This window comes from Solanum pennellii, chromosome 6, assembly GCF_001406875.1.
Source record: "Solanum pennellii chromosome 6, SPENNV200".
NCBI lineage: Eukaryota > Viridiplantae > Streptophyta > Magnoliopsida > Solanales > Solanaceae > Solanum > Solanum pennellii.
This window is the reverse complement of record NC_028642.1, coordinates 56,250,637-56,317,164: the sequence shown is the minus strand read 5'-3', so window position 1 is coordinate 56,317,164 and position 66,528 is coordinate 56,250,637. Positions and strand designations below refer to the sequence as shown.

Sequence of the window (66,528 nt, the reverse complement as noted above, 5' to 3'; positions counted from 1 at the left end):
AGTTTCTATCTGTCTTAAGGTGCTGTCTTGCTTTTCTTTTAAATCTTCCACAGAATTTCTGACAAGACCAAAACATTTAGGATTGTTGCACTTCTGTTCTTCTCCATTACTGCTTCTCTTAAAGCTCTTAAAGCCTTTGTTTCGACATATACCGGATCATGGTTCTCCAAATATTAAACGTTTGACACCCTTCGGGGTGGGCCAGTGGTTTGAGCTTGGGACTTCCATGTTGGAGGTCTCAAGTTCGAAACTCCTTGCCAGCAAAAGCAAGGTGTTTGCCTTGTGGGTCGAGCTCGTCGCACCAGGCTTGCCTAGTGCGGGCTACCTCTCCTATGTGGTATGCGAGCTATTGCGTAGGAGCGGGGGTGTTACCCTGTGCCCACCAAAAGGATAGCGGCTGCGGATTTCCCTTGTCATAAAATTAAATAAAAATATTAAACGTTTGACAGAACTATGCTTCTGGGATTACAGGCCAAGTTGAAACTTTTTTACTGAGTGGAGTTTAGCTGTCCCAAATGTCAAATTGAATTAAAACCTTCATGCCCTAGCATCTGTTTACAGTGATGAACTTACATAGGATATGATGCTGTGAATAAAACCTTCACATTACTGTCCTTTGGTGAAAGGTATAGATCTCAATAGTATATGGCTATGATATTTGTGATTCGATGACCTTTGTATATATAAAAGTACTGAATCAAAACAGCGTATTTTCGGATGAAAACAACAGTGGATTGTCTGCTTTACAGGCCTTTATCCAAAATCGTGAGTTTCAATGTCTTAAAGGTGATTCCAGCTGCAATCTTCATTCCTCCATTTCAAAATTGTTTTTTTTTGTAGGAATATGATGTCAAAACTTTTTTGCTTTTACTGAGTTATCTTCAAGTATCGAAACTTAATATGCTAGCAAGTTTTTTTTTATTAAAATAGTAGCGATTTTCTAGTCTTACTAACTGGACAAAATCAAGATTTTAACTTCAGTTATACTGGTACAACTGAAGATGCTATCAAGCATTTGAATATGAACACAACATACCAAGGTAAATTTTGTTGAGGAATGCGACGTATCGTTTTTAGAAATGATGTCTCTACCTCTATTGGTAGGGTTAAGTAATTGTATACACTCCTTTCTTTGTAGACTACTTATGGAATTACATTTTGGACATCATTGTGTATCAACTATATCTGTTTTTTCTGTATGCAAATAACAAATCATGCTAAGTGCCAACTAATTAGTCTACAAAATTGAAGCTAATTCAATGAACCTTTATAAAGAGTGCCAAAGAGATTTTCGATTGTAATTATGTCGTGCGTATAAAATTACAGATTTATAAATTCTAGGGGTGCACAAAATTGAACTATATCACAAATTGAAAAAAAATTATTCGACTATGCTTAAATTTGATTTGATTTGATTTTAACTTAAAATAAATTAATCCAAAATTAGATCAACTCGACATTATTTATATAAAATGTCTATTGAAATGTAATTTCTAATTTAAATTTGTGGTTACTCTGTCTGCAAAAGGTAGGATGCTAACAATTTACAACTTGCTAGTCATCATTAGTTGTATAAACAGTGTATTTTGAATACAACTAACGATTTTATAAATAACCAGCATCAAGAAATGGTTAGTCAGTCGGAAGCATAATTCGATGCTTATTTTGATTCCTCACTGTGTAACTCTTCTATTTCCTCCTTTCATGCCAATAGATTTGCTTTATTATATTCATGATATAAAATCAACACAAGATCAAATGGCTAAAATAGAAAGGTTCAACCATAATTATACTATAAAACTAACCATGTCATACCAAATTAGTGTATCTCGCATCACATTAGTTTATCTCTCGTATCAGATTAGCGTATCATGTATAAAATGCATCTCGTGTATCTTGTGCATCATATTATTGTATCTCGAGCATCAAATTAGTGTATCTCGCGCATCAAATTAGTGTATCATGTATAAAATGTATATCAAATTAGTGTATCATGTATAAAATGTAATGTATCGTACTTAACAATTAATGTATATTACGCATTAGATTAATGTGTCAGCGCTCACATTACCATATCCATTTTGAGGATATCTGTAAACTTTTAAAGGATAAATTGTAATTTTACCTTAAAAGTATGTAATTTCTGTAATTTGCCAGATCTTTTTATAATTTTAGCAGGTTAAATTTTAGGCCCATCTGTAAATTAGCCCATTCTGCAAATCCAGTCCATAGTATCTAAGCCAACCTGTCTAGTAGTGAGTGGTGAAGTATATAAGTTTCTTTAAGCCCACGAATCCATTACTCTCCACTGCAAATTAGGGTTTTTTCTACCGAGCATTTGTCGCCGTTCAGTTCATCTTCATTTGCAAACCCTCAATCATGGCGGAGCAGACGGAGAAGGCGTTTTTGAAGCAGCCAGGTGTTTTTCTAAGGTGAGTGTTCTCACTGATGCTACATGCTTTTTCTGTTCAAGTCCGTTAGTTGAGAGGAATTTGAGGTTAAGATTTGCGGTTTGTTGTTTATATGATTTGGGCAGCTCTAAGAAGACTGGGAAGGGAAAGAGGCCAGGAAAGGGAGGCAATCGATACTTTAAGAGTATCGGTTTAGGATTCAAGACTCCTCGTGAGGCTACTGAAGGTTCGTATTCTCTTGCTCTAATTATATGGAATCCATTGCTCAATTACTCTATTTAATTTGTTTCCGGCTGGCTTCTGCATTGTTGATTTATATTTTAGATACGAGTTTTACCTACTACTGTGAATATAGTTGTGTTGTATATTCTATTATGATCTGAATGGCGCAGAACAGAAATTCTGCAAGGATGGTTTTTGATTTCCACTTTCATGCAAATAAAATTAGTTTTATTCTATATTGTCTTTATGCATTGATTCTCAACCAGTTTAGGATTGATGTATTGAGTCTCAACTAGTTCAGGATTGATGTATTGAGTCTCAACTAGTTTAGGATTGATGTATTGAGTCTCAACTAGTTTAGGATTGATGTACTGATTATCAACCAGTTTAGGATTGATGTATTGAGTCTCAACTAGTTTAGGATTAAGGTCGATGTACATGTTGTTAACGCCTTTAGCAATGGGCCAACTTGATGCAAATGGCAAAAAACTCACTTTTATCAAGCTATTGTTTTTCCCTTGTAGTTGTCGTAAATATTTCTATTATAAAGTTATTTGACATGATGACCTATTAGCTGTGACGCAAAAATATTAGGATTATGCCTCTGTTTATGGTACAGTCTTGCTTTGACCAATCATGTGGCCTTCTTTTGATTTTCTTTTAAATCTTCTACAGAACTTCCGACAAAGCCAAAACATTTAGGGTTGAAGCACTTTTGTTTTTCTCTGTAGCTTTTTCTCTTTAAGCTCATTATTGTGCCTTCGTTTTCTTTCGCATAAAGTGGAATTGGTTCTCTAAATATTAAACCTTTGACTGAACTAGGCTTCTAGAAATATGGGCTAAGTTGACACTTGTTTATATCTGTTGTGGCAGATATCATTTGATTATTTCATGGGTTTCCTTAATTTCACCTTGTTCTCTGGTCTAACCTTATGTTTGGCCTAATTTGATTTAGGTACATATATTGACAAGAAATGCCCATTCACTGGCAATGTTTCTATCCGAGGCCGTATCCTTGCTGGTACATGCCACAGTGCTAAGATGAACAGGACCATCATTGTTCGACGCAATTACCTACATTATGTCAAGAAGTATCAGAGGTAAGAGCTTGTCATGTATACTATGTTGCTTGCACTTTATTTATTCTTTTGTTAGTTTTAACACATGAGTTATTTCAGATACGAGAAGAGACACTCCAATATTCCAGCTCACATATCACCATGCTTCCGTGTGAAAGAGGGAGATCATGTTACTATTGGCCAGTGCAGGTTAGGACCAACTTATTTTGATTTCTCTATAGTGATTTTTCAACATTTGCTGTTATTGTATATGATAATATTTTATGGTTGACAGGCCTTTATCCAAAACTGTGAGGTTCAATGTATTGAAGGTGATTCCAGCCGGTTCTGGTGGTGTTGGGAAAAAAGCTTTTACCGGAATGTGAACTTGATTGTTTCTATTTTAATGTTTACATCTAGAAATGATGTCAAGGCATATTTGCTTTTGCTGAATTCTAGTCTTCATTGATATTCCTTTCTGAGATTCAAATTTTGAAACTTTATGCTAGTAGTAACAAGCTTCTCTTTCCTATTGAGATTTGAGCCCATATATGTACTGTTCATCTTGTGATAGGTTTGGTGCTTGAACCTTCTTTTAAGATAAAAAGTACTTAAGGTGATTTTAGTCTACTGGTACATTGCCATTTGCATATACTTTAGTAAAGCAGATTGTCTTTGTTCTAAAAAAAGAAACCATAAGCTTCTACACTTGTGCAACTCTTACTATATATAGGATGAGTGCATCTATGCTGAAACATTGTATAATGTAATTTTTTTTGTGTGTGTCTTTGTGTAATGAGGACACAACTAGGGTGAGGGGAATTTTACAAATTGGTAGGTTTCTATTTTTCTTTCGATCAAGACTTGCGGTTAATGAATGTGTAAGTGAATTTTTAAAATCTCTAGTTTACCTTACAAGAATAATAATTCATTTCAGTGTCAAACAGTCTATTGGGAATATAACTTGATTATGACTTTCCACTTCATTCATCTAACTCCGTCTTTATTATCGATTAATGGATATGACTCCGGAGAGCTGCTTTTGCTAAAAGTCGAGCAGTTTCTTGAAAACTTGCTTTAGATATAAAATTGTGTATTTATCTTATTTTCAATAAGATGACTCAGTAATAAATCGCTTCTTCCAAACCGCGCAGAAGACTTTGCAGATATGGTAAGATGACAACTATTCTACAATAAAGAGAGTAACTCTCATTCAAGCACATTTCTTATTTTCTCTAGTTTAATCGATTTCTTAGTTTTTTACAGTTATTGATAATTTATGTTTTTCTTTATTAAGAATCATACACGTGAGAAATATAAAACTAAGACATAAGAGATATGATGTATAATGTTTTCCATTCAAAATAAATCATAAACTTTTATGTAATAAAATAAAGAAATATAAACCATCGTATGAAGTTTTTCCAAGTATATATTAAGTGTGTACCATATGTATTTTTATGCTTCTATCGAAAACTTGACTTCATGATAACGCTAAATAAGTTAGGAGCCTGAAATCTAAAATTGATGACATATGAATAATAACCAAAAGAGTACGAAATAGTTATCTATACAAATTAAATAACAATCTCTTGATTTTTTTGGATTAATCACAGAAATCTCACCTTTTAGTTTACTTATTATCATTATCCCTTATAAGTTTTACAAATTTTTAAAATCCCTCATTTTCGCGCATCACATTAGTGTATCTCGCGCATCAAATTAGTGTATCTCGTGCATCACATTAGTTTATCTCGCGTATCAGATTAGTGTATCATGTATAAAATGCATCTCGTGCATCACATTAGTGTATCATGTATAAAATGTAATATATCGTACTTAACAATTAATGTATCTCACGCATTAGATTAATGTGTCAGCGCTCACATTATCATATCCGTTTTGAGATATCTGTAAACTTTTAAGGGATAAATTTTAATTTTGCCTTAAAAGTATGTGATTTCTGTAATTTGCCCGATCTTTTTACAATTTTAGCAGGTTAAATTTTAGGCCCATCTGTAAATTAGCCCATTCTGCAAATCCAGTCCGTAGTATCTAACCCAACCTGTCTAGTTGTGGGTGGTGAAGTATATAAGTTTCTTTAAGCCCACGAATCCATTACTCTCCACTGCAAATTAGGGTTTTTGCTACAGAGTATTTGTCGCCGTTCAGTTTATCTTCATTTGCAAACCCTCAATCATGGCGGAGCAGACGGAGAAGGCGTTTTTGAAGCAGCCAGGTGTTTTTCTAAGGTGAGTGTTGTGACTGATGCTACATGCTTTTTCTGTTCAAGTCCGTTAGTTGAGAGGGATTTGAGGTTAAGATTTGCGTTTTGTTGTTTATATGATTTGGTCAGCTCTAAGAAGACTGGGAAGGGAAAGAGGCCAGGAAAGGGAGGCAATCGATACTTTAAGAGTATCGGTTTAGGATTCAAGACTCCTCGTGAGGCTACTGAAGGTTCGTATTCACTTGCTCTAATTATATGAAATCCATTGCTCAATTACTCTGTTTAATTTATTTCTGGCTGGCTTCTGCATTGTTGATTTATATTTTAGATACGAGTTTTACCTAGTATAGTGAATATAGTTGTGTTGTATATTCTATTATGATCTGAATGGCGCAGAACTTAAATTCTGCAAGGCTGGTTTTTGATTTCCACTTTCATGCAAATAAAATTAGTTTTATTCTATATTGTCTTTATGCATTGATTCTCAACCAGTTTAGGATTGATGTATTGAGTCTCAACCAGTTTAGGATTGATGTATTGAGTCTCAACTAGTTTAGGATTAAGGTTTAGGATTAAGGTCATGTACATATTGTTAACGCCTCTAGAAATGGGCCAACTTGATGCAAATGGCAAAAAACTCACTTGTATTATGTTTCTGCAACTTAGTTGTCATTTAGTCAATCTTTCTAGTAAGAATTTAATGTTTTTTGTAATGTGAGTGGCACTTGGTAAATCTTTTTATCAAGTTATTGTTTTTCGCTTGTAGTTGTAAATATTTCTATTATGAAGTTATTTGATCTGATGACTTGTTAGCTCTGACTTAAAATATTAGGATTATGCAGGACGCAAGTTATCCATCTCTGTTTATAGTACTGTCATGCTTTGACCAATCATGTGGCATTCTTTTGATTTTCTTTTAAGTCTTCTACAGAACATCCGACAAAACCAAAGAATTTAGGATTGAAGCACTGTTTTTCTCTGTAGCTTTTTCTCTTTAAGCTCATTATTGTGCCTTCGTTTCGCATAAACCGGACTAGGCTTCTGGAAATATGGGCTAAGTTGACACTTGTTTATATCTGTTGTGGGCTTGTGGCAGATATCTTTTGATTATTTCATGGGTTTCCTTAATTTCACCTTGTTCACTGGTCTAACTTTATGTTTGGCCTAATTTGATTTAGGTACATATATTGACAAGAAATGCCCATTCACTGGCAATGTTTCTATCCGAGGTCGTATCCTTGCTGGTACATGCCACAGTGCTAAGATGAACAGAACCATCATTGTTCGACGCAATTACCTACATTATGTCAAGAAGTATCAGAGGTAAGAGCGTGTCACTTATACTATGTTGCTTGCACTTTATTTATTCTTTTGTTAGTTTTAACACACGAGTTATTTCAGATATGAGAAGAGACACTCCAATATTCCAGCTCACATATCACCATGCTTCCGTGTGAAAGAGGGAGATCATGTTACTATTGGACAGTGCAGGTTAGGACCAACTTATTTTGATTTCTCTATAGTGATTTTTCAACATTTGCTGTTATTGTACATGATAATATTTTATGGTTGACAGGCCTTTATCCAAAACTGTGAGGTTCAATGTATTGAAGGTGATTCCAGCCGGTTCTGGTGGTGTTGGGAAAAAAGCTTTTACCGGAATGTGAACTTGAGTGTTTCTATTTTAATGTTTACATCTAGGAATGATGTCAAGGCATATCTGCTTTTGCTGAATTTTAGTGTTCATTGATATTCCTTTTTGAGATTCAAATTTTGAAACTTTATGCTAGTAGTAACAAGCTTTTCTTTTCTATTGAGATTTGAGCCCATATATGTACTGATAATCTTGTTTCATGTTTGGTGCTTGAACCTTCTTTTAAAAAAAAAGTATTTATGGTGATTTTAGTCTACTGGTACATTGCCATTTGCATATATTCTTCAGTAAAGCAGATTTTCTTTGTTCTGAAAAAAGAAACCATTAGCTGCTACACTTGTGCAACTCTTACTATATACAGGATGAGTGCTTATATGCTGAAACATTGTATAATGTAACCATTTTTTTTGTCTTTGGATAATGAGGACACAACTAGGGTGAGAGGAATTTTACACTGGTAGGTTTCTATTTTTCTTTCGATCCAAGACTTGCGGTTAATGACTGTGTAAGTGAATTTTTTAAATCTCTAGTTACCTTACAAGAATAATAATTCATTTCAGTGTCAAACAGTCTATTGGGAATATAACTTGATTATGAATTTCCACTTCATTCATCTAACTCCGTCTTTATATCAATTAATGATATGACTCCGGAGAGCTGCTTTTGCTAAAAGTCGAGCAGTTTCTTGAAAACTTTCTTCAGATATAAAACTGTGTATTAAGAGATGCTTTTGTTATTTTCAATAAGACGACTCAGTAACAAATCCCATTCTTCCAAAGCGCGCAGAAGACTTTGCAGATATGGTAAGATGACAACTATTCTACAGACTACAATAAAGAGAGTAGTGTGGTATAAAATAATTGTTGATTGACATTACTTACTATCTTTTGAATAACCACATACAGACTCTCATTCAAACACATTTCTTATTTTCTTTAGGTCAATCGATATTTTAGTTTTTTACAGTTATTGATAGTTTAGTTTTTTTTTTTAATTAAGAATCATTACACGTGAGATATAAAACTAAGACATAAGAGATATGATGTACAATTCACATAACATAGATTAAGTTAATACAAAAATTAATTAGTAATTGAGTAAGATTATATCAAGGAGCCGTCTTAGCTCAGTGGTAGAGCGCGTGGCTTTTAACCACGTGGTCGTGGGTTCGATCCCCACAGACGGCGCAGTTTTTTCTGCTTCTTTTTTTTTTGACATAATTTTTATTTTCCCACCGGGCTACTACTTTGTATTCAAAATTGTACAAATAATTGATAAAATTCCAATTGAATTATTTTCCCACCGGGCTACTACTTTGTATTCAAAATTGTACAAATAATTGATAAAATTCCAATTGAATTTTTGACATAATTTTTATTTTCCCACCGGGCTACTACTTACTTTGTACTCAAAATTGTACAAATAATTGATAAAATTCTAACTGAATGGCCCAAGTAGTATGAATAAAATCAAAGTTTCATCCTATCATATCCATATATGCAATAGGTTTAGAAGGACAAACATATATACCTTAACAAAATTATGTATTAAGTATTATGTAAATAATCTGAAAAAGACTAGCTTCATTTACATTAATTGATATTTTATGTGTGAAAAATCAAATGAAAATGTATGTTTACACATTGTTGGATTGTTTCTTAGATAAGTTTATAAGTAGATTAATCTTGACACTCAAATTTGATATTAGTGGTAAAACTAAAACTTTCCTCGAATGGAAGAAGATATAATTTGTAGAAATATTATTTATTTAACTTTTAAATTTACAAATCCTTTTCCAAAGGGATATTGATTAATCCATACATTTTTTTTAATCATAATATACTTATAACAAATCAAATTGTATTGCATTTGTTTAATCATATATACGAAAAATGTTAATATCAACAGATTCTCTTTGTCTTAAAAATGAGAAACCATAAGTTAGTATTCAAATAATGTCACCAATATTGGCTATTTTTGAGTAACGAGAGGAGGAATTTTACACCNTATATATATATATTAAGTTATCTATATATTTCTTGCTATGCATATGCTATCTCATTTATGATAACCTAAAAGACTTTACACGTGAATCCTAAATCCAAATAAGAATATGATAAGGTGACTATTAACTATATCGATCACTAGCTACACAATGAAATTTTGATTTACTCTAAAAGATTACAAAAATATTTGGCATGAACCTAAAAATAGCAAAGCGGATAAAATAATCATATCAATTATTGTTTATTTATTTACATTATTTTAAACATCCATCAACAACTAAATGTTATTATGTGTTTTAGTAACACTACAGACTATCCTCCAAACACATATTTTTTTTTATCATTCAATAGTTTTTTATTATGTATTCTTATAAGAATTTTTTCTTTTTACATACAAGTTATATAAAAAAAACATGTAAGAGATCAGAAAAAAAATAATCAATATTAGATTAAGTTTAAAAACTCTAAAAAATAGTATTGGATAAAAATGTCTTAGCTCAGTGATAAAGTGTGTGACTTTTAGTCATGAATCCGTTGATTCGATCCATATAGGCGGCATTGATATTTTACCAAATTTATTCTTACCATTTTTTATTTTTTTATTGATGAAAAATTATATTTAATTAAAAAGAATTAACGGATACTCTTTAATTTTTTTTTTTTAATGTTGAAAACATGTAAAACAATTTTTTTTTCATCGATTGATAATGAAAAATCATATTTAATTAAAAAGGATTAATGAACCATGCCAATGAATTCATTTGCATTGCACGATATGTACTTCATTTTACTTTGTTGACAAATTTAAAATTATTTATTTCGAAAATTTCAACATTACTGATTGAAACTTTAACTAAAAAAATTAAAACAATATTAAGTAACTTTTATTAATTTAAAATGATATACTTGTAACAAACTTTTTTACAAGTAACTGAATTTACAAATTAAAATTTATATATATAATTACTCCCAACTTATTTAGAATATTGATGTTTAAGTCATTTGGCATACATCTCAACCATTCACAAATATTTATGTAATGTTTTAGGAAACATTCAAAATTAATGTAATGCTTTTCAATTTTTAAAACACTTTTGAATAGTTCATTCCTGTCTTTCTAAAAGTAAAATTTGCGTACATTTTATCTTTTTTCATATTCATTTATGAATTTATATTAAATAATCCCTCCATTTTGAATAGTTCAACTCTATTTCAAGTTGAAAAATAGAAGAAAATTCAAAAATATTTTATCATTTATTGATATCAGATCTTTTACAACTAACCAGGATGCCTCAATCCACTTGGAATATTCATTTTGTTTGGTTTAGAGTGTGTTCGGATTAACTTTACTTAACTTATAAGTCATAAATCATAAGTTAAGATTTCTAAATTAGGATTTTTAACTTAATTTTGTTAGTTTACCTTAAAAGTAAGTGTTCCTAAGCATTTTTCGACTTAATCTAAACACTTTAAAATTCATTTTAAAATTATTTTAATTTAAAAAGACCTAAAATAAGTTAATTCAAATAAATTTTTTGCACCACTGCTACATGTAAACACACCTGCTCCTTGAGTCATCATTATAACTAATAAGCTTAAATCTAAGATATTTTTGTTAGAAATTTTGCTCAGACTTATAAATTATTGTGCGATTTTTTAGTGTGTGCAAATATATTCATTTTAAATTTGACAGTTCGTGACATTTAACTTATTAAAATACTTTTTGGACGTTTTTTATTTGATTTTCATCATTTAAAGAAAAGAATGAGACTTTAGTCTTAAAATCTAATGTTGTTGATGTTTTCGTTTAATTTGCTCATTTTATTATTTTGTTACTTTTTTTCTTGATTAATAATCATGTCTAAAAAATAATTTCTAAATTATGATTACAGATTTTGATTGTGTACTCTAATTTTAGTTGATGGAATATACCTTAAGAGTAATACTTATGGAAGCCATAAAACTGCACAAATCAACCATATCCAATATATTTTGGTATGTTAATTATTACCATAACATTTTTGAAGATTAAGAACTAAAACTAACCACTGAAATCTTCCAAGGAAATGTGGTAATAAAAAAATATTCAGATTTTTTAAAAAAAATTAGAAGTTCAAAAGATTTATAAGGTACTTAATATTGTAGAGAAGATTTTTGCTTTATGTAAAAGTTGTCACCTCGATGGAAGATAAGATGTGGAAAGTGAGGTTAAAAGGATTTGAATATGTGATAAGAAGACGTACGGATGCCTCACTGTAAATATATGAGATGTTGCTATAGGTGATTTTAAGAGATAAGATGAAGATCAATTGAATAAGTATTGGAAAGAAGTGAATAGATATGACATTACGGAATTTCAGCCTACTAAATAATTGACCTTATTAGGAGTGTACTGTCTTGTTGTCGTTCATACTAAAGGTGGTCACAGTATTACTCTAGTAGTTTTTTGTCTTTTAATTTTCATTGGTTCGTATAATTCAATTATATTATTATTTTACTGCAGTCATGTTATATATATATATATTATACTATATATCTATTATTTCTTAATTATACTTTTTTTTTCGTGCACTGTTTTTATCTTAAATTGAAGATATATTAATAGTAACTTTCAAGTTTACTCTACAGAATATGTTATCTTAAAAATTGTCATTGCGATTGTTAATTATTAGTTATTACTACGAGAATATGGTACACAAATGATCTTATTTTCTATTTTGCAATTGCTTGGTACGAAGGATGAGAAGACAAGTGAACAATATTATTTGATTTTTATGTTAAGTTCATGTTTATCCCCCGTTAAACAATAAAGATTCGTAGATATTAGCTTCATATGCAAATTCAAATCGATTTGAATATATTTGAAATAAATTTCTTTGCATACTCATTATGTTTGAAAAATTGGTTAGTAATATTACTTATTTTTTTAAGACTATAATATCACATAACTATTTTCAATAAAAATTTTAGAATAATAATTATAATAATGATAATAATAATAATTGTTATGCCTAGTTTTAATACAGTTTCATTTTTAGAATTTGAATTTACTAACATTGGATTTATCCTATAAAATCCTATTTTTGGCGTAAAATACTTACTATTAAGAAAGATTATATTCTCTGAACTCAAATTAAGAAATTAGGAGGGGTTATAAATTTTTGCACTCAATTTCGAGGCAAAATCTATTATTAATAATTATTCAACAATTTATTTATTACCTTAATTCTATAAATATTTCAAAATTATGATTCTTTGAATTGATAAATTTTTAAACCGCGGAGGAATAATCTCTGTTATAACCACTTTATCACACATGACTAGACCATTTTATTACTCAAAAAATAATAATTGGGATTGTAAATTTACCATTTTAAGTATATTTATTGATGGAGTCTGAAATATATTTATGTATCATATTTTTAAAAAAATATTAATTTGATATTAATAAATTCAGGATATAATTGACAAAATAAAATTATTCATCCTTGATTTATAAAAAATAGTACTGAATAAAAAGAAAAATCAAATTAGAAAATATTTGATAAGTAAATGAGAATGATGGAAAGATTAATTTATTGCACTATATTTTTTGAATAGACTTATATAGATGAATAAAAATAAATAAAAATTAAATATATTTTCACCGCTCAACAATAGTTGTTCGTTTATTCTTCTGTTCCTAATTATTTCACTTTTTTTAATTATCTTTTATTATTTATTCATTTTGACAATTTAAGAAAGAAGATTTTTTTACCTTTATACCCTCAATTAATTATTTAGGAAAATGTAGAATTTTTGAAAAAGCATAAGTTTTAAATTTTTCCACTTCATAATTAATAAGAGTAAAATGATATATTTACTTCGTTAATCATTATTTTCTTAATAAGTGTATTAATTTAAAAGTAAATAAATAATTGGAGACACATGGGTTATTAGTTTCGAATGCCAAATAATTTTTGTTAATTATGAAATTAATGAATAATTTCACACTCTATTTCTAATTTATCCTCATTATTAATTATTATTATTTTATTACATTTTCAATACATTATATTCATTATATTTTAAGGGCAATATTATAAAATTGCCTTTCTATTTATAATTTTCGAAGGAAGTTCGCAAAATTAATAATGAACTTGGACAAAAATTATTTTAATTCCTAAAATAAATTCAGTTAATAATTCCAAATTCCAATAATCAAGCTTTGTCAAACACATTTCTCTTCCCATTTCCTCCAAAGTCCATACACCCCCACTTACACAGTCGCAGAACCTCCATTAACGACTAGCTCGGTCGCTCGCTCTAGGTAAGTTCAGTGAAGTATTTTTCTTCTCATTTTTTCTGTTCAATTTGCTTCAATTACTCAAATTCGCTTTCGTTTCAAAAACCCTAGCATCGAATTTCTGCTTAATAACAACTACTAGTTCGAATCTCTGTTTTGTCAAACAAGGAAGAGATATGCACTTGAAATGACTTCATAACGAGTTAATAGCAAGGGCGATTTAGTTTAGGAACTTCATTTTGTCTAATTTTTCTACTTTTCATAGCTTCGTATGTAAAATCCCTTGCCAGGTGATGAATTTTGCCTTCTTCTTAGACGTAACACTGGTAACAGCTCCGATTTGGTGATTGTTGAATTTTGTTTCTTAATTTTCTTTTTTGCTGTTTGCTGTTTGATTCTGCAGAAATAGAGTAGTCAGGGACTGTCAACATGTATATAAAACAGGTAATTAAAAGTCTATGTTTCTAAACAATTGTGTATGTATATGTTAGTGTTCTTTGGATGCTGACTTTGCTAGAGTGTTTCATACGGTTTTTTTTGTTGGGGCATTTCTTCTGTTGTAGGTCATCATTGAAGGGTATAAGAGTTATCGAGAACAAGTAGCCACTGAAGATTTCAGTCCAAAAGTTAACTGTGTTGGTAATGTCACCTTTACCGTTGGTATTTCCATGAAGTTGAGTTGTGTTGCATTTTGTTTTTTCAAATTGAGATGTTTAAAATTTTCTTCTGTGCAGTTGGTGCAAATGGATCTGGCAAGTCTAACTTTTTCCATGGTGAGTTTCCCTGAAGTTTTCTGGCTCATATTTTGATGACTACACACTACTTCTATTTATATATTTATTATGTTCTGCAGCAATCCGTTTTGTCGTAAGCGACCTCTTTCACAATTTGCGCAGTGAAGAAAGACAGGCTTTGCTTCATGTATGTTCAACATTTCATCTTTGGAAACCGCAGTAGTTCATGTCCTTACAATGTTTGTGATATCTCCTTTTTTTTTCCACACAGGAAGGAGCAGGTCACCAAGTGTTATCTGCTTTTGTGGAAATTGTATTTGATAATTCAGACAATCGAATGCCGGTAATGTGTTACACTTGGTATACATACACCTTTATGCCATTTGTTCTGGACAAACAGTTCTGGCCTCGCCATATTTGCAGTCATTAAGTTTCTAATCTGCAGTAGTTGGCTGCTATATGGAGTATAATTTCGGCCACTCACTGTTACATTCCTTCGGCTAAAGTATGTAAAAGCATTTGTGTGCAGGAATAGCATGTGACTTTAGATGTGATGGCTTCTGTTGGTTCTTGAACTATTTTTATTTGCTTGGTCATTTCTCCCAGTGAGCCCTTCTTTGTGACTCAGAGTTTGCTTACCTATCATATAGAAAAGTAAAGGGTGAAGCACACAATGTTTGAATATGATTTGTATTCTCTAATATCAAAAAACACTACTATTAACTTTGGCTCTGATGTTTGGCCAATTTTTTTTTAATTGAAGTATATTTTCCTGTAGAGGAGAGCATATCTCATGAACAATGTTTGTTGTTTGTGGACATTGATGGAAAGTTTGTGGTTGAGTTGTGGTTGGGGGGTTGTTAGTTCTAAGCATGGTTGGGTTTTTGTAATTGTAGATAGCACTGTTATGATGTCGATCTAATTCACACACACATGTTGCCAGTTTTAAAAAAATAGCCTTGGATTTGGAAGTTTTGGAGCTTGAATGCTGCACCCTTCCGTCCCATTAGAAAAGGGAAGAACGAAAACGGTTTCTAGCGGCTTTACTCTTCAGTTGTGGTAGAAGAACAAGAAGAGAAACTGTTTCTTCCTGTTAAAGATTGCAAGGATAATTTATCCTCAAATGTTGGGGTTGTAATTTTAACCAAATTACTGCTGAAAATTATGAGAAACATACTCTTGAGTAATAGTTACCCAAAAAGAGCTACATTGAAGATCTCTTTTGTTCTCACCTCTAAAAAAATGAGGACAGGTTTCCACTTTTTGAGTAATTTAGGATCATATCTTTGCTGTAGAAAGAAGAAGAATAAGTTCCTATGGTTATTGGAACAACTTGGTACTGAATTTTACCCCCTTAATTCAGATCAAATGATTTCCTTGAATCGTGGTAGCTAAAGAAATTGGAAAATGAAGCGTCTGATCCTCCATTGTCATTTAGCAGTTCAGGTTCAAATTACTTGCCCCTCGGATGGGGCCATGGGGGATATGTAAGTTTTTTTAAGAAAATAATGGCATAAATATATTTATTCAGCTTTAGGTACCAAGTTGGTGCTGACTGAGATTTGTAAGTCTGGTCTTGTATAGATTACAGAGCAAGAGATTCCAACAAGTCCATGCCATCAGACAACTCAGTTGCAAAAATTCCTTTGTGCCAATACACTATTCTTTTCATACATTTGAATTTAACAACAGCTATACCCTCCAACTTTCCTGAAAGTATCTTCATTTCTTGCCAACCATATTGTCCATGCTATGTATATTGGAATCTTTCATCCATATTCTATGCTTGTCAAACACTAATTGTTTTTTTGGAGTTCTCTTCTTTGTAATTGGCGGTATTATTGATATGATAATGGGCTCATATTGTTTAAAACAATAAGAAGATTGGGTAATTTCTGTTATGTCTTGAAACTCTAATAGTTCCCGTGAATTTCCTGTAATGGAACAGGGATGAAAGGCATGTTGTGATTGCTTCATTATTCCACTACTTGTGGATGTTGAAACAGTATACTTTTTGACAGGTTGATAAGGAGGAAGTACGGCTGAGAAGAACAATCGGTCTCAAGAAGGATGAATATTTCTTGGATGGAAAACATATCACGTAAGTATTTTAAGAGTGTTATTCATCTCTCCCTAACTTCTTTGCCTCTGCTGTCAGCTGAATGATAGAATCTTTTATTATGTTGCAGGAAGACAGAAGTCCAGAATTTGCTGGAAAGTGCTGGGTTTTCTCGGTCTAATCCTTATTATGTTGTGCAGCAGGGAAAGGTACGTTAATATTGCTTTTCTGCTTCTTGTTCATTTCTTATATTCTCCTCATTTTCTCTCGCAGATAGCATCATTGACATTAATGAAGGATTCAGAACGACTTGATCTACTGAAGGAAATTGGAGGGACACGTGTTTATGAGGAGAGGCGTCGAGAAAGTTTAAAAATCATGCAGGAAACTGGCACGTTATTATCAAAATTTATGCTTCTCGAATATCAATGTTGTGTTGCTAACATTTTTGAAAATCAGGTAACAAGAGAAAGCAAATTATTCAAGTTGTTCAATACTTGGACGAGAGATTGAATGAGCTTGAACAAGAGAAGGAGGAACTGAAAAAGTATCAGCAGCTTGACAAGCAGCGTAAATCTCTGGAATACACAATTTATGACAAAGAACTTCATGATGCACGTCAGAAATTGAACGAGGTAAGTAGTCCAATAGCAGAGTTGAAAGATAATGGGAAAATTGTTCTTGAAGTTCTAAGTTCTAACATCAGTATTGTTTGAGTTATCCTGAACTGGGCTTTAATTGTAAGTCATAATTCCCTATAATAAAATAAAATAAAATAAAAATTGTGAGTCATAGTTTAGACTTTAGATAATGTTACACTTAGAACCCGAGATATTAAATATTGCTTCTAGTGCACATATGATGAGAGTGAACAAAGGATGTGGTTTAATCTCATTAATTTCATGAACTCTTGCATTACACCTTTTTTACTTTAAATGCCAGGTCACAATAATATCTCGTATTCTTTTTCATTTAGATGCTTTTGAAGCTCCTTTCAATCGGCCACACATTTGTTAGTTTATTTGATGCTATTAATGTGGCTTGGGAGAAATGCTCCCTATTGAATTTGTAATCTGGTCAAGGGGAGCCTGAGTATCCCATGATGGTGACTGCTCTTGTTATGATAACAGATCATATTTTAGATAAGTGGCTGTATTTGCTTTATTACCAGTCATAAGTTAATGCAGGACTTTGATTGGTTGTGGTCTATCTGTCTACTTTGCTATGCAGAAATATAGCTTAATGTACAATTACTTTCATCAATTGCAGGTAGAAGAGGCTCGAAACAAAGTTGCCGAGAACTCTACTAAGATGTATGAGAGTGTGCTGGAGGCTCATGAAAAGTCCAAGGAGCTGGAGAAGTTGTCCAAAGATCTGGCAAAAGAAATTCAAATTTTAAGCAAGGAGAAAGAAGCAGTAGAGAAACAGCGGACAGAGGCTATTAGAAAGCGAGCCAAGCTTGATCTTGATTACAAAGACCTTCAAGAGAAGATGTCCACAAATATTAAAGCTAAAGTAATCTTTATTTGCATGACAAATAATTATTCTTCCCAATTGCAAGATTATAATGTCAAACTAGCTATAAGAATGAACTTGTCATTTTATGCTTTCTTTGATTCAGGATGATGCTCAGAAACAACTCATGATTCTGGAGCGAGAAGTTCAAGAAACAAAGAATGCACTCAATGATATCAAGCCTTTGCATGAGAAACAAGTAAAAGAGGAGGAGGACATCACTAGAGGGTATGCCAATTGTATGAGGCACTCTTTTTATCAATCTAAGACTCTGATAGGCAAAATTTCAGAAAAACACTGACCTTTTAATTTCGCTACCAGAAAGAGTTTCGGTCCCTGAGCATATGACATTTCAAGAAAGACATGCTTTATGGGTTGTGTGCTTCTTAAACTATTTCATCAGGACAAAAAGGAAAATAATCAATGCCTGTTTGCTTATTTCTTGCTGGTCTCATCTGATACATAGCTTTGTACTGTCTGGCACAATGGGCTGATGTTAATTTTATATAGTTATATGTGATCCAAAGATGCAAGATATGTGGTCAAGTTGTTTCTTAGTATGTGATTGTGTTTTGTATTTTGTTCCTGGTTTCTTTTTTCATATGCGCTGGTTGTTATATATTTGACAATCTTGGTGTCTTCAATAGGATTATGGATCGTGAAAAGAGACTTAGCATTCTTTATCAGAAACAAGGCCGTGCCACCCAATTTGCAAGCAAAGCTGCTCGGGACAAATGGCTCCAAAAAGAAATTGATGAATATGAGCGAGTTTTATCTTCAACCTTAATGCAGGTAATCATTGTTAAAATTCTTAACGCATGAAGCTATTTTGTTGTTTTCTTACTCTTTAAGTTTTACATTTATGAATGGTTAAGGACCCTCTGATACATGTGTATATAAAATGTATACTTGCTTTGGTGGCTGTTCATCAATAAGGAGTAGAGAGGGAGGCAACTGAAACTTTAGAGTCGAGTTTACGCTCTTTTCTCCTCTTTCGATAAGCTTTTCATAGCCTAAACCCATAAAGCCAGTCCACTTGCAGCCATGTTAATCAAAATAACTAAATTTAATGACTTGGTCAAACACTATGCCTCGTATTATAAGGTTCTCTCACCAGGAAGCTTTCTGACCATCTTTTCCAGCCAGATAACAAACGATCACTCAACAATGAACATTAACTGTAAGCGGTCCTAACAAACTAGATGCACACACGCATCAAGGCATTCTGCCATCGAGCGAAGGCGATCACTCAAGATCACCGTTTGAGTGTGATTCACTTTTCTGTTGAAAAGTACTATCGGCGAGATGCAATGAATTCATTTGCCTTCGACATGACTTTTTCAAATGGGATTTTGAGAAGGTGGAGTTCAGTAACCCAATTAGTGACCGAGGAGAAGTTGACAAGAAGACAACTAATGGAATTGTCCGAAAGTCGCTATAGAGGATCTATTTTGAGGTTTTACACACTGTGTATGAAAGACCACAAAAAATGGTCTTCAACTTATTTTTTAGTTGTTAACATAAAACTTAATGGTGTTTCCTTTTATATTTACCTTTTAAATATACAATTTTTAAATATATATTATAATCGTGGTCTATAGCATGACATTGTTGTATGGTTCTTTGGTAAAAAGTTTTTTCCCTTTTGGCCTTTTTCCATCATTTCTCCTTTCACTCAATTCACTTCAATTTATTATTTATTATTCCAAGTAATCTTACTTTCTTACTTTAAAGGCCACAAAATCATAAAAATAAAATGATAATGAAACAGGAATAACAATTATTATTGTTAACGGAAATAATTGTGGACAATTGAAGTATCTACTATTTATTTTTAGCATTTTATTTTTCTTATTAGGTATATGTTTTCTTCTTCTAAGGGGCGAACTGTATTTTTGGAATTTTATTTTTCCTATTAAGTATATGTTTTCTCCTCCCAAAAAGCATAATATCTGCGTTTTTCTTTTTCTTTTTGGCATTTTATTTTTATTTTTCATATAATGCTGTAAATTTAGGCATTGAATAGGTAATGTATTACGTCTCTTAGTTCATCATTGTTATTTATGTTGTCAATTTTTGCCTTTTCCCCCCTCAAATATTATTCTATATATTTCCTGAAAAACTCTACTATTAAGTCTATCATTGTGAACATTCAGCTCACTTAGAAAGGAAAAAACACTTTAAGAATCTTAACTATTTAAACATCATAAACCATCAACAATCCAAAACCTTTTTGTGAGCTTGCAACTTTTCTACCATTTGCTTCACAATTCAATTCATCATAAGCCATCAACAAATTAATGCAATTTCCCCCCTATACCTGGTAGTGCTTAATTATTTATTTGGAATGGATTCAATCAACAAAGATTCACAAAGCTTAGCAAATGACTACATGTCAGTCTTTGTCTTCTAATCAATGGTTTGTGACTTTGTGTATATAAATAATTACGGCCAGCTGTAATCTGATATAAACATGGAGACAACAATGTAGTGTTTCAATAAGCTCTAATTGCACTTTTTGTGGAGTGATTAATTTGAAAATTATATCCTAAAATATGGAGGCAACAAAGCTTGGTATATCTTTAGCATGGTGAAGGTGGGAACCAACTTTGTGTGTGATCCTTAATCCTTTTTAGTTATTTCTATCTAAATTCTGTATACCCATATATAAGCTTTGTATGTATCAAAATTTAATTGAAAAATGATTTCCTAATGTGTATCTAAATCACAATTATATTGTTGGAGAGCAACTTCTATTTTACTTGGAATTTGGGAAATATTAGTTATGAGGTTCCTAAGAGATGAAAATATTATAAAGCACTTCCATCTTTTGATTTCATTGTATTTTAGGAGTAATTTAGAGCTAAATAAAGGTTTTGAGAATCAAGCTTCGGTGATTTTATTTTGTATCATATTTTTTGTTTGATGTGTATTGGTTACCGTCGAAAATATAATTACATAATAAAATTGTATTCTCTCTAGAAACTTAAGCTTTTACATGAGATGGTCACACACTTTAATATTAACATGGTAATAGAGTGGACAGAGGTCCTGGGATCGAACCTCACCTGCACCCATATCAAAAAAATTTCCACTTGCTTGGACCATGAAAAAGAATCAAGCCCACCCGTGAGGGGGCATGTTGAGAATGTAATTAAAAAATTTAATTGTGTTCTCTTTAAAAACTTAAGCTTTTAGATGATAGTCACAGTTACTTGAGGATAGTGTACCAAAAAAAAAAGAAGCTAATTTGAGGATGTACTTGTAATATTGATTTCTTATGCATTATATTTTTACATAATTATCTAACATTAACGAGTGTAATGCGATCTCTTATGCATTATACTTTTACATAATTATCTGATAATAAGGAACTCACATTTCTAGCCTCTAATTTATTTGTCTATCTGTATATAATATAATTTTGGTCTGGTGAAATTGATGCATGTGATGTGATCGTATATTATTTTCTGATTTATTTCCTTCTTTTCTCTTACTTGCACATTTTATTAATTTCAAATCCCATTTCTTTTAAAAAATATAACAGCTTGACTTTCCATCTTCCACTATAATTATTAGGAGTAGTATCTACTAAATGTCAGTTTTCATTTGTAGCATCAAGTCCTTTACATCAATTAGATTTTTTTTTCAAGTTATTTTGTTCAAGATCTATAGATTCAAAAATTCAATTCAATATGGTCAAGTAATTTTGTTCCTTTTTTTAAAATTGATGTAAAATCTTAGGTTTCTGGTAACTCTTGGTTTCAGAATGAGGGTGTTTGCATTATTTTTATGTTGAGATGAATTAAAAATAAAAGTTTCTATGTTTGATTTTCAATGAAAATTTAAGGATATATTTTGATTTTCCAAAATCCAATTCTTAGTTATTTTTAATATTCAAGAACAACATTTTTTTCACTATATTTAATTAGGTTTTTTGTGATTTTCGTGACTGCGCGAGGCGCGAACATGTTTACTAGTTATAGCAAAACCAGATGTCTTAACTTCAAGTTAGATGCCACCAACAATTATTTCTTTTATGATGCTTGGTCTTTAAAAGCAAGAGTATTTGCTGCTAGGAATTGATATAGAAATGAACTAGCTGAAGCAACTATTTCCATCCATAAAAGCTTAAAAATTTCCACGACTTTCTTCATTTCTGTTAATTTCTTCCTCCATACTAATTCGAATTGTTCTTTATTGAGATGAGAGTCTATCGTAAACAGCCTCTCTACCTCCAAGGCAATAGTAAAGTTTGGGTACTCTTTACTCTTCCCAGACCCCACTTTGTGGGAATACACTGGATATGTTGTAGTAAAAGCTTAAAAACTTCACACGAGGTGAGACTCATAATGACAATGATTCAGCAGGCAAAGTTTCCTTCATATGCAGATAAAGACTTTTTTTCTGTGGAGAATAAAGTCTCTGATACCATTGTTAGAAAAAGCTATAGAGACCACAGAATGTTCTTTATGTATAACCTGATTATTCTAACAGGCAGCTTTTGTAAGCTCCCTTTCCTTCTTTTTACTTGTCATATTTTTGTTTGTCTTCTATTTTTTGCGTTAAATAAGAAGCTTTACTTTTACTAAAAAACTGAGGAAAAGATTAGTACTCTTACCATCACTACGATTCTCTACTTATTGTCTTAATTCCTTCTTTTTCTATCTCAGGAGAAAAAACTTCAAGATGAAATTGATCAGCTTAAAAAAGACATGAGAGATCAAGATGATATAATCGAAGTTCGTAAAGTTGAAGTGGACAAAAAAGAAACCTTCATATCTGGTTATCGAAATGCTTATAATCAGTATAAAGTGGATAGAGACAAGCTGCATAATGAGCGGAAGTACGATTCTTTTCAGTTATCTTAGCTTATATGAGTGTTTTTCGAGCAGTATAATTTATCTAGAAATATCTGAACTCTGCAATTTCGTATTTGTGTTCGTCCCAGGTCTCTGTGGACACAGGAGACCGAACTGACTACTGAAATTGAACGGCTCAAGGCTGAAGTTGTGAAGGCTGAGAAAAGCCTAGATCATGCAACTCCTGGTGTGAGTAATTCTTTAACATGTCATCCATGTAACATTCCTGGGCTATATAGTTCCAACTTTAAAAGCTTGGCACTTTTCTTTTTTTCCCCTTAATTTTATCAATGGTAGTAATCCTGTCTTGTAATATTTAACACCTGATTGATAAAAGAAATAAAAATATTTTACACCTGATTGCCAGGTGGCCTGGTATGAAGTTTGAATTGCCCCTGTTATCAGTAGGTGTTCTCATAACTGCATCTAGTGGGCATTATGTATTCGCCAGGGAGGATGGTCCAGTGAAATCCCTTGTTTTTTACTCTTGAGCCTAAACCAATTCGAAATGCTTGTTTTCACGAGTTGAGGTTGTCAAAGAATTAAAATTTTCTGTAGCGAAAAAAATTCAAAGATCCCAGGAGCTGTGATGTATAAGTAAAATATAGGTATTTTGTGTCACAATCTACAAGACCTATTCGTGGGACTTGGGAGACAGGCTAAGCCTAGTATTATATAATGTCGATTATTAGGTTAAGAGATAAGATCACCAGAAAAAGCGCTTACCCAGGTGGTACCATATGTACAACTACAATAAGAGTTAACGTAGAAATAGTAAATGTACAAAGGAACACAAAACTGTGATAGGCCAAATTAGCCTGATTATGGATAGTCTCTTAAGTCTGTTCTATATAATTCTAACTTTCTAAGTGAACTCAAAGAATAAACCTTTGAGGTTTTCAATTTCAACTTTCTTAATTAGGGGTCTTCTCATTTTCAAAGCATCTTACAATTATTTATATCATGATATTGTCTGAGACTGCATTCCCATGTTTTTCCCGGTTGTTAGATCTTTATTCCGAGAGAATAGGGAATAGAAGACAAAACTGAAATGGATGATTAACTATGTCATTTCTATATTTTAACTTACCCGAAATAGCATGTATTCCTGCACAATAAATATGCTAGATTTCTCATTACTTTTATTTTTTGTGGAAATTCTCAGGATATTAGAAGGGGTCTGAATTCTGTAAGGAGGATTTGCAGAGAGTATGAAATCTCTGGAGTATTTGGACCAATTTTTGAGTTGCTTGAATGCGAGGACAAGTTTTTTACAGCTGTTGAAGTAACTGCTGGAAACAGGTATTGATCAAAGTTCTGCCAAGGACAAGAAGATGCTGATTATTGTCTTTTGCAGCTTGCCAAGCTACAACACTGCTTTGTATCTGTTCGATGCTTATACTGACACGACTTGCTCTCTCTGTCTTTGCAGCTTATTCCATGTGGTGGTTGATAATGATGAAACATCAACTAAAATTATTAGACACCTCAATGCCCAAAAAGGTGGACGAGTTACATTTATTCCATTGAACAGGGTTAAAAAACCACATGTTAATTATCCACAGGGCTCTGATGTGATTCCTCTTCTGAGGAAATTGAGGTTTTCTGATTCATATTGTAGGGCATTTGAGCAGGTCTGTAATTTTTTTCACGTAGTATTGCAATATTCTCAATCACTTCAGTCATGACCTAACCAGCCTTTTGTGTCTGGTCCTTTGGGGCTTTCGTGATAGATTTTCACTTGTCTAATCTGTTTAGGATCAGTACAATTTTAATTTTTGTTCATATACAGATTACATATAGTTTTCTGTTAGATCTTTATATACTTCATCCATGATCATTAAAAAAAGAAAAAACTAAGTTGTGGCTGTGGTTGTCTTCTGTACTCTTTTAACTGGAAGTTTGACTGGATTATGGAGTAACCATCTCGATTCAATTTGTATTTTTGTTCTTTTAGCTTTAGTATATTCAGTAAAGCTGTTATTACTTCTCACGCCTATCATTCCAGTAAAGATTTTATATATATATCTCTGCTAGGTGTTTGCAAGAACTGTAATTTGTCGAAATCTGGATGTTGCCACCAGGGTTGCTCGTACCGATGGGCTTGACTGTATCACTCTGGAAGGTTAGGTCTTGAGTGACCTTATTCCGACAACTTTGATTGGTTTTTAGTAGAATTAGCCTGATCTGACCTGCCTTGTTTTTGCAGGTGACCAAGTTAGTAAAAAAGGTGGCATGACTGGTGGATTTTATGATCATAGACGCTCAAAACTGAGGTTTATGAGCACCATCAAACAGAATACAGTGTCCATCAACCTGAAGGAGCGTGAACTTGAGGAAGTTAGATATAAACTTCAAGATATCCTTACTGGGTTTCTTTACATCTTAACATTGTCCATTACCCTTTTTACTTTGCTGCGTTATTCTTTTAGATCTTTGCTAATACTATTTCTGAAGGTAATTCCCTAGACTTCTGCATACACTCCACTCATTTTGTGCTGGACATCACACATCTTTGGCTATGTTACACGATCAGTGGTTTCTAGCAACTGTGAAATTTTAGCTAACTAGTAGGTGCTAGCACCTGTGGAACTTTTCCTCAGATGATGTGGTTTGAACTCAAACTAGAAACTTAGTTAATGAAACAACCGCTAATGTTATAATTGCATGTGTGTTCTTTCCTCATCATTTTAATTTGCGAAAGGGGCTTACAGTGCACGAAATGCTCGTTTCGTAGTGAGAGGTGGGAGTATATGTACAGCCTTCTCCTTCCTTTTGTGCAAGAGAGGCTGTTTCCATGCATGTTTCCTCCAACTTGTAAGTTCATTGAGGAAGCAACTCAGCTGCCGCACCATTGTCTATTCACTTTCATGTGAATTTGATTTCGTGTATAAATGAGTCACGTGCATTTAGTTAATTGCTTGAATAATCTAATATATCGTACTTGTGTGCTTCTAGGTGAACTGTGGACACAAATTACAAGTGCTATTTATTTGAAATATATAGACAGACGTACTAAAATGCCAGTAGTTAGTGCTCTATAAGTTGGATTAAACAGTGTGGAGATATTTTCAGGTTGACATCCAGTCTGCCTCGTTAAGCAAATCAATCTTCTGGTAAGGCACCACAGAAAGTTAAGGACTGGGTGGCAGGCTACAAAAGCTGAAATGCCAAAAACTTGTGGCAGCCTGAGTGTTGTATGATCTCTATTAACTAATACAATTTGAACATAAGTCTTCTCACTTGAGCTTGGAATGTATTAAAAGAATTAATGAGCTCTGAGATTATGGAACTTCAATATGTACAAAATTAATACTTTTTAATTCCGGGGTTTTCTTTTATAATAAATTGGAATAAAATTCCCTTCTGCGTTTCACTCAACATGCATTATTTCCTTTTACTGTTTCACTCAACATGCATCGCTTATTTCCTTTTTACTCTTGAAAGTGCTGACAACATTTTTTGTGTGGATTAGAAAGTTAGAGGCAACAAAGTCTTATAGTTCTCCTTTCTTGGTGTCACGTGCTTTATTTATCCAGTGTTCTAAGGATGTTCAAAGTATACCTTTCACCTTTTGTTCTTTCACTTAGCTTTTCCCACAGATAGACCAGAAAATTAATGAACTTGTGGCTGAGCAGCAGAAAAATGATGCTGGCCTGGGTCACGACAAGTCTGAGTTAGAACAGCTTAAACAAGACATTCTTAATGCTGAAAGACAGAAACAATCCATCTTAAAAGCTCTTCAAAAGAAGGTGCCTTCTGTTGAAAATCTTTTGAATTTCTTGCTTCTACTGTGTTTCTTCTACAATTAGAGACTGTTGATATGTGCAGGAGAAACTGCTTGGTAATATTCTGAGTCAAATAGATCAGCTCAGAGCTAGTATAGCTATGAAACAAGATGAAATGGGAACAGATCTTGTTGATCATTTAACGCCGGAAGAGCGAGATTCTTTGTCACGTTTGAACCCTGAAATCACGGCTCTGAAGGAGCAGCTGATTGCTTGCAGGGCAAATCGGATAGAGGTTTGTCGGTGTCAAGATTACTTAAGTCAGTATATGACATATTGATACAAATTAGTTTCTCGTTTTCTATTGGCTTTTGTAGACTGAAACTAGAAAAGAGGAGCTTGAGATGAATCTGTCAACAAATCTTGAAAGACGAAAGCAAGAGTTAATGGCGATGAATTCTTCTGTCGACGTTGATATGCTACAGGCTGAAGTTGAGAGCAAGTATCAGGAACTTAAGGATGCGGACTCACTAGTTGATCATGTCACCAAAGAGCTTACAAGTGAGTTCATTATTTGTTTTGAAGCTTTTGGTATCGTATACACTCAACATTTCTAATACATAAGATGGCCTGCACAGGGGTTTCTCGAAATATAGATGAACGAAACAAGAGGCTCAAGCAGATCAAACAGGAAAAGGATAACCTGAAGGCAAATATTCTCTATTCTATTTCTAGTTCACATGGCCTGTTTAGTTTTGGGCTAATACATAACAAAAATTTTACAGGCTCTTGAAGATAAGTATCAGAATACACTTCAGGATGAAGCAAGAGAACTGGAACAGATGCTAAGTAAACGGAACACCTATCTTGCCAAGCAAGAAGAATACTCTAAGAAAATTCGGGAACTGGGTCCTTTATCTTCTGATGCCTTTGAGACGTATTGCTCTTCCCTAAATATGCATATATCCTTTCCGGCATTTAAATATGGAGAACTTTTTTTTGCCGTCATTTTCTTTCATAGTTTATCTTGATAGAACTTCTTGTGTTAGAAGTCACAAGCATTCGGATATAAATCCAACCGCGAGCGACTGTGATGATCATAAATTCTGTTTAAATGGTGAAATTGTAAGGTGAAGAGGATTCTTGACAGTATTCCCCTTAGGTATTCAACAAAATCTAATCAATGAAGGAACAGTGATACATAGTAATATTTTCTAGAAAATGAGGTTGGAGCATAAGTTTTTCCATATGTTTGGTTTGTTTGGTGAACATCCATAGGATGTTAGAAACTTAGAATAAGAACTAATGACTGAATTGCCTATTTAAGTATCTTCTTCTGCATGTAGAAGAACCTTTAAGACCAATAACTTAATTTTAAGGTATTGTCTCGCGAGTGCTTCAAATCATTGTTCATCAAAACATTGTAAACTGTCATATGAGTACAGTTTGAACTTGTTCAAGTGTTTGCATGTAGTTGAAATGATGCTTTAATTATTCACGTCCTAGAAGTGAACTCTCTCGTATTCTTCCAGCAGAATGTTGAAATTCAAGTATAGACATATTTCTGATACATCTGAGTAGCTAAATAATTGATGAAAATAGGGAATCGTGTGAAATTGATGGTTGTTGAAAGTGAGGCGAGTTTGGCGTCTGCATTACTGAGGAAAATGTCTAGATTGCTGAAAAGCATTTGTGTCCATCTCTTTCCGTTGTAGTTTGATCTTGTTCATACTTGTGTGTTGCTGCTTTTTGTCACTAGAGAGTAAGACATTAAGCTATCATCTTTTATCTGCTTGTTATAATTGCGTTTGTTTTTAGTCCTTTTAAATGTCTTTGCTTAATGACAGGAATAGCTTCTAGACCTGTTTCCTTGTTGCCTTCTACCCCTTCTAAAAAGTCTAGGAAAGTAAATGTGGAGATACTCCAAAGCATGCCTTATAGTATAAACCTGTGTTCAAATGTTCAGTTGTTTAAATATGTGCACATTATAAAGCCTTTTGACCTCTAAAATTTTATTTTACACTAGGAATAGTTTTCTTTTTTAAAAAATAGGAGGTGATATGTATACATCCAATATTACCTTTAGACAGGTTCATTGGCTTTTGTTCTTCTGACATAATGGTTGGAACTGCTTAATTGCTAGTTGACTACAAATATAATGAGGGTGTTTGTAAATGTAAAATTAATGCCATTATTTAAATTCTAGGTACAAAAGAAGGAACGTAAAAGAATTATATAAGATGCTGCACAAGTGTAACGAGCAGCTGCAACAGTTCAGCCATGTAAACAAAAAGGCACTTGATCAATATGTAAACTTTACTGAGCAAAGAGAAGAACTCCAAAGAAGGCAAGCTGAACTGGATGCTGGGGATGAGGTATATAAAGCATGTATTTTGTGGATTTGAACTTGTGATGTTTATCTTTTGATACCAGTTGAGTTTGGCTCCCTTCATTTGTCTTGCATCAATCTTGGCAGAAAATCAAGGAACTTATATCTGTTTTGGATATGAGGAAGGATGAATCAATTGAGCGCACGTTCAAGGGTGTGGCTAAACATTTCCGTGAAGTATTCTCTCAGCTTGTACAAGGAGGTCACGGGTTCTTAGTTATGATGAAGAAAAAGGTTTGTTTTGTTTCACATAGCACATTATGTGTCTTTCTGTTGGGCTACCTCTTGCTCATTTTCGTACTTCCTCTTGTTCTGTTCGAAGTTCTCATTATGGTGCACTTGCAATAAACAGATCCTGTGATGTTAGAATATGAATAGGTTTATACAATCCTATTAGAATAGGAATAGGTTTATACAATCCTAGTACAATAGGAATAGGTTTATACAATCCTATTAAGAATAGAATAGGAATAGAAATAAAAATAGGAATAGTAAATAGTATCCTACTTGGTAAAGGATTGTATTCTGGTGTCTATAAATAGTGTTTCAATGTTATAATGTATATAATAACAATTCAATAATATTCTTTTCCTGTATTTGTCAAAGGGTATATGAGAAGTCTCATGGAAATTAAACCATAATTTATACAAATGAGTTATTATATAAGTCATGTAGATATGTTCAAACAAAGTGCAAATATAGACTTTAAGAGAGATAAATTTTGGAAATAAAAAATGTCTTAATGAGAGTAATCAATATGGTTACATATGGCCAAGTACCTCCTCACAGTGGAAGGTAAATTATATTGTGCTTATAATGACAACCATTTACTTTTCTTTGAATTTCGTCGCAGAATTTGACTGATGTGAGTGAGCTAAGAAACAGAAACTCAACAGATGGTGCTCAACAAATTATTTGAAGAGGAAACACTTGAAAAACAACAAACTTATAGAATTGGCAATATAAGAAAGTGAAAGTATATCGATTACTGAACTTTTTGAATGCTTAGCTGGCTTAGAGAATCAAAATATCTCACTCATGGAGTATTCATTAGATTACATACAGCTAGAACTTAAACTTCAAAGGAAGAATTCAATAAATTCTCTAATGAAAAATGGAGAGATTAAGAGCCTAATAAATGGAGTAGCACTTAAACACAGCGACAGACATAACTGTATAGCATATTAGTTATACGAGTGGTCCTCTGAGCATAAAAAAAAGTTGCATGAGTGGTATCCAGATTGTTAACCTTCTTGTTGTAATTTCTAAGTATTAATGCCAGTGCCAGATAATATACAGTTATACACTTTGGGATTACATACCTGTGGCTAGTATTTTTTTTTTAACTTAGTAACTTGGTATTATATCACAACCAGTACATGGGTTGTACTGTAACCTTGTATACATATGTACTGCAAATTTTACTGCCCTGAACCTAAATTGAGTCTAGATCATCAACTATAGAGGCAGTTTCATTTGAGTATACCTGGTTACTCCAAAAACATAACACAATGGAGTTTAGTTTAACCTTGCCCACTATTCTCTATGCTCTCAAAACACCTAGAACTCCTCTATTTCCAAGTTGACCACCATATAGCAGCAGGGATAATTCTCCATCCATCTCTGTTATTAGCATGTACTGCTGCTTACTCCTAGCTCTTCAGAGCCTCTGAGACTTTCCTGGGCATGTCCAGGAGATGTCTTGGAGACTTCGAAATATTCTCTGTAGCTAAAGGGTGTAAGTGCCGTGTAGAAACAGATGGTTCACTGTCTCATATGTTTCCCGCCACCATGTTGTAAAATATGCCACGTGGGCCCCAAACAGTGAATGAGTTGCATCACTTGTGCAACTCATCACTTGGCCAATAATATGCCAAAGGATACATCACTTGGCCAATAATGGCCAAAGTGATACATATGTGTAAATAATCTCATGGCTATAAATAGCCATTATACATATTAATAGAGATATACATTTTACTTTCTAAATTTTCTTTCTTTTAGTATATTAATTTTAGTAAGTTCTTTTATAACACGTTATCAGCACAAGTCTCTGCCAGTTCAAGTAAAGACTTTAAAAGCTTCGGAGGCATAAATTTCCTTTTCTTAATAATGTCTAATCTCTCTAAACTTGAATTTCTTGCTCTAGACATATCGGGAAAAAGCTATCTATCATGGGTACTCGATGCAGAAATTCATCTTGATGCGATGGGTCTAGCAGACACCATCCAAGAAAATAATCAAGCATCGAATCAAAATCGTGCTGATAACGTGTTATAAAAGAACTTACTAAAATTAATATACTAAAAGAAAGAAAATTTAGAAAGTAAAATGTATATCTCTATTAATATGTATAATGGCTATTTATAGCCATGAGATTATTTACACATATGAATCACTTTGGCCATTATTGGCCAAGTGATGTATCCTTTGGCATATTATTGGCCAAGTGATGAGTTGCACAAGTGATGCAACTCATTCACTGTTTGGGGCCCACAAGAAAATATCTCGAGCATAAGGTTATCCCTTTCTTCATCACATTGTCCTGAGTCAAAGCTGCTTCATAGGCCAATAACCAGATGAAAACAGGATATTTTGTAAGGCATACTATTTTTTCCAAATTTGCTTTCATGGCCAGTTTAGATTATGATTGCTAGGTCGGCTAATATATTCCTTATTTCAATATGACTTCCTAGGGCTAATGGTATTTCTTTGGTTCTCGCTTTCTAATTTCTCCTTAAAATCATTAGATTCCATCTTTATAACATGGGTGATGGAATAATTGTTGCCGCCTCTTCATTTCCTGTCAAGAAAACACAATTGATGGTCCCAGAAACATCTGTGTATTATTACCTCTGTAGGTGTCCTTTAATTGTGTATTGCATGTAACATTGTCAATAAGCATTACTAAGCTGATGCATACTTGGCTAGTTATCATCATCAGAATTTGCCTGTATAAAATGGTAGTTTTCACATTTATTTTGTATGGATGAACTTCTGGAAGTACATGGGTCTGTGTAAGCTGGCTTTCTTAAGTGATGAGGATCACTAGAGTCTTGTGTTGTTGCTTCTAGGATGGTGAGGAAGATGACAATGATCCTGATGATGATGAGCCGCGTGCTGATGCAGAGGGAAGAGTTGAGAAATATATTGGTGTGAAAGTGAAGGCATGTATTTCTTACCATTTTATCTTCTGCTGTTTGTGATCATCTCATCAAGTCATCATTATTGAATTCTATTTTGGAGCAATAGTTCCGATAATCATACAAAAAACTAGTCATATAATTCTTGTGCTGTTTACACAATTATTTTGAAATCTGTATCTTTGAGCTAATTTTCAATTGGTACTTCAATTGAATTTAATGTTCTTATGATAGGTGTCCTTCACTGGACAAGGAGAAACACAGTCAATGAAACAGTTATCAGGGGGCCAGAAAACTGTGGTAGCACTGGCACTTATATTTGCCATACAAAGATGTGATCCTGCCCCATTTTATCTTTTTGATGAGATAGATGCAGCACTAGATCCTCAGTACAGAACAGCCGTGGGGAGTATCCTAGAGTTGAAATGATTTTCTGTTGTTCCTTCTTCTCTCTCTACTGTCTCCATGTATAGCTCCTCCTTTCCTTTGACTGTAATTTGCTAGATATGGTTCGTGATTTGGCAGACAGGGGTAGCACGCAATTTATCACGACGACATTTCGCCCGGAGCTCGTGAAAGTTGCTGATAAGATATATAGTGTGAGCCACAAAAATAGAGTTAGCAAGGTCACTGTTGTATCCAGGGAAGGAGCCTTAGATTTTATTGAGCAGGATCAGTCACATAACTGATTGAGGTGAGTAAGTAGAGCTTTTCGATTTGTGTTTAGTTAAGCTATTCAATTTTTTTTTATTAGTCATTGAATTGGTTTTAATTTTTTTTCTGGTAAAGTGGCACAAGAGGTGTGGAGGGTTGGTGAAAGGAGCTTTTCTGCTACTGCGCTGCTTGTTATTGCTGATGATTCGTTGTGGGATATGCTGAATCGTTGGTTGTGAAATATTGATGCTAATGTTTAATGTGTTATGGGTGTTGATTTCTGTAAATGTAGAAAACTTTATTGATGTAACGTTTACTTCATACAGCTGCACTTATGTAATATATATATATATATATATATATATATATATATATGAACAGAGATAGATTTGGTTATTCATCTGTTTCATAGTATTCAAAAATTGTTGGGTGCTAATGAAAGAGCATGCATAAAACTTTTTAGACACGTCAGCCAAATATAATTTAAAGAGACAAACCTACAATTACTTCTCTAGCAGTAAGAACCCTTCATAATCATAAATTTATAGCATTTAATACCAATAATTCGAAGGGAAGCTCTTAAAACAATTTTCTACCTTCTGCTCTTTCTAGAAGTTTCAATAATGAATAACAACTCTAGCTTTTCAAGTAGGTGTCTACTCCCTTGTGTTCCTAAAGAACTGCTTGCCCCATAACTAACTTCTGGAAAAGATTTCATAGTTCCTTTTGTACCTTATCTTCTGTTGACTAGTATTCTGAAACCAGTTCTTAACATGATGAAACTCTATCCAAAAACTGAATGTCATACACACTACAGTATCACTGCTGTCTTTTAATTCAATTTTACTGCCTGAGTAGTGAGACCAAATCCAAAGGGAAAGAGGGGATTGTAGTTGCGATCGCCGACATTCATAGGAAGCTGGTCCACTGACTTGAACCAAGTCCTAGCAAGTTTACCAGTGAAACCATAGTCACCAAATAAAACATCTGCAACACCTTGGCCTTCAGTCCCTGGAAGCCAAGCAGCAACAACTGCATCTATTTTTTCAACATAAGGCTCTAGCACAACTGGACGACCAGAGACAACTACTACAACACATTTCACAGCCCCACAGACATTGTTAATAGTGCTAGGACCAGGTTCTGATATTGTAAGATTTGAGCTGTCGCCCATCATCTCTGCATATGGGACTTCACCTACTACAACAATGGCGTAGTCGAATTTGTTTGACTCCACAAAGCTTGCATCAGGATTCTGCTGGTACACTACTTGTGTAGAAGGATCCACAGTTTTCTTGATAGCACTTAAAATAGTGGTTCCTGTCATATATAAAATTCCATCAATTTCTCTCCATGATGATACAAGAGTTTTAACCCCTTACCAAAAGAGTCACTTGTGGTAAAGTGGAAGCTATAGAACATGAGAAGACATACCAACTGTTAAATCATTGCCTGCGACACCCTGCCATTCTATTGTCCAGCCTCCGCATTGGTAACCCAAATTGTCTGCATGAGTTCCAGCTACAAGTATCTTTGGCGCTTTCTTTGGAAGGGGAAGTAATGGCTGACTAGTACTCTTGCCATTCTTCAACAGGACAAGTGATTTCCTTACTGCTTCCCTTGCCAACTCTCGATGCTCCTACAGAGGCAGTGAATCATGTTAGATCACACATAAAACACTTACATCGCAAGAGTTGAAACAGTTTCTGAATATCAAAGTTACCTGGCTACCGAGTTGGTTTACCAAGCTAAGGTCAGCCAGTGGATTCTCAAAGAGATCCATGGTAAACTTAACTCTCAATATCCGCTTCACAGCATCATCAATTCTGCTCATGGGAATGATATTATCTTTCACTAGTAGAGTCAGAGCATCAATGAACTCTTTGTAGTTCTCTGGAACCATAATCTGCAGCATAGACTAAATATATCATATAGAGTAACTAAAACTATCGTTTTGATAAAAAAGATTCGATCAAACATAAAAAGCCAACCATGTCAATTCCTGCTGAAACTCCAGCTTGAACTGAATATGTGTAGTTAGCATGAGGTGGGCTTGTAATCCGGTCAATGCCTTGCCAATCAGAAATGACAAAACCCTGAAAAAGACACAAGGCCAAAAGAGGTGTTATACATGGATATATATCCCTACTTGACCTTAACTTACAGATTCTGACTGAGCTGACTGAGCTAACCATTCTTACCCTGAATTTGAGCCTGTCCTTTAGGAAGCCAGTGACAAGATCTCGGTTAGCATGCATCTTTTCACCATTCCAGCTTGAGTAAGATACCATAACCGTTGAAACACCCTTTATGATGGAATTATAATATGCAGGCATGTGGATGCCAAATAAACCATTTGAGTTAGTTACAGTGTTATTTTCATCGATTCCCTTCACTGTGCCTCCATCTCCTACAAAATGCTTGGCGCAGGCTGCTACCTTTAACCTTAACCAGTTGAAAGTTCAATCAAACGAATGTTCCACAACAAAGGACGATAAAATAGAAACTTCAGGTTTGATGGTTAGAAGCTATTCAGAATCGTAATAATTAAAATGTCTAGAAATATTCTAGCACCAAAAACATTACCTTATTTAACATTTTCTTAAACAATACTTTAATGGTTCAATTATATTTGACTCAAAGATCAACAATAAACACACTTGCTGAGGTCATTGTCAAGATAAATACTATGCTAGACCACTTATATATTATAACCAACAAGTATTTGTTAATAGTATTGATTCCTAGATCATCAAATCCAAACTTTCCCCAGTATGGCAGAGAGCTTCCATGTGAAGTGAATAAATGACATTGATACTAATAAAGATCACTACATCCCACCAGTCATGTCGCCTTCTCATTAAAAAAATTTGCTTCTGAAGGACTTAGTGTGACAACCCCCTCGGGATCCACATACTCAGGTATTGTCTCTGCCATGGGCGGCCATTCGCTCTTTTAATCCCCTCTTATTGGCACGCAGCCTCAAGGGAGAATCGAACCCGTGACCTATGGCTCCTTTACATCCCTCCCAAGGAGATCGCCTCTTACCAATTGATCTGCGAGCCAATAAGAGGGGATTAAAAGAGCGAATGGCCGCCCATGGCAGAGACAATACCTGAGTATGTGGATCCCGAGGGGGTTGTCACACTTAGTAAGATAATCATCTTTTTTTTTTCTTTTTAATGAAGTAATCTTCATTCTTATTCCTAAACACATGTCTGGTGTAAATCATTTAAAACAGGGAAGTAGATGTGAAAAATGATTGAGATTCATACTTTCCTTCAACAAAGGGAACACCCTTGCGAGAATTAGCTGGCAGATCTCCTTGTAAACCAGGAATTATCTCTGTCATGGTTCGCACAATATTGTGATCTTCGCTGTAGCTTTCATAACAACGCCCCCACCTAGGGTCTCTGCACACCTACCATAACAAAGTTATTCAGATAACAAAGAAACAAAAATGCAACTAGTGGAAAAGTTCATTCATATCATATCATATCAACTTACTGCAATGCAGGGAGCAAAAGCATATGGGATTCCTGTGGCTCTAACTTCAAGTGCAGTTGCAGCCCCAATACGCTTAACAAGATCAGGGTCCCTGCAATAAAGTGACAAATTTCTTACTCAAATAGGTGAAAGACAAGCATTTGGAGATTCACAGAGCATTAGTAGAAGTTGAAAATACATAACAAGATCATTTTCTTTTTGGAACATAATTGACCTCAATGCTGATGATCATTTCTTGATCCTAAGGTATCATTTCTTTATTAATCACATTAAATATAGGATCTCTCACCACATTTTAAAAGAAACCATATTAGTACCTTCTGATAATTAGAATAAAAATCATAAGCATAGTTCTTATAATTCATATACTTGCCTGGTGACACCAAGTCCAATATTGTGAGGAAAAATAGTAGCATTATAGACATTGTTGTGTCCGTGAACTGCATCAATCCCATAAATCATTGGAATACCAAGGCGGGTTGAAAGAGCACCCTTTTGAATCTCGTTTACCATATTGATCCAATCCTCAGCAGAGGCCTTAGGTGCAGGAACACTCCCTCCACCACTCAATACACTCCCTGCCAGAATTTTCTTTTATAAAAATGAAATCCAATATAAACTACAGTAGAAAACAGATCAACCCCTTTTCCTTGTTTCCTTTATATGCATATGTTATTAACAAAAAAACCCCGTTTTAACGATAAAGCCCCCTGATTTAGAATCCATTTTCTGTAAGCTGTATGAGATACGATGTGTAGTCAAATATACACATAAAATGTGATTTTTCTAACACCAAATGAGCAAAGTTCTAGAATCTCTGGTGTATATGAGCAAGCATTCAAGAATGGTCATGTCAATATAGAGATAAATGAACTCCAATATACAGGATAACAAAGAATAAAGAAAGAAGGCCACACCCTTCCCATTTTCTCTTTAAATACCTTTTTTTTTCTTTCAAAAAGATAAAATCTTTTGATATTAACATAGACTATTCTCGGTACTCTAAGTATCTAGCTCTCTCAAGAGTTTTGGGAAGGGCCACAGGCCAAGGTAGTGTTACATAGGCGTCATACCCTGAAACAAGCATTAGTTACTGAATCCAAGGCTCGTGCATTCAGATTTCATGCACGGGCCACTTCCCAAGAGGTATCACGTAAACAGCCTACCCAGAGGCAAACATCATACTAGATTCACAGTTCGAATCCATGGAGTAGGTCACATAGAAGCTAGTGGCAAAGAGTGTCAAAACATAATAAGTTAAACAGACATAAGGGAGTCAACATAAGCATATATGCATGAAATTAAAATTTTAACCTAGCTAAACAGAGTAATTTTCCAGCATAGGGTATCACTAACACAAATAACTTCATCGTTATTCCAAGACTATGCGACTATATACACATAAAGAATGAATTTTTAATAACATACCAATGAAATATTGCTTCATAACATCAGGTAATGCAACTTTCCTCTCAATCTGAGTCATCTGACCAATCTTTTCCTCAAGAGTCATCCTTTTCATCAAGTCCTTAATTCTTGTAACCATTGGCTGTTTTGGGTCCTTGTATTTTAGGTACTCTGCTTCTGCAATCACTGCCCATAAGCAGAACAACACAAAACCCTTCATGGGTATTGAAAATCTCCCCATTGTTTTTGTGCCTTCTGCTTAGCCAATCTGGTAAAACTCACACACACACACAAAAAAAATAGCAGTACACATGAAGAGCAGCACAAAAAATGTGAACAAACAAGAAACAATTTTATTTAGAAGTATGAAAAAAGATAACAGGTATTAACAAGAAATGTATAACTTACTCGTTGAGCTTCTGCTACTTTGAAACAGGCAATTTTGTTGAGAATAAGTAGGCGATGAGTCTATATATATACACACACATGCACATTGAGTGACAGGGTAGTGGGGCTAATGGTGGGTACGGTGTGAATAAGGACTTAGTAGACGTTTTGGTCATGCAATATTGTGAAAATCTAGTTTATTATTTTCAAAACTAAAAATGATATTTGAAAATTTGTTTAATTTTATTTTTTAATTTGGAGTAGAGAAAAGAAAGTGAAAATAGAATTTTTTGATTTTTTTTTTTATGATCATACGTGTTTCTTGGAGTTCAACTTCAGGAGTAAATTGAGGATTTATCAATCTCTCTGCATTGACAACGTAGTGATTAAATTTGCATATACTTTATCCTCTCGAATCTCACTTAACGTGATTCAGTAAATATATTATTATTGTTGTAACTTTAGAAAGAAATCGAGAAATTTTATGGCTAAACGCCCTTATTGACATCCGTCTCTCCACCATACGAAAAGTTTTCAATTTATTCATGTACTTAAAGAAAATTTTTAGTTGCACGATAGTTAAATTTTTATCATTTAAAAATAAAGATAAAGTTTAGCTTATTTTAGTTATAACAAGATATAGTTAACTCTATCTATTAATAATTAGAAAATCTATTATATTTGACGGGAACATAAATGATTCTAATTATTAAATTCTTTTTCCATTTAAAAAAGTTTATCTAAAAAAGCAATTGGAATAGAAATTTGTTTGTGTGACTTTTCGGCTAACGTTTTTCGAAGTTAACATTTTCTGTCACGAAATTTTATTGGGATCCTTTTATTGGAACGTGGTAGGTGGCTATTTTTAGAATAATCAATCATGTGACAGAAATATTGCAAATAAGTCCTTTAAAGTTTTGAAAAGAGCAATAGAGATCCTAAGAATTAGAAAATTGACAAACAAGTTGAATTTATGTCATTTTTTTTTGTTATTTATTCTTTGAGAAAAACTTATTTTATGCTGTCCTTGTGAGTATTGAGTATAAGGTAAGGAGAAAGCAAAAGAATGAATTAGATAATATTTGGATGGATCAAATTTGAGATAATAAAGAATATAGATTAATAAATATAATCAAATGACTTAAACGTTAAGGTTGTTTTGAAATTGATGGATTTTATTTTATTTGTGGGTTTCTAACTAAGTCAGACTGTAACGTTAATATTTGATCAAAAGAATGTTTTTAGATAGGATATCATTTTGTTCTTGATCATTTTTAATCTTATCTAGAATGAGTATTTATTTATTTTTGTCGATGTAGGAAAAGGGAAAAAATATAAGTAAGAAGATTATAATGTAAAGAATCAAATTCTCACCAATAAAGTAAAATTTTAGATAATCATCAATTTAATTACTAAAAATCTCAATGGATATTAATTACCAAATCAGAATATTTGTTATTGAAGTGTTAGATTACACAAATTGCAACTTGAAATGCTAATAAAACCAAATAATCAATTAAGTGGTAGAAATGCTAATAATATCAATATCTTTAATGCTCCAATTTTGGTTTTATTGATAGTGAAGCAAACTCTTCTTCTTACCATCCCTAAGAGCTTACCATTTGGTTACTCCTTGATAACTCGAACTCACAATCTTAAAATTAAAGTTGAAGGATGCTTATTATAATTGGCGAGATGAAACTAAAAGAATTATTGAATTGGTATCTATATTATTATAAGATGCAATTACAATAAAAATTATCAAAAACAATTTTAATTTATTTAATATCAAACATAATTTGACCAAATATCTAGTCCTTCCAAAACTGAAGCTATCAAAACCTATTTGTACAATTCACCTTCCCAGTTTACTCCATCCTGAGCTTACATTATACTTAGCTATTAGATCTCTTGTACTCTTTTAGTATATAGAAGGATGTTCATTTCTCTGGTAAGGTCTACGTATATTCTACACGATCATTTGTGAGATTTCGCTTTGTTGTTGGTAACTTACTAAAAAATCTGGTACTAAGATTCAAATAACCATGTGAATTTGACTTCAATTTGCTCTTTTATCACCTTGGTTGAAGCCACATGTATGTATGTGTCATACAAAACTAAGGTCTTGAAAAAATCAGTTGCATTACTCAAAATGCAGCAAGGTGAACGTTAGCAGTAACAACCCATTATAATTATAATCAATAGCAATTAGTAGTAATACATTACTACAACAAAAACATACCCAGTCTAGTCACACAGAGTGGGATTATTATATAATAATAACCCAACAACGACAACAATAACAATAACATACCTAGTCTATCTTCTAAGTTCTAATTCATTTTCAGTGGCTGAGTTGTGAGTCCAAATCCAAAGGGAAAGAGGGGATCATAGTGTGGATCGCCGACATTCATAGGAAGCTGGTCCACTGACTTGAACCAAGTCCTAGCAAGTTTACCAGTGAAACCATAGTCACCAAATAAAACATCTGCAACACCTTGGCCTTCAGTCCCCGGAAGCCAAGCAGCGACAAGTCCATCTATTTTATCAACATAAGGCTCTAGCACGACTGGACGACCAGAGATGATGACTACAACACATTTCACAGCCCCACAGACATTGTTAATAGTACTAGGACCAGGTTCTGGTATTGTAAGATTTGAGCTGTCACCAAGCATCTCTGCATATGGGACTTCACCTACTACAACAATGGCGTAGTCGAATTTGTTTGACATCACAAAGTTTGCATCAGGATTCTGCTGGTACACTACTTGTGTAGACGGATCTACAGTTTTCTTGATAGCATTTAAAATAGTGGTTCCTGTAAAACAATTGTCATATTATCATTGATCGCCCACGAGAACTGGAATTAGTAGCTATCTATGTAGGTTGTTACTCCTAATGCGAAATAACAGATTCCTTACCAACTATGAAACTATTGCCTGAGACGCCTTGCCATTGATTGGTCCAGCCTCCGCATTGGTAACCCAAATTGTCAGCATGAGTTCCAGCTACAAGTATCTTTGGTGCTTTCTTTGGAAGGGGAAGTAATGGCTGACTAGTGATCTTGCCATTTTTCAAAAGGACAAGCGATTTCCTTACTGCTTCCCTTGCCAACTCTCGATGCTCCTGCAGAGTGGCGGTGAAGCATGATAGATCACAATTTTTCACACGTAAAAGACTTACTTAGATCACAAGCATTGAAACAGTTTTGAATATCAAACGTTACCTGGCTACCGAGTTGGTTTACCAAGCTAAGGTCAGCCAGTGAGTCCTCAAATAGACCGAGGATAAACTTAACTCTCAGTACCCGCTCTACAGCATCATCAATTCTGCTCATGGGAATGATATTATCTTTCACTAGTAGAGTCAGATTCCCAATAAATTCTGCGTAGTTATTTGGAATCATAACCTGCAGCATAGACGAAACAATCATATAGAGTATCATTTTGCTAAAAATGACTCGAGATCAAACAAAACAAACCATGTCAATTCCTGCTAAAATTCCAGCCTGAACTGAGTAAGTGTAATTAGCATCAGGTGGGCTTGTAATCCGGTCAAGGCCTTCCGAATCAGAAATGATGAAACCCTGAAAAAGATTCAAGGCCAAAAGATGGATATATCACTACTTGACCTTAACTTACTGATTTTGAATGAGTGTAGCTAATCATTCTTACCCTGAATTTGAGATTGTCCTTTAGGAAGTGAGTGACAAGATCTCGGTTAGTATGCATCTTTTCCCCGTTCAAGCTTGAGTAAGAAATCATCACAGTTGAAACACCCTTTATGATTGAATCATAATATGCAGGCATGTGAATGCCATATAAACTAGTCCTGTTAATTACAGTGTTATTTTCATCGATTCCCCTCCCCGTGCCTCCATCTGCAACATAATGCTTGGCACAGGCTGCTACCTTTGACCTTAAACAGTTGAAAGTGCAATCAAACGAATGTTCCACGACAAACATCATCAGGAAAAATCGATAAAGATTCATACTTTCCGGCAACAAAGGGAACACCCTTGCTAGAATTAGCTGGCACATCTCCTTGTAAACCAGGAATTATCTCTGTCATGGTTCGCACAACATTGATATCTTCGCTGTAGCTTTCATAACAACGGCCCCATCTAGGATCTCTGCATACCTACCATAGCACAGTTATGCAGATAACAAAGAAATTTAAATGCAACTTAACCAAGAAGTTCATTAATATCATATCAACTTACTGCAATGCAGGGAGCAAAAGCATATGGGATTCCTGTTGCTCTAACTTCGAGTGCAGTTGCAGCACCAATCCGTTTCACAAGATCAGGGTCCCTACATACATTAAAGTGACAAATTTTAACAGGATCATTTGAAATGATGAACAAAAATCAGAAGCATAGTTGTTATAATTTATATTCTTGCCTGGTGACACCAAGCCCAATATTATGAGGAAAGATTGTAGCATTATAAACATTGTTGTGTCCGTGAATTGCATCAATCCCATAAATCATTGGAATACCAAGGCGAGTCGAAAGAGCAGCTTTTTGAATGTCGTTTACCATATTGATCCAATCCTCAGCAGCAGCATTAAGTCCAGGAGTATCCCCTGGAACACTCAACACACTCCCTGCCCAGAAGAATTTAATTTCTAATATACACTACAGCAGCTATACACAATGTAATACCACAAGCGGATTATGAGGAGGTTACTCTGTACGCAAACCTTACTCCTACTTTTCATGGGGTTGTTTCCGGCAGCACTATAAACTCATAAAGAATGAATTTTTAAAAACATACCAATGAAATATTGCTTCATAACATCAGTTGAGGCAAATCTCCTCTCAATCTGACTCATCTGACCAATCTTTTCCTCAAGAGTCATCCTTTTCATCAAGTCCTTAATTCTTGTAGACATTGACTGTTTTGGGTCCTTGTATTTTAGGTACTCTGCTTCTGCACTCACTACCCATAGACAGAACAACACAAAAACCTTCATGGGTATTGAAAATCTTACCATTATTTTTGTGTCTTCTGCTTGGACAAACTGGTAAACCTCACAAAATAGCACACATTGAAGATCAGTGCCAAAAAAAAAGTGTATAAACAAGAAACAAGTTTTTTAACAAGTATGAAAAAAGAAGAGGTATAAACAACTTACTGGTTGAGCTTCTTCTACTTTGAAACATGCAATTTTATTGAGTATTAGTAGGTGAGTATATATACACAATTTTACACTGTACACACCATGCACATTGAGTGATAGGGTACTTGGTAGAGGCTGGGTTTTGAATTTAATATTTATACATATTTAATAAATTTCTTAACGAATGCGTTATTTCAACAAAAGCTAATGGATTCGGTGTATCTGTATTCGGGCTTCTAGCTCCGCCTTTGCATCTTGTTTGGATGGTTGATACGTGATGTGTTGTATACTTGTATTGTATTGTTAATTTAAATGTAATGTTTGTTTTGATTGTTACTTAAATTCTATTGATCACCCGACTTGGGGTCGCGGTCGGAGCGCCTTAGTGCAAAGAGGGTTTGGAATTTCGGACGCACGATGGGATGTAGCTGCGACGACAAAATAGAGATGAGTTTAAACTACTACTTGTTGCGACATCCATTGACGTGAACTCACATTTAGGCCAGCCGAGAGCTCGGGGCGCACGGGAGGCCAGCTTCTACCTCGCGCGACGTTGTATGATGAAAAGATCAATTTTATGTAAGGACCAATTTGATGTATCGCATGGTTACCTTAATATTTTCTTTTCAGTTTGTGTTTATATATAATCTAATAATTATATTTCGTCTTTTACCCAACCTTTTCATAATAGCTCCATCTCATACCCTATATTTATTATAGGTTGATCATTCAAATTATGAATATGTAACGTTACGTAACAATACAGTACAATTCGATATTACATAATAGGTAACATCCATCCAAACGAAATCAGTGGGGTAATAAGGTAAGGTGTGATTAGGGACTTAGTAGGCATTTGACATGCTTCATTGTGAAAATTTTAAATTACATTAAGAAAGATGTTTTCGAAACTTTTTAAGTGAATTGTCAAAACTTTTTGTTTTTAGTTCAATTTGACTGTGTTTGGGTCCTTGTACTTAAAAGTACTCTGCCTCTGCAATCACTGGCCATAGGCAGAACAACACAAAAACCTCATGGGCATTGAAAATTTCCCCATTCTTTTTGTGCCTGCTGCTTGGCCAATCTGGTGAAAAACACAAAAAAAATAGCACACACAAAACCCTCATGACTACTCAAAATCATTTCTTTTTTTCAGAAAAAAAGCAATCACGTGACAGGAAAATTACAAATAGCCCCTTTTGAGCTTTTAAAAGACCAATAGAGCTTGCAGATGAAATTACACGGTATACATAAGGTAAATTTTCTATATGTACGGTCATATATAACCTTTGAACCTTCTCACAGAAAAACAACAGATAGCCCAGTGGTATTGGGTCTCCTACTGGCCCTTGTGACCCAGTATTGAGTATAGGATAAAATTGCATCAAGAATTGTTCGATACAAGGCATAAATAAAGCTCTTTATAATTGCATCATGCTTTTTCTAGGTCCTTAAGACATTTTAGGAACTACTTTCGAACCTTAAATTTTGGATGATAATAGTAATTAGGTAGACTAGAGTACAGTATTGAACTAATGCTGCTTCTTTCTTGTAAACTCTTATATTATGTTATTAAATATCCATCAAACAAAAAAATATATAAAGATTGAGCAGCAAGTAGAACTCCAGATGAAGAGATTTTAGCTCTTCACAGGCTTAGTAGTGAGACCAAATCCAAAAGGAAACAAAGGATCATAATGTGGATCACCAACATTCATGGGAAGCTGATCAACTGACTTAAACCAAGTGCGCGCGAGTTTGCCTGTGAATCCATAGTCACCAAACAGGACATCAGCAACACCTTGGCCTTCACTTCCCGGAAGCCAAGCAGCCACAAGGGCGTCTATGTTTGCAAGATACGGTTCAATCACAACTGGACGCCCAGAGACGACAACTACCACACATTTCACAACCCCACAGACATTGGAGATGATGCTTGGACCAGGTTCAGCAATGGTAAGCTTTGCACTATCGCCAAACATCTCCGCATAGGGTGTCTCACCCACAACAACAATGGCATAGGAAAAGTGGTTGGACTTAACAAAGTTTACGTCTGGATTCTCCTGGTAGACTACTTGTGTAGATGGATGGACTGTCTTTTTCACAGCATTTAAAATTGTAGTTCCTGTATTTGTCATATATATGAGAGCTAATTCAGTCTGATGCTACAAGTAATGACAATTCTCATTTAAAAATTTGACGATCATCAAGCACGATCTCTAAAATAAAAAATCAAATGTCGCATCAATCTTTTCGTCCAGCTTGTAGATTATTCGTTAAACAGTGCAACTGTTCTGGAACCAGAAAGATATGGTCTAAAGTTTATAGAAGTAGCCAAGCAATATCCAATTATCTAAGTCCTTCTGATGACGCTGTCAAAGCCTATTTGATTCACCTTTCCCAGTTTACTCCATCCCGAGCTACATTATACTTTGCTAAAGAAAAAGCTTCACTGTTAGACCTCTTGTACTCTTCCAGTATATAAAAGGATGTTCCTTTCTCTGATGTATATGTACTTCTTTTGGTAACTTACTAAAAAGAGTCTGTACCTTTTCATCAACAAAATAGAAAATGAGTATGTTATTATACCCTTGATATCACCCTTTGAGAAAATATCTCTCTCACCCATTTTTAACCAATACTTAAAATATATCTTTAAACTAATGCCACTTAAAAAATGGTGCTAAGATACAAATAGCCCTACTAAATTAGAGTCCAAGTTGTTCTTTTTCACTTTGGTTGAAGCCACATGTATGTGTCTTACAAAATTCTAAGGTGTTGAAAAAATCAGTTGCATTTACTGTGCATTATTCAAAATGCACACAATAAAAGTTGAGGTTTATTTGTACTTAAGTGACAGATGAAATAAAGACAGAAATCTATCACAAACATATTAAGTTGTAAAGTGGGATCTCAATAGTTCAAAATAACTTCTAAGGTTTATGCAGTGACGAGATTTTGATTTGCACTGGCTCAAAGAACTGTGAAGACTTCTAATTGAAAGATAACAGAAAGATACCTGTGGTAAGATCATTGCCTCCAATTCCCTGCCAACTTATAGTCCAGCCTCCACACTGGTAACCCAAATTGTCAGCATGAATGCCAGCGACAAGTATCTTCTTCACTTTTTTCGGAAGGGGAAGTAGTGGCTGGTTAGTAACTTTACCATTCTTCAATAGTACAAGTGATTTCCTCACCGCTTCTCTTGCTAACTCTCTGTGTTCCTACAGAAAGAATTTAAGTTGAAAAGAAAGGAATCAAGTCAAGGAAAAATCAGGTGAAGAGAATTTACATTACACCAGAACAGAAAATTATGATTTGACAAAAATTGTCTTGCATTCCCTAGGGGGGAGTTTGGCATGACCATTTTTGTGAAGGGGGAAATTACCTGGCTTCCTAGTTGGTTTGCTAAGCTGAGATCAGCCAATGGGTTCTCAAAGAGACCCATGACAAACTTAACCCTTAGTATTCTCATAACTGCATCATCTATCCTGCTCATGGGAATGATATTGTTCCTTACTTGGAAAGCCAGATCATCAAGAAATTCAACCAAATTCTCCTGACCCATAATCTGCAATAATATAAACTAAATACATTAGGAAGTGAAAAGTGATTACAGCTTGAGTTGATTAATGACGATCAAATTGTGTCAGGTGATAAGGTGATAATTAAGATGGGAAATTAGTAATGTATTTTATATAACAGACAACTTTGGAACTAATCCTTTAGACTGACCATGTCGAGTCCAGCAAGAACTCCAGCCTGAACAGAGTAAGAGTAATTTGCACGAGGCGGTTCAGTAATCTTGTCAATTGCCTCCCAATCTGATATGACAAAACCCTGAAATAAAGGTAACAGAGAATGTGATAATCAGCAATCTCCTCACTATATTCGACCAATAGAACTTAAAAGAGAGTTGCTCTATTACCCTGAACTTCAGCTTTCCCTTGAGAAAGCCAGTGATTAGATCACGGTTTGCATGCATCCTCTTTCCATTCCAGCTTGAGTAAGAGACCATTATTGTGGAAACTCCCTTTAAAATTGAATCAAAATATGCAGGCATGTGGATGTTAAGTAGCCCATTCATATCAATAACAGTGTTATTTTCATCAATGCCCTTGGTAGTGCCACCATCGCCCACAAAGTGCTTAGCACAGGCTGCTACTTTTGTCCTTGAGCACATTTAGAAATGCACAATCATGTCATTGGAGAGCATATACTAGATAGACGTAAAGGCTAAATATGGACGAGGATGTGTAATGTAATAATAAATGTTACAGCTAGATGAAAGTTAAATCACAATACTTTGCAGTCAAATGAACTTACAACGAAGTTAGAAAGGATAAAGATGTGAAAGACTAGAGATACATACTTTCCTCCTACAAAAGGAACACCCTTACGGGAGTTAGCCGGAGCATCTCCTTGTAAACCAGGAATGATCTCAGTCATTGCCTGAACAATTCTATGATCTTCACTATAGCTTTCATAGCACCGACCCCATCTTGGATCTCTGCAGACCTGTGACAACAAGTATCAAGCAACAGTAAACACCAAGACCTATGATGAAGTCTATCAAATATAGACAATAAGTAAACTGTATATAATGTGATACTACTCACTGCGATGCACGGTGCAAAAGTGTAAGGGATTCCTGTGGCTCTGACTTCAAGGGCAGTCGCAGCTCCAATCCGCTTTACAAGCTGTGGGTCTCTATTGCAAAGTTGAGATTATTCCAAGCATCAGTAAATGCAATAAAAGAACTTAAAGAAAAAGTTGTAAAATAACCATTTGAAGTGTTAAATCTCTTCTATATCAACAAAATGTCCCTTATCTGAGTATGATCTTCCCAAATTTCCTGAAAGTAACACTTCCGGCTAAATAAATTTCCAGACAGACTCGTGAAACCATGGTTCCATCCTCATACCGATCAGCAAAGATAGATAGGGCAAGAAGTCTTAGCATCACCCCCATTTATGTAAAGCAAAATTGATCAGTTCAAAGACAAAATTCCAGCAGAGGATGTAATTGATCCTCTCGAACTACTCCTGATGAGAGACTCAGAATTTTTCTAAATCACCATTTCAGCCATCTCTCAGCCCCTTCCCCCATGTTTATGCAATGTGGTTTAAAATCCACAGCACAGAACAATAATGAGAAAAGAACAAACTTTCAGCCCCTATTGTGTTCAAATATTGAAGTATAGACTATATGTCACAAGCACTAACCTATTTATGTTTCTTCAAATTTCACATTTGTTTTAACATTTCAAAATCTGTGAAGAATGCTACTGAAATGAATATATGCAACCGCAATTTCCCTTACCTTGTGACTCCAAGGCCAACATTGTGCGGAAAAATAGTTGCTTTGTAGACATTGTTGTGCCCGTGCACTGCATCAATTCCATAAATCATGGGAATACCAAGGCGCGTTGAAAGTGAACCCTTTTGAATCTCATTTACCATCTTCACCCAGTCAGCAGCAGTAGCCTTTGGAAATGGCACACTTCCTCCACCACTCAGTACACTCCCTGCCACAATCAAATTATTCACACTTCACTAAAACCATAGAAGGTAGCCTTTCACTCAACCACCAAGACAAAGGCAAATCTAAAAGTTCAAGTCCTTGAATGCAGAGTACAACAACACCTAACACTCTTGTGCAGCAACTGATACAAACTTTTGTATATTCAAACATTACAACAACTACATCTCAATCCTAAGCAACCTGGGTCAGCTATATGAATCCTCACCAAGACACTAACCATGCTGTTCAATAGATTGCATAACAAAGCATTCGTACAAGATACGGTAACTACAACAAAATATTACGATAATCAAAGTACAAGAGATAGTAGATAGAATTACTAGGACTACCAATACGGAAGGATAAGCAAGACAATTCTCTACTACCCGTCTACCCTGATCTATGTACTCGGTAAGCTGCAAAGTGAGTCACATCCTGGCAATTTTCTCTATATTTTCTACAGGCAAATTTTATCACACATACATTTATACATTGCTTCAAATGTATAACTTCCATAAAATAATTTCTAGATAAGGGTTTCTGTAAAACCTCAAGATTTTTGTTTGGTAAAGCTTACCAATGAAGTATTTCCTCATGATCTGAGGTGAAGCTACATGTCTCTCAATCTGGGTCATCTGACCTATTTTCTCTTCAAGGCTCATTCTGTTCATCAAATCCCTGATTCTAACATTCAATGGCTGTTTTGGGTCCTTGTACTTCATGTAAACTGCTTCAGTACAGAAACACAAAAGCAGAAAACCCATCATTGTTATTGCAAATTTCCCCATTGTTAATCTTCTTGTTCAGCTTCCTACTATGAGTATCTGTAAAAAAAATAAAAATGAAGAGCTGAAATTAGTAGGTTGAACAAATAACAGTAGAAATCATTAGTTGAAGAAGAAATAACTTAAAAAAACACATGAAAAATCAGAGCTAATAGAAGGACTCCATGGATAGGAACTCACTGTGCTACTGCTAGCTCAAATCAATACAAATGTACAACACCAAGTTAAAAAGATAAAAATTAAAGAACACAAATATTTTTTATTTTATTTTTTCTAAAAGACGTAAAGAATCAATATTCATCATAAAGTGATAATTTACGCATTTTATAATCGATCAATTGAGTTATTAAAAAAAATTACAAAAATTTTAATACTACGATTAATGTTTTAGAAAGAATGACGAGGTTAGCCGTACGAACATAGTTTTTGAATAATAATCCCTCTATATTCCAATTCAGTTTACAGACATGCTTTTGAACAATTTTATATTTAAAAATTGTATAAAAACATTACATTATAAAAAAGTGATAAGTTAAAACGTTAAAAATATATAATAATTATGATTAGAGAAAAATTCAATAAATTTCAAAATTTTAATCATTGTCCAAATAGAATACTAGATAAAAGAAAGATTACAAGTTCAAGCTCTTATAATTAAATACATTTCTAATACTCTTTCAATCTTTAAGTTATATTGTGACTTTTATTAATTATTATTACTCCGAGTTATTTGATATTTTAGAAATTTAATTTAATAGTAACTTTTTTAGTATTATAAATATCTTAATAAAATAAATATTTATAAAGAATAATTCTTATTATATTTTCTTAAAATTGTTGCAAGAATGGAATGACCGACAATTTGAGAATACGTGCAAGAAAGAAACTATTCATTTGATATAGGAAATATTATCGGCTTTTCTTTTAATTAGAAATATTAAATTTAATTTTTATTTTAAAAAAAATACTAAAAGAATATATTTTTTTTCAAATGGAGTTCTACGTGATGCAATTCCATATACATAAAAATTCCAATTTGAAACTATCAATTAAAGAATATTTAACTATTTCATAACAATGCTTATGGATTAATTTTTTGTCAATTTTTAATTGGTATAATTTTCCTTTTTAAGTTGAATTATAAAAAATTTTACTAATATTTTATAATTTTTTTTATCATATTAATATTTAAAATATTAAATTAATAATATAACCTAACTTTAACATTATAAATTCATGAAATCAATTTTCAAAAATCAGAATATAACAAATAAAAATAATCGGAGAATATAATAATAAGAATCAAAACTTACTTTTGTGGATATATCTGCAGTTTCTCCCAAATGGAGCCCACCGCCCCACAATTTTTTTGGTTTTCCCAGTGGGGTCGGTGAGGACTGAATGAGATTTTTGTTTTGTTGCTAATTGCTAGTCACAATATAATTTACATAAATTCACATTATTACTTTTCTTTTTTCAGATTATAATTTTTTTGAAACTGGTAAATTTTTCATATATTATTGAAATTTTGAATACATTAACATATATTTGAATACACAAGTGAGAAATATATTTAATAAGAGATATATGTTAAAAAGGATATAGTATACTCAGATACATGAGGGAGAAATATATCGAAAAGAAATACTGTCAGCTAGGGAAGTAATGTATCTGAAAAGGAATTTTTGAAATTTTTTAAATGATAGAAAATTTTAGAAATTACGATAAAATAAAATATGTATTTGAATAACTTTTTTTATAATTTAATATTTTCTATCAATAAAAGGTATGCATCCCAATTATAAGATCACTAAAGCAAATGATTGGAGTTTTAAATTTTTTAAGACCTTTCATTTTTTTATGTATATGCATATATATGTTGAAAAGAATATTTTGGGTAGAAAAATATAATAATAACTGTTTATTTCATTTAAGGTAGAGGTAGTGTGAAAATTGAAATAGCTTTTATGTAATTATAGCAGCTTATCTTATGTGATTGCCTATTTTGTTGACTTATTTGTATCTTGGTGATTATCACTAATCCATGTATCTTGGTGATTATCACTAATCCATATTACTATTTTTGCTTTTATCTTGTTGTATTTAGCTTTCAATATTGAATATTCTAAAAATCTACCAAATGGCAACATGTTATATAAGGCAAAATTATTGTTGTGTGCTTGTGAAAAAATTAAATATTTTTTATGTATTGCTTAAATTTCAAGTGTTACGATAAATTAATATTATTTTAATATTATTATATCGATTTTATGAAATTCAACACAATTATCACAATATCATTATATATACTTTATAAAAAATAGATTCATGATTTATTATTCTAATTTTTTTATCAGTATATTTTTTTTTGAATTTTTTTTTATTGTATACGTTCTTAATTTATAAGATATGCGTATATTTTACTATTTCGAGACTTCACTAATAGAATTTCATCAGATATGTTATAGTTATTTAATTTATATATAACAATTAAAAAAAGTTTAACCTTTCAATAAAATTTAACTATAGACCTTAAATCTTGTTGAGACGATTCTGGTGATAACCCCATCTTATTTTTTTTAAGAAATGTCTGAAATTACTAGATTTACATCATACTCAAATAATTGGTGGTCTAAGATAATATTTTAATAAAAATAAATTAAATCAATAAATTTCTAATATGAGATATTAGAAAATAAACTGTTTGTTATGAGGTCTGAATCAGCAGTATTGTCATTGCCCCTGCCAGTGCCACAAGCTTTGTTGGGAATATTGATTTGTTCACTTCAGCAATAAATACTCATTTACTTATCTGATTTTTTTTAAAAAAAATTAATTTTTAAAAATATTAGATTACTGTAACTAACATTGATCACCAAAGTTTTTTATTTCTAATTGATGTTAAAAGTGATAGAAATAATTTCTTATTTCAGCTGAAATTAATAAATTCATTCACCAATCAAAATAAATATTGAATATGACTATCACATATCTGACGTAATCTATCGAACAACGCAAATAATAAAAGAACAAAACTCGCTAAAGTTATGATTCAGATATGTAAATAAAAGTATAACAATGACTTTAAAAGCAGTTGTTTCTTTCTGCGTTGTCACAGCAAACATCTAATCGCTCTTCATTTATAACTGTGTGTATTTGTTTTCTTACATGATCAATCAAAGAGTGATGAACTCTTCTTCAACTTTACGGGTGAACTACATTTTCCGCCTCTTAAATGATAACATCCTGTCAACACGAATTCTGAATTCAAACTCTAAAAAAAAAAGAAATTTAGTATGTACAATGCGAAAATCGAATACTTAAATCAGTAAATTGACGAAATATATATATATATATACACATATATTTGTCCAAATTCTCCAATTTTTGCATCAACGATCTACATTTATATATAATCGAAGCAGGAATATTAATATTATTGAAGTTTATTCACTGAGGGGCAGATTGATTATATTAAAAAAATCATTTTTTCCCTTTATTTCAAATTAGGCTGTTACGTTTTTCAAATCTATCTTATTATTTTCTTTTTTATTATTAATTAAATGAAACTTTTGAGGAAAGATAAATAATACTCACAAAAACTCTTATCACCAAGGTTTCTTAAGGTACACAAACGTTAAAAACAAGTAATACTATAGACTATAGTATTGATTGCATGTTGTTGAATTTTTTTGTAGTTGAAAATTATAATAAGTTGCACGTGTATGTAGGTATAAATTAGGTTTAAAATAAAGAAAAATGAAAGGGTATTCATCTAATCAATAGTAGTATAATTTTGGCTGATCCAATAATTGACAAAATCACAAATATAACTAGCACAGATCGAGGTTCACTAATTAGAGGTATCGCGTTTGAATATTTAAAAGTAAAAAAAACTTATTATTTTGCAATAAATTAATTTAAATTAATTATATTTTAATATAAGTATCAAATCTGTTATCGAAAAACAAATTACGACACCTTCTCTCAATGGCCACAACTTGGCTTCTTGAAAGCAACTTCCACCAATTTTTTATTTTTTTTAAAAAAAAAGGACACAAACTTTATATTACTCACTATTTCACACACATAAAATTTATTCACTTTTTTTTCATACTAATTCATGCATCAAGGAGAATGCAATCCAAAAGCTCAAAAGACTGAGTTTTTTAAAAACTCACACATAATATATATTTTAAATCATATTAACTTGTTCAATTAAGTTATAAAATACAGTGTTAATTAAGTGATTAAAATACTTATAAAATCTTTAATGAATTTTAAAATTTTTACCCTGCATTTTTTTAGAATTATCATATAAAACTCCTTTACTCGGGGACAGTCCAAAATGATCAAAATATTCTCCTAAATAGAGAGAGAGTTCAATAGACTTTTTGAAAGGAAAAAAGCAAAATCACAAGTTAATAAGGGTAAGGTTAAATAGTCAGAAATTTAGAAAAAATTATAATATTTTTTTAATTTTTAAAAAATAAAGTGATCTATTTTTTATTTTTATTAAAGTTAAAAAAATAAAATAACATAAACAAAATATCATTCTGGCTAAGTTATAATCAAAATTTTTTGTAAAAAGAATTTTTCCGATTAATAATACTTATATTTACATTTGACATGTTATAACCATTAGCCTCATCCTATAAATATCCACCTTATGCTTCAGCAAAATATAGGCAGAGAAACAAAGCTAAAAATTAGTAAAATTACTACTTGCTCTCTTTTCTTGCCTTTTTTTTTTTTGTACAAGATTTCCCTTGCTTTTATTATTTCTTTAAATTAAATTCATGTTGGTGTTAGATAAATTATGTTAATTCCAGTAACTAATTAGAAAAAAATTGTTTATTTTTGAGAAAATATTTCACACTACTAAATAGTTATAATTAGAGAAAATTCGTCTAATTCTAAAAAACATATCATACCATTGAATTAGTTGTAATTACTATATGTTGAAATAGTCTTTTAGAATAATATCCAACACACGGTTCATTGGGAAGATATATTAAAAGGGACAAACTAGCTTGTCAAATAGGTAAAAGTCCTTCAAGTTTTAAAAATCAGGTAGAATTGACAAATAATATATATTAGGTTAAAAGATATTCTTACAACAATCCCAAATTTTTAATTTTTACACTTTAGTCCAACAACTGTCGTAGTTGTCGGGACAACTTCTTTAATAGTTCGACAACTGTTGTAGTGTCGGAACAACTTCTTTAATCGTTCGACAACTTCAACAGTTTTTCAAGCAACTTTAGAAGTTATTCGGACAACTTTAGTAATTGTCCAGACAACTATGAAAAATGTTACTTTAGTTTAGTTCTTTTATTAATATTAAAATAAAAAAAGTATGAGAAAAATAAAAGGAACCCACTTGTCTTTTTTTTTATTAAAAACTTGAAAGGTACCACTATAAGCTCATTTTTTCCAATTCATTATTATTTGTCATAATGATATTTATTTATTATTTGTTTGAATAAATAATTTATATATTAAGTACTATTGTTTTTCCATTGTTCCCCCAACTAATATTTGCTTTTGTTCTTTATTATGTTAATTAGTGGAGTATAAACATTTGTGCTTTTTCTTGATTAGTTAGTTGTATATATTTATAACCTTCTTTTATTCTTTATAATTATAATTAATGAATCTAATATTAAACTTACCATCATTGTGTATTCAGTCAAGATGAAGATGTTTGAGGAAATTGATGTGGAAGTGGCTGAGACAGATGAGGTTATTGATGTAGATGAGTTGGAGAGGAAATTGTGGAGGGACAAGATGAAGCTCAAAAGGCTAAAAAAGGAATCAAGACAATACTTTTCATGATGTGGTTGGGAATGGAGGGCACGTGATGGGTTTAGATCAGACCGAATCGATCGATGTTCATTCTTAGTAAATATTAAAAAGAAAATATATTTCGTGAAATGTTTAAAGTAATTGTTTAATTTGTGTTGCTCTTTTAATTTTATTATCATTTCTATTTTGAGAGAGAAGATATGGAGGGCACATGATGGGGTTTAGATCAGATCGAATCGATCGATGTTCATTCTCAATATATTCATGAAATGTTTGAAGTGATTGTTTGATTTGTGTTGCACTTTTATTTTTGTTATCATCTCTATTTTATGAATGACATTGTACTTTTGGAGTTATATATAATATATGATTATATAAATATCTTATCATTAATTAAATAATACAAAATTTCTACTTTTTTTCTCTTTTGTTCCGTAAGTAATAAAAAGTCATAACTCATAGTAAAAGAATATAAAAATCGATTAAACTAATCGAATGTAATTGAATTAAATTAATTTTTGTTAGCTGTCAATAAAGTTGTAAATTTTTATTCAAGTATATAATTGTTTCAAATAATTGGGATAGTTCTTTTAATTTGTCAAAAAAATTTCGAAACAAACCGAAAGCCTTACATGTTTGTAAATATATTTTATATATTAACAATATGTTAAATTTAACATATAAATATATTTTATAACATTTTTTAAATATAAATATAATTTAGGTCCTACGCCTCTAAATGACTTTGAGGCTTTGCTCTTTAATTCGCCTTTAATTAATTAGGTTAAAGTTAAAAAAATATTGTAATAGATACTCTATCAAATAATACAACAAAACCTATTCAAGCAATCCTATTAAATATTTAAGATCAAACAATATGGCAATAAGGTTTCTTGTTTTTTTGGTGAAGAATTGAAGTGTTTTTTTCAAGAATATATTTGTGAAAGAAATATATTAACAGTAGTATATTTTGAGGTGATATTTAAAAAATAACATAATAAAATTAACCGAAGTGTACTAATACTAAAGGGAAATCGATATGATTGAGATATTTTAAAAGTCTTAACATTATAAAATACCCAAAAATTGGGATTATATAATTTTTATCACTTTTATAAACGAGTTAAGGCATGAAAGAGAAGACGTTATATCATATTACTCCCTCTGTCAACTTTTATTTGTCGTATTGCGTTATTTGAAATTTAATTTAACTAATTTTCAAAGTTAAATTAAATTATATTATTTTGATATTTTAAATTAAAAAATTAATTATTTAAAAAATGTATGAAAAGTATTATAAATTGCAATTTTATAATTTACATATCAATATGATGAAAAAATACATCTTAAAATATTAGTCAAATTTCTTATAGTTTGACTCTAAAAATAAATACTACAAAAAATAATTGTAAACGGAGAAAGTATTAACACCTCAATGTTTCTTTCTACACATCCATTTTAAGTAAAAGTATATGTACAAGAAAAACAATGAATAATTCATGGTCGCTATAAAGGAATGAAGATAAGTTTATCTCCAACATATTGAAAATAAAGAAATAGATGAATTAAAAAGCTCAAGACCATGTGATATAATTCTTTAAATATAGAAAATGCCTTTGAGTTGTTTTACATCGAATAAATAGGAAAAAGATATAAATTTATTTTTAAATTTATATTAAAAAGTCAGTTACACGCTATCTATTGTACATATATATTATTAAAAAAGTGATTTATTTACCGCTAACGCATATAAAAAAGGGAAAATTATATATAATAGCAAACTAATAACCTAAAATAAATGGAATAGCTAGGGTTTGATTTAATTGTGCTCCATAGCAAACGTTAGCTAAAATTTGCCAGCGTCTCTCTCTCAGAAATCTCGCTCGCCACTCTCCATTCTCGCTCGCTTTATACACAGAAGTGTATAATTCTGTTTCTGTTTTGTATAAAGCGAGAGAAAATTGTATATACACATGCAAAAATATATATCTTCGTGTTATACACTTAATTATATAATTTACAAACATTTTACTTCAAATATTGCAGAGAAAAAGGCCAATGAATTATACAATTGTGAATTATACAATTGCAGTGAAATACAATTTTCTCTTGCTTTATGCAACAGAAGTGTATATATTGTGTTTCTGTTTTTGTATAAAGCGAGAGAAAAAACATATATCTTCTTGCTATACACTTATAATTATGCAATATACATACATTTTAATTCGATTCAACTGTATGCAAAGCAAATTTTATAAAAATATTGCAGCGAAATAGGCAGCGAATTATACAATTGTGCATTATACAATCGCAGTAAAATAGGATAGCGAATTATACAATTGCAGCAAAATAAGGCCAGCGAATTATACAATTTAGGCCAGCGAATCATACAATTTTGGCCAGCGAATTATACAATTGTATATGTACAGTGAATTATACAATTTTATGTTTGCTATGGAGCGCAATTATGCAAACTTTGCTATAACATATAAATATGAATTTTTTGTTCGCTATATGTGAAAGTTGCCCAAAAAAACATGTCACACTTTTATTTTCAACTTTTAATATTTTTATCACTTTTATAAAATTTCTGACTATGTCAAGAAAAAAGGTTATGGGAGGTTTGGGATAAAGTCGTAAAGATAAAAGGTATATTAAAAGTTGGAAAGAATACAAAAGTTGAACTTTTTTTTTTTCCTTGAGAAGGGTGGACTGAATGAGAATTGTGTATAGTTGGTGGATCAGAATATAATTTACGATAATAATCACGTTTAAATTACAACATTTATAAAGTTAATCTTTAGTTTTAAGTTAAATACCTTCATAACTTCTCAAATTTGTTAAATAACTTTTATTTGGACACATTTAAACTATTGGATATTTTGATTAAACTAATAATAAAATACTTATATCAAACACTTTTAATTTAAATTTCAAAAAAATTATTTGCACTAATATTCAAATTTGTTTGTGTATTAAAATATTTAATCAAAATTAAATGTTTAAATTCTTGAAAGGATTAAAAATTTTACAACTTGGTTAAAAAGGTGAATCTAAATATTCGTGGTCCGACATGCTGCTTTTTAGCTCTAGAGTTGCACTTTTTGCTCCACCATGGAGAAATTAGATCCTTCTTTAAAAAAAAATATTAAGCTTTACGCGATATTATACGTAATTAAATTAATTGAATTAGTGAATTTTAAGGTGCAAAAGAATGTTAAGATTATACTCTGTGGGCTCCAAATATGTTCGATAATAGTATGATCTAGATTGTTACAATGTTATCTTTATTTATATATAGAAGTTTATTCCGCCTTTTGTTAGCAGGTATACAATTTTATTTTATTCTCCGAAATTATGCCTTATAATTTATATCTTTAATTTTAAATAAGAAATGTACATACATTTATAAATAATGAAAACCAAAATATTAAAATTATTGATGTGCGTTTCTAGATGCATGAATAAACTTTTTCGTCCTTATTAGATTCTCTAAAGACAAGAAAAATCTATATTTGTCTACATGTTTCACATTATTATCTACTTGCTGAGCTTTCCATTAGCATAATTTGTGAAATTGAATAACTCAACTTATTTTATTTATTAAATTCAAACAAATTATTTCTTAGCTGTTTATTAGTAACATAAATAAGTTTACTAAAGGATCAACATTTAATCATCTGTTTTCAAAAAAAAAAATTGAAAATGTTAAGAGAGCACTGCACGATTCGATAATCGAACTGTCAATTTCAAATTAGCAAAACACTGAAAAAAATAAAAAGAATTAGAATTTCATCTCGATTTGAATTTCCTAATAAAACTTTGGTAGTATTTATTTTCAATTGATTGATTTTTTTTTTTGTCATTATTCATTAAGATGTTGGCAAAGTGAGATTTGGCAATCAACATGACTATGATAAGCATTTTCACTGTTTCAGTGACTTTGGAACTATACCACTATAATTATTGACCAATTCTACACATGTGATATGTCCCTTCATACAGTTGTAATTTATTTTTTTTGCTAAAAGAATAAAATTTAATATCTATATTTTTTGATAATAACAACCCCATTTTCACTTCTAACCTTTTTTTTTAATCATTTGTCCCTTTTTTCTTCCACTTCTTTTATTCAACATTATAATACTTCTTTTAGTCACAAGAATATTTGAACTTCAATCATCCATGAAATTCGATTCGAATTCATGTTTAAATAAATTAAGATAGATATGTATATATTTTGTAAGATACGAAAAATTATCGTTTATAAAAAAAATGACGAAAATTTATAAAGAAAACAATGTTTACATTCTTCCTTGAATAGCAAATCAAGTCATAAAACATAAGTTTTTTTTTACTATAAGTGTGATTGCAACGAAAAATGACTCACGAGCTATAACAATCAAGACTTGGTCCAATTAATGCATATGCTATTGATTTTTTTAGGATTACGAGGGAAACCAATATGTTTGGATATATAGTTTGATAAAGTGATTAGAAATGGAAACGTCTCAGCGAATTAATAAAAGAGTAAAAGTAATAAAAACACAAATAAACGATATTATATATCTCTAATTATGGAGTAAAAAATTTAATTTGTCACCTACAAATATAATTCACTACACAAAATGATGTGATTGTGTCAATATATCAACAAGATCCAATAAGTTTAAAAGAAGTTTGACAAATTTAAAGAATTAGAAGACAGGTAAATCATCTTTTATAGTTCATACATATATATTTGAAGTTAATACTCAACCTTCTTCTTGATATTTAAAAATAATTTTTTGAATAAAGTCATTTATTACTTTTTTTTTTTCTAAATCTGTCTTATTCTTTTTATTGATAAAATATTAATTTAATGAAACATTTTTTAAGTAAAGATAAAAATAAATAACGTAATGCTAAATTGACAGAAAATTTGATCACAAATTTTAAAAAAAAATTGTAATATTTTTTTTATATTTTAAAAGAAACAGATTATTTTTTTTTAACTAAAATATATTATAATTAAAAGGATACATAAAATATTGGAAAAGATAAAAGTAATATAGCTAAAATACTATTCTGACCGTTTTTTTTTCTTTTGAATGAAGAAGAAGTCATTTGTTGCTTTTTTTTTTCTAAACCTGTCTTATTATTTTCGTTAATAAAATATTAATTTAATGAAAACATTTATAAGTAAAGATAAAGATAAATGATACTTTCACGTCCGGTATTGTTTGTCATGATTTCTATTTTTAGAGTTAAACTATAAATATTTTGACTAATATTCTAAAATGCATTTTTTCATCATATTAATATGCAAAAAATTATAATTTATAGTACTTTTTATATAATTTTAGAATATCTAATTTTTTTAATTTAAAATATCAATCAATGTAATTTAATTTACCTTTGAAAATTAATTAAATTGATTTTTGATAACCGTAACATGACAAATAATTTCGGACTACCGATGTACACAAAAGCTCTTACAATTATTCCAAATACTAATATTGTAGTATGGATTGAATGTTGTAGAAATTTGTGCATTATCATTAAGATGCACGTGTGTGTAAGTAATAAATTAGTTTTAAAACAAAGAAAAATGAAAGGGTATTCATCTAATTAATAATAGAATTTAGGTTGATCACATCCTATAATCGGTCAAATCATAAATATAATTATTAGAAATCGAAATTTTCTTCACGAGATTTTAAATTTAAATCTCAAAAAATACCAAAAAGACTTTCACAGCTATAAATATGAAAATTAAAATTTAATAATACTTTAATTTAGATAAATATAAAATATCGAACAGAAAAATCTCCACAAATTCGCGAAGAAAATAAGATAAAAACAAAGTAAAACATCCTTTTCCCCAATGGCCACAACTTTGAAGACTTGCAATTCATTGCATTCCCACTTGGAAAGAAAGTTCATCCATCATGACCCCTTGGCTTCTTGATAGCAACTTCCACCAAATTTTTTAAAAAACACACAAATTCCATAATTACTCACTATTTCACACACAAAATTTATTCACTTTTTTAATACTTATTCATGCATCAAGGATAAATGCAACCCCAAAGCTCAAAAGTCTATATTACTTTAATTCACACAGTAATATTTATTTCAAAATCATATTATTCTGTTCAATTAAGTGATAAAATATATTTTTATTGTTTAAAATAATTAATTTTTTCAAAGTTCAAGATAAATATTTGAAATTATTTTTTAATTTTCATATATATATATATATGTTTTTTTAATGAAGTTTGATATTTTCTAGGAGTTAAAATTGTTAACGTTTATTCAACAATAGTTGTTTGCTATACTATTTTAAAATGTTCAACAATACTTATCCACTTTATGAAGTTAATAATAAATTTGTATTTAGTTTCTATTTTACTCTTATTAATAAATATAGTCATTTTTTATTATATTTTTCAATAAATTATATTTATTTATCTTATCCAAATAGTGATATAATAAAATTATCCGTCTATTTATAGTTTCTTAAGAAGTATGCAAAATCAATAGTGAATATATATTGTTAGATAGAGCGAGTATTTTGTGATTTCACAAAAGATAATAGTAAAAAAATAAATTTTAAATTATGTTTTTAAATATTTTTCTTAATAGATGTGAATTGCCTCACAATTTCAGTTATTATGAAAGAGATGAATTAGTGTTAATAGATGATAAAAATATTTAGACGAATTTTCAATCTTTTATACTGCATTGAACTGTTTTTTTTTTTTTTAAAAAATATATATTAGGGATGGAGCCACATTATAAGAAGCGATAACATTACATAACACCATTTCGTTGAAAAACTAGGGATGGAGCCACATTATAAGAAGCGATAACTTTACATAACACCATTTCGTTGAAAAATTGTAAATACTAAAATAAATGTGTCAAATATTTTTATAAACCAGTCATATATAATATTTATATTCATAATTTTCTTTTAATTTATTTATTTATAAAATTACTCTTTTCTTTCATGAAATATTGCGAATAGAAAGTTGTGACTTCTATGAAAAGTTGTGATTTTAGTAAAGAGTTGCGACTTTTAATAAAAGCTATGACTTTTATGAAAGATTGTGACTTTCCGAATGATTGCAACTTTTCCAAATAGTTGTAGCATTTCTGATAAGACACAATAAACATTTGTTCATACTATTCTTTGTTATTTATAAATAAAGGAATTTTCTCTCATTTCAACACAACGAAAACTCTAAATCACCTGTTCTTCTTCACAATCAAATGTATACTTTGCTCCTGTTGAGTAGCTCACCGCTATTGTTTAATTATGGTGTGTATTTTTACTATCATTATGATTATGTCATTAAGGATAAATAATAAGATGTAATAATTTTCATTTTCCTTAACATTATTAATATTTAAAACGACGTAATCTTATATATAAAATAATATAATATTTTAATTTTAATATATTAAATATTATTTTATAAATTCTGTAATACTTGCAGTTCAAAAATAAAGACAATCCTATTTAAATTTAAATATTTTATTTTGCATGAAGGGAGTAATAAATATATTCACATTCATTATTAAAGTTGTAGTTCTATAACGTCCCCCACCCTTTCTTCTCTATTTCTTACTTATCTTTCTTCTCTGTTTTCATATAGAGTCTTAAAAATGGTCAAATTATTATTCTCCTAAGTAGAGAAGAAGAGTTTAATCAACTTTTTCAAATATCATAAATTCAGGTACTCACATACTAATAGTTTTATGTCTCTGTCTTCTTTACAGATATTTGCTTTTGTACTTTCTTCTGTTAATTAGTGATCTTTAATGGAGTTTTTTTTTTTTTGTAAAGATTTGTGCTTTTGCTTAAAGATTGGATTTTTATGTGTTTATGATTCTTGATTGGTTGAATTTACCTTCTTTTATTGTTTATAATTAATAATATGATGTTTATAATCATAGTTGGGTGAGTTACAAGATTCTACTTTCCTTTCAAAAGAACTTTTTTTTTTTCAGATTTCTGTTTGGGGGGTTACATTAATATTGATGGTTTAGATCTGGGAAAATATGTTAATTTTTTTTTTTGGATTTTCGCGGGAAATGATTTGTACCTATTTTATATTTTTGGGGAGATTATCTTGGGTTTTTCTTTAATGTGCAAAACTCTATGTTTTTTTTTTTATGACTACTGTAAAAAAGTCCACTTTTTTCTCCCCTTTTAGCTTTTAGTTGAACTTGCCTGTGTATTGAGATATTTACATGTCAACTGTGTTCTGTATTGTTCATATGTGGAACTTTGTAAAGAGATTATCCCTTTTTAAATGTATTTGCAGGATTAAATATCGCGTAATTTCGATAGATGAGTGTTGAGAAAGGACAGGATAATCTGTGAAAAAATTGGGTGTTAGCTGCTAGTTCTGTTTAGATTTCTTGAAGTTTGGTGTTTGATTAGTTTTTTGGAGGAGTTTGTTCTTGTGAAGATGATGATGTTTGAGGAAATGGGGTTCTGTGGGGATCTTGATTTCTTTTCTGCGCCGCTTAAGGAAGTGGAGGTGGCTGCTCCACAGACTGAGGCAGAGCAGGTGGTGGATGATGATTATAGTGATGAGGATATTGATGTGGATGAGCTAGAGAAGAGAGTGTGGAGGGACAAGATGAAGCTGAAAAGGCTGAAAGAAATGAATCAGGGGATGGAAGATGTTGATTCTGTCAAACAACGCCAGTCACAGGAGCAGGCGAGGAGGAAGAAGATGTCAAGGGCACAGGATGGGATCTTGAAGTACATGTTGAAAATGATGGAAGTATGTAAAGCTCAGGGTTTTGTTTATGGGATCATTCCGGAAAAAGGCAAGCCGGTTGGTGGGGCATCTGATAATCTTAGGGAGTGGTGGAAGGATAAAGTGAGATTTGATCGCAATGGCCCTGCGGCTATAGCCAAATACCAAGCTGAGCATGCTATCCCAGGCAAGAATGAGGTATCAAATCCAGTTGGTCCTACCCCTCACACCTTGCAGGAGCTGCAAGATACCACCCTTGGTTCGTTATTATCAGCTTTGATGCAGCACTGTGATCCTCCTCAGAGAAGATTTCCATTGGAGAAAGGTGTTTCACCCCCATGGTGGCCTACAGGACAGGAGGACTGGTGGCCTCAATTGGGTTTGCAGAAGGACCAAGGTCCTCCACCTTATAAAAAGCCTCATGATCTGAAGAAGGCATGGAAGGTTGGTGTCCTAACAGCGGTGATCAAGCACATTTCCCCTGATATTGCTAAAATCCGGAAGCTTGTGAGGCAGTCAAAGTGCTTGCAGGATAAGATGACAGCAAAAGAAAGTGCGACTTGGCTTGCTATCATCAATCAGGAGGAAGCTTTGGCTCGAGAACTATACCCTGATCGTTGTCCCCCTTTATCGTCAGCTTGTGGTAGTGGAACTTTCACTGTGAATGACAGCAGTGAGTATGATGTTGATGGTGCTCAAGATGAGTGTAACTTTGATGTTCAAGAGCAAAAACCACACCATCTCAATTTGTTGAATGTCACTGTTGAGAGATTCAACGAGAGGTTGCCTCTGCAACAACAGTCTCATCCTATCAAGGATGAAATGATCACCAGCTTAGATTTCACCCGCAAGAGGAAGCAATCCAATGAACAGACTGTTACCATGGCTCAGATTTATACATGTGAGATTCTTCAATGTCCTTACAGTGAACTTCGCCACGGTTTTCAGGACAGATCTGCGAGAGACAATCATCAACTGGCCTGCCCTTATAGAAACACTTCTCAATTTGGAGTTTCAAAGTTTCCCATGAACGAAGTCAAGCCAGTTGTCTTCCCTCAACAATATGCCCCGTCAACTGCAGTTGCTCTGCCTGTTAATCCAAGTCCACCTCCTTTTGATCTATTTGGAGTAGGAGTTCCTGAAGATGGGCAAAGGATGATTGATGACCTTATGTCATTCTATGACTGTAATATACAAGGAAACAAAAGCCAAAATACGGGAAATGTTGCAGTGACCAAAGAGCAGCAGCCTCATCAACAACCTCATGTTGACCAGGTCAATTACCTACACAGTCGAGGGATGATGGATGGGAATATCTTCAAAGACGTTAATGTTTCCGCAAGTCAGTCTATGCAGCCACAAGGCAATCTTGTTGATCAATGCAAGATCCTAAATTCAAGTGACAATTTGCATTTCATGTTTGGGACTCCATTCAACTTACAGTCCACCAATTACCCTGGAAGTCTGCCTGGCATTGGATGTGACACCACACCGAAGCAAGATATTCCAATTTGGTACTAGCCATGATATTGGTGAAACGTATATAGTCAGGGGCTTCATAGATATAGCTTGTTCCCCGAGATTGGCACACCCCATTATAATTGGTCTTCATTATCAGGTGGATTTTTAATCGCTTACAACTCTCTTAGTCAAGATATTTCCTGTTACCATATGTTGTAGAGGGTTGAAAGCTAGGCGACATGGTGTAACTGAGGAGAAGGAAGAGACACCCTCAAGTATTAGCCAATGCTGCTTATAGAATGTATAGATATCTGATAAATAAGTTAAGACTATCTTGTTATCTGTGTTGAAATTTTGGTTTTAATCCAAACTTCAGTTATTTTGATCTCGCCGTTTAAGTTTTCTTGATCGTCTGCATGTTAATGTTTTGATCTAAAGCTTGTAGCTTTTTTCAGCATGGGCTGTATCAGTATTTACTGCTGAATCTATAGGCAGGCGAAGGCAGTCTTTCGCCATACAGTTCTTTAGGTTGTTTCATGTTTGAGATTTCTGCCCTTTTATAGCATAGTTATTGATGCTGCCAAAGCTGTGTAAGAAGTTTTCTTCCATGATCTTTACTTAATGTAACATTATTGCTTTTATGCAATGAACCTTTTCATTTCCTATGCAACAACATGACTTTTTATTGAGTTTCCTTTGGTCAAGTTTCTCCAGGCTTGTGAACATGCTTGTCTTAAGTACATTTCTATGGACTATTGGCTAACTTATCCTGCTCATATTTGAATATTCTCGAATTAACGGATACCCGACTCCCAAG

The 66,528-nt window shown here is 32.3% G+C and overlaps 7 protein-coding genes and 1 non-coding gene across 10 annotated transcripts; 5 read left to right on the top strand and 3 right to left on the bottom strand.

The window, feature by feature from the left end:
* The first annotated feature begins 2,271 nt into the window (after positions 1-2,271).
* On the top strand, positions 2,272-4,321 carry LOC107021060 (40S ribosomal protein S11-like). Its single transcript, XM_015221638.2, has 5 exons — positions 2,272-2,432; positions 2,537-2,637; positions 3,589-3,733; positions 3,812-3,901; positions 3,987-4,321. The coding sequence occupies exons 1-5, from the start codon at positions 2,380-2,382 to the stop codon at positions 4,075-4,077; spliced, it is 480 nt and encodes a 159-aa protein (XP_015077124.1). The 5' UTR covers positions 2,272-2,379; the 3' UTR covers positions 4,078-4,321.
* A 1,461-nt stretch (positions 4,322-5,782) lies between these two features.
* LOC107021098 (40S ribosomal protein S11-like) lies at positions 5,783-7,818 on the top strand. The gene is made up of 5 exons (XM_015221691.2): positions 5,783-5,943; positions 6,048-6,148; positions 7,097-7,241; positions 7,320-7,409; positions 7,495-7,818. Exons 1-5 carry the CDS (start codon positions 5,891-5,893, stop codon positions 7,583-7,585), a joined length of 480 nt encoding a protein of 159 aa, XP_015077177.1. The 5' UTR covers positions 5,783-5,890; the 3' UTR covers positions 7,586-7,818.
* Positions 7,819-8,687: 869 nt separating this feature from the next.
* Positions 8,688-8,759, top strand: TRNAK-UUU. The gene has a single exon. It is a non-coding gene; the product is annotated as a tRNA-Lys (tRNA).
* Positions 8,760-13,732: 4,973 nt separating this feature from the next.
* On the top strand, positions 13,733-33,361 carry LOC107023116 (structural maintenance of chromosomes protein 3). The gene is made up of 30 exons (XM_015223679.2): positions 13,733-13,887; positions 14,267-14,307; positions 14,427-14,502; positions 14,598-14,636; positions 14,717-14,784; positions 14,869-14,940; positions 16,619-16,698; positions 16,787-16,865; positions 16,930-17,047; positions 17,116-17,291; positions 17,926-18,171; positions 18,278-18,399; positions 18,819-18,963; positions 22,845-23,017; positions 23,123-23,222; positions 24,199-24,335; positions 24,466-24,667; positions 25,071-25,158; positions 25,243-25,392; positions 26,634-26,785; positions 26,865-27,056; positions 27,139-27,322; positions 27,400-27,470; positions 27,547-27,698; positions 28,968-29,136; positions 29,238-29,384; positions 32,225-32,317; positions 32,528-32,702; positions 32,798-32,987; positions 33,083-33,361. The coding sequence occupies exons 2-29, from the start codon at positions 14,293-14,295 to the stop codon at positions 32,980-32,982; spliced, it is 3,606 nt and encodes a 1,201-aa protein (XP_015079165.1). The 5' UTR covers positions 13,733-13,887; positions 14,267-14,292; the 3' UTR covers positions 32,983-32,987; positions 33,083-33,361.
* A 98-nt stretch (positions 33,362-33,459) lies between these two features.
* Positions 33,460-38,366, bottom strand: LOC107021465 (beta-glucosidase BoGH3B-like). Of its 2 annotated transcripts, XM_015222136.2 has the most exons (10): positions 38,270-38,366; positions 37,883-38,129; positions 36,828-37,032; positions 36,455-36,545; positions 36,223-36,368; positions 35,149-35,392; positions 34,939-35,043; positions 34,671-34,853; positions 34,382-34,586; positions 33,780-34,267 (listed from the first exon to the last, which is right to left on the bottom strand). In XM_015222136.2, the coding sequence occupies exons 2-10, from the start codon at positions 38,100-38,102 to the stop codon at positions 33,780-33,782; spliced, it is 1,887 nt and encodes a 628-aa protein (XP_015077622.1). In that variant the 5' UTR covers positions 38,103-38,129; positions 38,270-38,366. The 2 variants fall into 2 exon arrangements, with proteins under 2 accessions (XP_027773697.1, XP_015077622.1); XM_027917896.1 differs by lacking the exon at positions 38,270-38,366 and having other exon boundaries at positions 33,460-34,267; positions 37,883-38,102.
* Positions 38,367-40,425: 2,059 nt separating this feature from the next.
* LOC107021466 (beta-glucosidase BoGH3B-like) lies at positions 40,426-43,470 on the bottom strand. Its single transcript, XM_015222137.2, has 10 exons — positions 43,391-43,470; positions 43,030-43,276; positions 42,655-42,859; positions 42,474-42,564; positions 42,246-42,391; positions 41,926-42,169; positions 41,733-41,837; positions 41,478-41,660; positions 41,173-41,377; positions 40,426-41,069 (listed from the first exon to the last, which is right to left on the bottom strand). Exons 2-10 carry the CDS (start codon positions 43,247-43,249, stop codon positions 40,582-40,584), a joined length of 1,887 nt encoding a protein of 628 aa, XP_015077623.1. The 5' UTR covers positions 43,250-43,276; positions 43,391-43,470; the 3' UTR covers positions 40,426-40,581.
* A 1,233-nt stretch (positions 43,471-44,703) lies between these two features.
* Positions 44,704-49,896, bottom strand: LOC107023572 (beta-glucosidase BoGH3B-like). 2 transcript variants are annotated; one of them, XM_015224298.2, is made up of 10 exons: positions 49,864-49,896; positions 49,476-49,722; positions 48,698-48,902; positions 47,995-48,085; positions 47,748-47,893; positions 47,304-47,547; positions 47,111-47,215; positions 46,764-46,946; positions 46,395-46,599; positions 44,704-45,500 (listed from the first exon to the last, which is right to left on the bottom strand). In XM_015224298.2, exons 2-10 carry the CDS (start codon positions 49,684-49,686, stop codon positions 45,016-45,018), a joined length of 1,875 nt encoding a protein of 624 aa, XP_015079784.1. In that variant the 5' UTR covers positions 49,687-49,722; positions 49,864-49,896; the 3' UTR covers positions 44,704-45,015. The 2 variants fall into 2 exon arrangements, with proteins under 2 accessions (XP_015079784.1, XP_015079786.1); XM_015224300.2 differs by having other exon boundaries at positions 44,925-45,500; positions 49,806-49,880.
* Positions 49,897-63,057: 13,161 nt separating this feature from the next.
* Positions 63,058-66,114, top strand: LOC107023022 (ETHYLENE INSENSITIVE 3-like 1 protein). The gene is made up of 2 exons (XM_015223582.2): positions 63,058-63,215; positions 63,807-66,114. The coding sequence occupies exon 2, from the start codon at positions 63,954-63,956 to the stop codon at positions 65,769-65,771; it is 1,818 nt and encodes a 605-aa protein (XP_015079068.1). The 5' UTR covers positions 63,058-63,215; positions 63,807-63,953; the 3' UTR covers positions 65,772-66,114.
* Positions 66,115-66,528: the final 414 nt, after the last annotated feature.

Coding starts and splice junctions, on each gene's coding strand:
- LOC107023116 (XM_015223679.2), top strand. Junction 27,471..27,546: donor AGGAAAAGGATAACCTGAAG/GCAAATATTCTC, acceptor AAAATTTTACAG/GCTCTTGAAGATAAGTATCA. Junction 29,137..29,237: donor AACTGGATGCTGGGGATGAG/GTATATAAAGCA, acceptor CAATCTTGGCAG/AAAATCAAGGAACTTATATC.
- LOC107021466 (XM_015222137.2), bottom strand. CDS start 43,249: ATGGTAAGATTTTCAATACCCATGAAGGTTTTTGTGTTGTTCTGTCTA. Junction 42,860..43,029: donor TATGAAGCAATATTTCATTG/GTATGTTTTTAA, acceptor TCTTCTGGGCAG/GGAGTGTGTTGAGTGTTCCA. Junction 41,838..41,925: donor AGGACAATCTCAAATTCAGG/GTAAGAATGATT, acceptor AATCTTTTTCAG/GGTTTCATCATTTCTGATTC.
- LOC107023022 (XM_015223582.2), top strand. CDS start 63,954: ATGATGATGTTTGAGGAAATGGGGTTCTGTGGGGATCTTGATTTCTTT.
- LOC107021098 (XM_015221691.2), top strand. CDS start 5,891: ATGGCGGAGCAGACGGAGAAGGCGTTTTTGAAGCAGCCAGGTGTTTTT. Junction 6,149..7,096: donor TCCTCGTGAGGCTACTGAAG/GTTCGTATTCAC, acceptor AATTTGATTTAG/GTACATATATTGACAAGAAA. Junction 7,242..7,319: donor TATGTCAAGAAGTATCAGAG/GTAAGAGCGTGT, acceptor GAGTTATTTCAG/ATATGAGAAGAGACACTCCA.
- LOC107021060 (XM_015221638.2), top strand. CDS start 2,380: ATGGCGGAGCAGACGGAGAAGGCGTTTTTGAAGCAGCCAGGTGTTTTT. Junction 2,433..2,536: donor CAGCCAGGTGTTTTTCTAAG/GTGAGTGTTCTC, acceptor TGATTTGGGCAG/CTCTAAGAAGACTGGGAAGG. Junction 3,734..3,811: donor TATGTCAAGAAGTATCAGAG/GTAAGAGCTTGT, acceptor GAGTTATTTCAG/ATACGAGAAGAGACACTCCA.
- LOC107023572 (XM_015224298.2), bottom strand. CDS start 49,686: ATGGGGAAATTTGCAATAACAATGATGGGTTTTCTGCTTTTGTGTTTC. Junction 48,086..48,697: donor GTTGGCCTTGGAGTCACAAG/GTAAGGGAAATT, acceptor ACTTTGCAATAG/AGACCCACAGCTTGTAAAGC. Junction 46,947..47,110: donor TTCTTGCTGGACTCGACATG/GTCAGTCTAAAG, acceptor ATATTATTGCAG/ATTATGGGTCAGGAGAATTT.
- LOC107021465 (XM_015222136.2), bottom strand. CDS start 38,102: ATGGGGAGATTTTCAATACCCATGAAGGGTTTTGTGTTGTTCTGCTTA. Junction 36,369..36,454: donor CTTTTGCTCCCTGCATTGCA/GTAAGTTGATAT, acceptor TTGTTATGGTAG/GTGTGCAGAGACCCTAGGTG. Junction 34,268..34,381: donor AGGCAATGATTTAACAGTTG/GTATGTCTTCTC, acceptor TATATATGACAG/GAACCACTATTTTAAGTGCT.